Source organism: Dermacentor andersoni, chromosome 10, assembly GCF_023375885.2.
Source record: "Dermacentor andersoni chromosome 10, qqDerAnde1_hic_scaffold, whole genome shotgun sequence".
NCBI classification, from domain to species: domain Eukaryota; kingdom Metazoa; phylum Arthropoda; class Arachnida; order Ixodida; family Ixodidae; genus Dermacentor; species Dermacentor andersoni.
Window position 1 is genome coordinate 54,148,618 of NC_092823.1, and position 72,089 is coordinate 54,220,706.

The 72,089-nt window shown below is 48.2% G+C and overlaps 2 protein-coding genes and 1 pseudogene across 3 annotated transcripts in view; 1 reads left to right on the forward strand and 2 right to left on the reverse strand.

The window, feature by feature from the left end:
• Positions 1–8,027: 8,027 nt before the first annotated feature.
• LOC126546355 (U2 spliceosomal RNA) lies at positions 8,028–8,207 on the reverse strand (annotated as a pseudogene).
• A 27,841-nt stretch (positions 8,208–36,048) lies between these two features.
• Positions 36,049–52,061, forward strand: LOC126543432 (uncharacterized). Its single transcript, XM_050190551.3, has 7 exons — positions 36,049–36,443; positions 38,078–38,215; positions 39,568–39,775; positions 40,260–40,474; positions 44,406–44,547; positions 49,471–49,629; positions 50,997–52,061. The coding sequence occupies exons 1-7, from the start codon at positions 36,049–36,051 to the stop codon at positions 51,369–51,371; spliced, it is 1,632 nt and encodes a 543-aa protein (XP_050046508.3). The 3' UTR covers positions 51,372–52,061.
• Positions 52,062–64,352: 12,291 nt separating this feature from the next.
• Positions 64,353–72,089, reverse strand: part of LOC129380657 (uncharacterized) — a 20,520-nt gene continuing 12,783 nt past the window's right edge. For both annotated transcript variants that reach the window (XM_055062345.2, XM_055062346.2), the window contains 2 exons: positions 71,340–72,089; positions 64,353–65,456 (listed from right to left, as the gene is read on the reverse strand). The exon at positions 71,340–72,089 is cut by the window's right edge and continues 215 nt beyond it. In XM_055062345.2, coding sequence (XP_054918320.2) covers positions 65,025–65,456; positions 71,340–72,089 — 1,182 coding nt within the window. In that variant the 3' untranslated portion in view covers positions 64,353–65,024. The remainder of the gene's footprint in view (positions 65,457–71,339) is intronic.

Below are 72,089 nucleotides of genomic sequence, written 5' to 3' on the forward strand. Positions count from 1 at the left end.
TCACCCTATGGGCAACCAAGGGGTCATACGGCGACAGAGAAAACACATTACTCACAGCTATCGGACACATTGAGTCATACCTCACCACAGCAGGAATGAGGTGTGCTCCACACAAGTTGGAGTACCTTCAAGTCCGGCTTAAGCAAACTAAGGAACATCGAGCCCCGCCAATACATCTCGAGATTGCCGAGCAACCTATAAAGCGCGTCCCGACCGCACGCATACTAGGTATGCACGTCCAGGAGAACAACGGCATAAAGGTAGCCTCAGAGAGATTAAATCACGTTATAAGAAGCATCACATCACTCATTCCCAGAGTAGCGCGCAGGAAAGATGGCTTCACAGAGGACCAAACCTTAAGACTGGTACAAGCCCTCGTCATCAACCGTGTCACGTACACACTCCCGTATCAAGTCAAGCGCAAAAGCGAGACAGAGCGCATGGACACTCTTATAAGAACGGCGTACACAACGGCCTTACAGCTAGCGTCAAGCACAAGCACAAAGAAATTACTAGCGCTAGCCGTATACAACACCTTTGAGGAGCTAGCAAGTGCCACGCTCATAGCGCAGAGGAAGCGCCTCAACAAGACTCAACAAGGAAGACACCTTCTTCAACGGCTAGGGTACCCGCTGACACCTCAGTACTGCAAAAAAGAAACACAACTGTTTCCTAACCGCATTACAGGGAACATTGTAGTAGACCCTATCCCCAAGAACATGCACCCCACCCACAATCAAGAGAGAAGAGCAGTGCGTGCACGCATGTTGCACAAACGCTGTTTCAGAGACCCGGATACGTACTACACGGACGCTAGCCCGCATCCCTCGTCGCCACGTCGCGGGCCCGAATACACACTCGCCGTTGTCAATCAGGGGAACCTGGTAGCCTCTGCCTCCATCCGCGCCACATGCAGCACAGCAGCAGAAGCAGCAGCGATCGCTCTCGCACTTCGCGACTCCGAGAGCAAGGGAAGGTCCGCCCGCGTCCTTACGGACTCACAAGCGGCGTGTCGTTTATACATGAATGGAACACTCCCTATACAAGACATTCGAATCCTGGGTCACTCACTAGAATGGACCCACGGTATCGTCTGGTGCCCCGGGCACGAAGGCCTGCGGGCAACGAAGAGGCGGACTGCGCAGCTCGAGGTCTCACTAGCCGAGCGGCAGACCACACCGTTCTTCAGCCCCCGACAGACCGACGAGTGACTCACGAGTTATTAACGAAAAGTCAACAAATACTACAGGACCAGCGTCTCGGAAGAACACAGTACGCTCCCCCACACAAAGCTCTCAATAAACTCCACGTAAGGGACTGGCGCCGCCTGCAAACTAACACATACCCACACTTGTCTCGTCTACACGCAATCTCCCCAGGCAGTTATACGTCCCGGACATGTCCCTGGTGCAGCAACTACACAGCGACACTCGCGCACATAACACACGAATGCACCGACCGTCCGGGCGACGCAATTTCGCCACGAGTCACAACACACACACTCACTACGTGGTCTTGGGAGGCGAGACTCTCTGAACTGGACCTGGGAAGCCAACTGGCGACCCTCGACCAGGCCCGGCGAGCCACGATCGCCAGTGGAGCCCTGTCAGAGGGAACCACCCAGGAATAAACCGCGCAACGGTTTCTGCAATAATAAAGTTCCTCCTCCTCCTCCTCTCTCGATGAAGTTTTCGATAACCTTTTAAAACGTCGCGAAAAAAAACTATAGACGAGATGCATCAATAAAACAAGCAAACAAGACGATCCGCATTGTCTTTTTTGTTAGTGTTATTCATGTGTCTGCGTGTTTCGCCATTCTGGTTAAAGATTACATTGGTTAACGAATTAATGCTTCCCGCCTTCGCCCATTGCTCATCAGTGAAATACAGACGCGTACTTGTCACTTAAAATAGAAGGGGAATGAAAAACACGATATCACGGTCTGCTGTGGCTGCTCTATAAATGAGGAAAAATGTTTTCTCTCATCTTTAGATAAACATTGTTAATTTACAAGCAAACTGAGAAAACACCTTGAAAGAGCATTATGCAAAATAAGGCCAATTTGACGCGTCGTTTCTTTTTAGCGTCCCGTTACAATGCTCAGAAGTCAGCGGCACACCGCTCCAAAAGCAAATTTTGCACAACAAACGAACACCTTCACAAACATATATTTCAAGAACATACTGCAGAAATAAACTAATTGAGATTATTGACGTTACCACGATTAGCAGCAACGCAATGTGGCGACACACCGTATTGCCACCGTCGAAACGCGTCATGTACTACCCAGAGACCAAGTCGGTGTTTAAAAACTTTAGCCGAGAACAATCTCGCAAACAGACATGCTGCAAACTGGGCAATGTTCCCAAAGAATGCTAATCACATTATTAATTACGCACCGGCTCGCAACCTGTGCGTAAACATGTGATACGTGGAAGCGAACAATTTATAAGGAATGATTTTGTTTTGCTAGGCATACACAGCCCATTTTGCAAGCTAACACGCAATTCAGGCTTCTCAGAATAGATTATCTGTTCGACTACAATAAGCCACGTTCTTTTTCTCAGATTTGTTTGTGGTTGTTCATTTTACAAATTGGATGTTTCCAGTGGGTACTTAGCCTATGACTTTGGTCCGATGACCATCTATGCAGTAGAACTCTCAAATGTCGTAGCCAGAAAAATTCCTGCCTTTTGTCGCTCTTATGAATGCTCTTGCCGTTGTTAGAACTAGGTGGAAGTCACTCAGATTTCGGTAAATCGCTGGCGTCTCGTGAGATATTTCTTGCAACTGTTGTTGCCTGACTCTGAAGGCGCCGATGGAAACCACTTTCGCTTCAAGCATGCTTTCTTTTGAGCCTGTGTAGTGGCTTCGAATCTTTAAAATATGCAAAACGCCCAGGGTGTCTACCGACAGAGAAGTAAAACACTAAAAGAGGGAGAGAGGCATAAAGCGGCCCGGCTGTTATTTTTCTTTGTTTTTGTTTTGTTTTACAGCTTCGCAGTTTTCCCTCTCACCCTCTGGAACAAAGCAACACGACAACTCCTGCATATAAGCCTGTTTTCCATGTCAACTTTTTTTTCGTTATCTCATTTCGCACGATAAACGCGATTTTCCGCAGGGTGAATAAACTCATTGCGTATTCATGACAACGCACGCTTTTCGCGTAGACGTGCAATTTTTGTCGCATCATTTATGCTAGCGAAAGCACTTCGTCGATTACTTTCGTGGCACGTCGGCGCAAGAACCACGCACGAGCGCATTTGAATTCTCAAAATTCAAACTGTTTTGCTTTTTCGTGTAGGCTCGCAGGAAGTCGGTCGGCACAAGGTCATGCTCACGCGCGTACTGTTGCACCTCAGCTTGGCGACCAAGCCATGAAAAAGTGAGGTTGCCTCTCTCAAGAAAGCTCGAGGAAACAATTTCGCGAATATGCGCAATTTTCGGCAGTCGAAAGCCTACTGCCAACAATCTTGAACAAAGACCATCGGGACGCAGTTGCTGCATTGGCTGTGTTTCAATACTCACCGCTGACGCCGAGAGAGAGAGAGAAAGAGGAATGTAGGAAAGCAGGGATGTTAACTAGTCAAGAGTTTGGTTGGCTACCCTACGCTGGGGGAAGGGAGAAGGGGAAGAGAGAGAAGGGAGAGAGAAGGTGTAGAAACGTGTACGGACCGTACTTGAGTTAAAGCCGCTCGCGCAAACGAGACGTTCTGAGAAAGCACAAAAGTGCCTTCACTGCCTTCTGAGCTGATGATCGGTGGGGACGGTGCTCTAGTACTGTCTGTTCACTCGGAGGACGATCATCTGATTTCCTCAATGTCTTGGACAAAGATTGTCTTTGTGCTTGAAATTGAGGACAATGGCACAATAAGTGGTCAATGTTCTCCTCGCATCCGCAAACATCACATGCAGGACGCCAAAGTAGAAGGCTAAGCTGACGGCGGCCATCTTGAGTTTCCGATTCTGATGAAGCAATGCAGGCTACTCCGCTGTCCAAACGAGTCGGTGGCTGAGCAGGAAGCTTGGAAGCTCGACGGGAAGGTAACCTGACGCACAAAAAAACGTAGCCCCGCGTGTTGATGCGTGTGATGCAAACTACGTTGTGTTTTATTGCCGGTTCGGAAATGCAAAAATTTTAACTACATAGAGAACACGTCACGATCATAAGCCAGCGCACAATGAATACAAGGAAAGAAGTGGCGAAATTATCTGTAGTTTCAAATGAAGGGAAGAAACGATTAATAAATGAAGAAGAAAATTTTAAATGAAAGTTGTTCGTCAGTGGCGGCGCTGACTGTAACACTCCCATGGTTCGTTTAGGATATTAACATAAAGAGCCAAGAAAGATGACGAGAAAACGACGCAGCGGTGGCTCTATTGGTAAGAGCATCGCACGCGTAATGCGAGGGCTTGGGTTCGTATCCCACCGGCAGCCAGTTGTCTTTTCGTCCAATTTCATTTCCATTTATCTATCATTTGCTCACTTGAATTAAAACATACAATTCCTCTACGCTTTGACTGGCGTCACTGTTGGTTGACTTATTATTGTGACTAATAAAAATCGGGCTCTGTTCCCCTTCTTCTTAAAGATAATATGTTCTTTTTGTAGCTTTTTCCTGCAGCCGCAAGGTGGTGTCGTGTCGCATAGATGTGCAGTCGAAAGCCCACCTTGTATCGCACCACATGGGAATTCCAACTTACAACAGCAGTCCCCAAAATCATAAATCAAAGTGCGGAGCAATGGGAGGCACTGCTGGCCAGCGACCGCCGCGAGGACCAAACTGGTCTCGTGCAGTGAGCACACAGGGCAACTGAGGCCGTTGGAGCCCTGGAGAAAGCTAAGCACACGCTCAGCCCGGCAGGAGCGTCCAAGAAGACCCGGACGGGCTACAACAAGAGACCCTATAGAGACCAATAAGTGTTTATGATGGTGACGATGCTATGGACAAAACATGCCGGAGCAAATATTCGCTACAAGATGGGACATGTCTATGCTGCGGAAAAAATCCTGACGCCACTCAGCACATCCTAATGAAATGCGACGGTATTCACCTAGTGAGACTCGTATGCAACGTACACCTCCCAGAAGCGCCTGGATTAGGGGTCGACGGGCGCATCAACTGGTCAGTAGTCGAGATAACCAAAAGACATATTAATTATTGGCGGAAATACCAAAATGTTACCAAAAATCAGAAAAATACCAGATTCGTTCCGGGCACAGATAGCGGTACACGGTCTACTGAGAATTTCCGAGAAAGAGAAAAAAGGTTTGGAAGCCGTATACAAAAAAATCTAAAATGAAAAGCCTGTATAGCATACCTGATTGACTCAAGCAGGCTGGGTGGCTACTTGGCACTGCCCTGTTTCAAATTGGATGAAAATAAAGCATCATCATCATCATCGTCGTCGTCGTCGTCGTCGTCGTCGTCGTCTATGAGGCTAATGAAGTTTTGAACTGAGGGAAACGCAGAGTAAAACGGATTTCGAAGAACGAACCAGCAATACGAAAGAAAACAAATGGGTTGCGAGTGTTCAATTATTTGTACAGGAACAATATGGACTCGCAGTGGAAGAAAAGAATTAGAAAGCTTACCAGCAAGTATGCGACCAGGTTAGCAAGCAAGATGGAAGCTAGGAACGTTAAACGCAGTCACAGAGACTGAGACCATCTCCTGAATGGCGGTAATGGAAAAGAAACGGGGTCTGATTAACTACCTAAGTCGTAAAAACGAAATTAGGAAAGAAACAAGTTATGATAACTCAAAATGGTACTCTTTACTTTTCGAAGCGAGATCAGGATGCTTTAGAAAGCGTAGTTATAGAGCGAGTTACACCAGGCAAGAAGGATGTGCTAGCTATGGTAAAGCGAGGGAAATGATAGAACACGTTTTATTAGAATCTGAAGACATGTACCCCGCTGTCGGTTTTGATTCCCCTGGCCTTCTTGAAGCCCTTGGGCTCGGGGATAGTAAGGTGAAAGTGAACATGTTCGCAAGAGATTAGCAAAGGCGATTGGAGGTTTAAAGGCCGAAAACTCAGGAAACCACAAACAACGCAGACGTACAAAAATGAAAGTTCACAAACTTGGTGGCTTAGGGTCTGTGGCATTGCGCTACTAAGCCCGGTGGCACGGGATCGAATCCCAGCCACGGTGGCCGCATTCCGAAAGGGGGAGGGCGATTTGCGACAATGCCCATGTACCGTTCACTGGCTTGACTTTAAAGAAGCCCAGGTGTCACGTGGTCAGTATTAACCCGGAGTCCTCCACTACGGCGTGTCTCCCAAAATATCGTGATTTTGGCACGTAAAACCAGAGAATTTAATTAAATGTGTGTTCAGGCAGTTCGATGGTGGGAATTTTCGCCTTTAAGAAAAGTAAGATAGGTAATACATTACTCAATATAAGAAATAGAGCTTGGTGGCGAAATTACGCCCGCCCTTTTCAAAGAGGACGCTCGTAACAGCCATCCAACCATCCGTCGTCTTTTAGGTTTCAGCCGCTTTCCGCTTCTTGGGATTGAGGCTGTCGCTTTAGCTGTCTACGTAGGCGGTCTCCAATGCTGACCAGAATTGGAACAAACCCACTGTCGCGTCCTCTAGCGGAGCGTTTTCTAGAATGTTACTAAAGAGGAAAAGACGTTGAGCTGTATTAGTAAATAAGCCTTTCTACGAAATCATTACAGTAAATGTTCTTCCACCAGCAGAAGAACATTTACTGTAATGATTTCGTAGAAAGGCTTATTTCTTCCACCAGCAGAAGTGGAGCTGAGTCGTGCTCCCGCATGGGTTGCAGAAAATAGCGCTAGCCTTTTCTCCTTCCCCAGAAGAACCACTTCTCCACCAGCAGAAGAAGTGTAGTCGCGAACCAGGCGTGGGATTGGCGTGGGGTCAGCGCAGCCTGTTCGGCAGAAGCCCTGCCGAGTGCTGCGGTCAGAGCGCAAGCTTATGGACGAACAAACTCGGCGAAAGGTAACAGAACTGAGTAATCCAGGAATCATCCAGTCCTTCAGCTGCTCCATGTTATACTTGTCAGAAAGAAAGACGGTGCTTGGTGATTTTTTGTGGACGTTCACTACCTTCCATGGTTAAATTACGCATTGTACTGTCTTTTCGGTGTCCTACTTATGTTGATTTGCGATTGGGATGCAGGCAAATCCAAATGCAATCCAAATCCAAATCCAAATCCAAGGAAGCAAGCGGCATTATTAACCCTGGACGGATCTTTTTCTTCTTTTTATTTGAGGGTCACGTCGTTCAGGCTATGCGCAGCACTCGAGATTTTTGAAAGATAAGTTAACCCCATTTTCCGAGCCCTCAAATGGGACATTTGTAAGTGTTGCCTAGGTAACGTTGTGGTTTTCGGAAGCGCTTCTAAAGAGCACAACTCGAGCCTGCAACTTATCCAGGACTGCATCGAAAATGCCGGCCTAGTGCTGAATTCTAACAAAGGTCACTTCGATGAGTGACGGACATTGGTGCTCGGCCATCTTGTATACAAAAATAGTATGAGGCCTGACCCACAGAAAAAAAAAAACAGCCGCTCTTGAAGCGTTCAAGCCGCATCGATTTGTTAAAGAGCTTCGTAGCTTCATACAGGTTTGTGCGCTTATTCCCACCTATTTATACCTGCGTTTGCTAATGGGGGTACATTTACTGTAATGTCATCACAACATCCATTCTTAGGCTGAATAAACCGCACAGAAAAGACGTTAAAATTGAAAGACAAATGGCAGTGCCCTCTTGAATGTCCCACACCAGCCTACCCTGACGACGTGGATTTTGACTGTGTCGGCTTAGCCTTGGTTAACTTTTTATCGATAAATATAGACAGCTTTTTTTTTTCTTCGTGGGCGCCACCATATTGTGCAGGCAGTGGTGCCCTCTATGGGCAGATCGACATGCTGGCTCGGGCGAGGGCTCCATGTTGTATGCCATGGTATACGCTCGGCGGCAGCTTCTAGTGTTTTTACCGGTGAAGCTGTATATGGATAGTTTCCAGCGGATCGATGTCCGTACACAAAAAAAAACCGTGGCCCGACCCTGAAGATAGTGCAAAATCGAGCCGACTCTCGGCGAAGGTGAAGCAGGCTTCAAGCACTCCGCCAACCTGCCAAAATAGATTTAATATCTTGGGTCTAAATACAACCCATATTAGATATTAAGTTGATAAGAGCGGATACTACACTTTGACCCGCGTCGGCCATGTCTACGTTTGCACCGCCCTCTCGGATCTCACATTTAGTGGATGAGGCCCTATGCCAGCACCCTTAAATCCTGCGTTCAACGCCGTATTCCTTACATCGATCGTATGTGCTGAACGACGAATGGGCTTCAAATTTAAAGGATTTCTGACACCTTGAAATTTAGCAGTACTGAACGAGTTGATCCAATGCTTTGGGACCGCTTCTCTATCGTTCCTCTTGCCCGAGAAACAATCACGTGACACTGAGAACCACTTCCTGACAGTAATAATGCTTGGTTTGAATTTTATGACGCTAATTTTGCGCCTTTATCGCCACCCTTTATCGACTAGAGCGCAAAGGCGTATTGGTGCCTTTAAGTTGTTCGACTTTCGGTTCCGAAGACTAATGACTGCGGATATTTTGGGGCACACGGGATGGCAGGAGAAAACAAAACCTAACCAAAGCAGGAATAAGTAACTGGCTTGCCACGAGAACCTCAAGCCTTTCTTCCGAGAGGCAAACGAGTCAGCTTGACACGAGGCTTTGGACGATTGATTGATTGATTGATTGATTGATTGATTGATTGATTGATTGATTGATTGATTGATTGCTTGATTGCTTGATTGATTGATTGATTGATTGATTGATTGATTGATTGATTGATTGATTGATTGATTGATTGATTGATTGATTGATTGATTGATTCGGATTCATTTGGACCAGCTGGAGTGAAAAACGTGCACCTAAATTTCGGTAAACGAATACGCTTTTGCATTTAGGCCATATCAACGTTTCACCACTACAGCAAGTAATTGAACGTGAGAGCTAGTGTTAGGTGGCAGAATGCCATAGCCACAGAGCCACTGCGGCCAATGGCTGCTGAAAATTGCATCAACCATTGGGAAAGCGCTACTTCGCCATCCTTCGTTCGATTATTCACCACGTTAGCACAGACAAACGTACAAGAAACAAAGATCAAGAGAAAGCTCTCGCTCTTCTTTCTTGCTTTCCTGCATTGTTTCCTTTTTTTGTACGGTGGATTCCCGAAAGCTCCACCAAACAGACGACAAGAAAGGGCGTAGGCATCTACGACTCTACGTGACATCTCAATCAGCGCCCTCCCGAGCAACAACCCTTTCCCTTGCGAGTTGCCTAGTATGACCTCCGGCCTGGACCTTCATCAGCTGCTTCAGAGTCCTGTAATTTTGTCGCCACGTGTGTCATTCCGTGTAGGCTGCCGATTGTTCGGACAGTGGAGAAAGAGCGAGGCCTGCAAAGTTTACCGTTAGGCATTGAACCATTGGCTGCGTTCTATTCAATGTCGCTGAGACCAAAGCAGTGCTGCCGACCAAGGTCCCGCCCAGGTGAGATTGGGTCCAAACGAACCCGCCAAACGAACAGAGCTTCAACACCGCGCTACACAATTTCCGCAGCGGGCGGACCTGGCAATAATGATGCCAACTGAACTGAAGCAAATCGATAATCTTGTATGCGAATGGTACGTCATTTCTCTTCCGTGACAATAGGGATTCAACCGTGACAATAGGGTCGCAACCGTTATAGAGGTCTCGTATTTTTACATGCTCTTAGATAAGCGGCACTCATTACCGTAAGTTACGGCCGGAGCAGCACTCGTTTTGACATTCGACTGCTTCCGCCAGCCTAACGTTACTCAAGAAAGGTCAGAAAGTAAACAATAACATCGCTGCAGTCCTCGTGCAAGCTTTTGCTAACCGAACAAGTCGATACGTAGCACCTACCCTGCAAACATCCCTGTGGATGTTTTTACTTATAATTAAGCGTGAGGCTAGAAGCTTTGATGTTACTAAACCTTGCCTGGCAATAGACACTGTTGCACAAGCCGCAACATGACACTCGGCTCGGCAGCTACGCCTTCTCGACTTCTGCATATTTTACTTATACTGATGTAAACTTGAGCTTCAAGTTACAGGACACCTCGCATTAGCGTGAACTCGGGCAAATTAACATTAGCAAACTATATTGTCATTATTTAAAGCCATACCATCGCCCTGTAACGTTCCTTGTTGGTTCTGGTTCCTAGGTGTAAAGACCACATAGGGATCAATAAATGTTCCCGTCGTTTTCGCTGTTTTCTCTGGATCTGCGCTATTGCCTGTGCAAGGGTAGCTGCTTTCTTTTTTGTGACACAAGCCGTATGGTGCAGGATGCTTCGCTTTGCAATTTGCACATCATGGAAGAAAAAGAAGTGCATCTGTTTGGTGACTGTCTTTGTGCATGGCGCTCTCATTTTTCTGGGCTTTTTTTTTTTACATTTGCGGTCAGCATTGACGACGACTGACTAACGAGACGTCGAGTGAAATCGCAGGTACGACATTTCTTTTTTGAGCACCTGGCTATTACCCTGTCACTACGTTGGCTGGAAGCCGAGAACATCATCACGAGGCTTGTGCTCGTCCAAGTGCAGCAAGCCATATGAATGATACCACAGGCCGTAATGAAAAACCTGGGGCCTTGCAGGCATCGCAAAGCTTCATAAAGCCAGCACGTTGGGTTCTCCACAACTAGGAATTAGCTTCGGCGACTTCAGGGGTAACGGCAGACGGTGAAGCCGTGAGCGAAAAACTTCGTCTAGAGGACAGCAAGTGTGATGATACAACATTGAATCATGAGCTGAGTAATGAAGAATAAATGGGTGAAGATGCACCATTTACTTTGGTCACGTATAAGAAAAAACAGGCAGAAGCCATTCCGGTTGTCCTTCGCCCAACAAGTGAAGGTACTACTTTTTCGCAAGTGAATCCAAACCGAGTGCCTGCCGAAACAGTTTCCGCTGCCAAAGAAAAAGTACAGTCTTTCAGGACAACCAGAGATGGAAGTTTCAGTGTCAGCGTAGCTTCCTTAGCATGCGCAAAACGCCTTTTGATGCTCTCAAATCTAGGCGGCCTGGAAGTCAAGCCCTTCCTCCCATACTCGCACACGCGAAACGTTGGGAAAGTAAGACATGTGCCTCTGCTGTATACAGGCGAGTAACTCCTAAACTTCTTGAAAGACGCAGGAGTTGTAGGCACGCAGACAGATAAAATATTACCGCCAGAGAGATGGAACAGTAAAGTTGCACCCACTTCACACAGTAATTCTGATTTTTTAGAGACGATCACCCTATTCAAGGAAGAATTTACTTGGGTTTCACCCGTCATCCTGTCGCGGAATACCTAGGACCAGCACTTCGCTGCTATAATTGCCAGCGATTTGGGCGCATGGCGAAAAACTGCAGCAGCACACGTCGATGCAAAATATGCTCAGAAGATCATGACCAGAAGGAGTGCAAGTCACTCCTTCAGCCTAAATGTGCGAATTGCGCGGGGAACCACGCCGCCTCCTACTCAGGCTGCCCTCCGAACAAGGCAGCGGCACAAATGCATCGACATGAACTTATCCATGGAAGACAACCACGACGCAATGAACCCGCCCCAAACCTTGAGATTGTTGATTCAGTGCAAGGTCACCCACCTCAGCGGAAACCGGAACCCCCACAATCAATAGAACCAACAAGCTATGCCTCCTCAAGAGATCAACCAACATTGCAATCAAGAGACCAACCAAAAGGATCACAGCCAAGCGCCATATCTTATGCGATAATACTACGGAAACCCACACGACAACAGGCAGAAAGTATACACCAGAAAGCTCCAATATTCGCACACATTATTCTCAGCCACCTTACGCACATACTGCAGAAGCAACGCCAGTGAATAGCGACCATACCACCGCATCGATGACGCGATTGATTTTGCCAATGCTTTTCGCAACTCTTAAGGTAATCCTATCTGCTCTGCCGGAAGCAAACAATCATCCAGAAGTGAAAACCTTGTTGCCTCTGGGAGCACTACTGTGTCAACAGTCCGGGCCAAAACTGCGGCAAGCAGCACAGGAATAACTTCTACAAAGGTGTCTCCATATTTCGGTGCAATGTCAACAGTCTCCGAAGGAAGTGTTCCGACTTTCGTAAACTCCTTGTACAATATAACTTTCCATTAATTTTCATTCAGGAGGCGGGAACCAGTGACGATTTCCGCCTCTCGAATTATGTGATATACAACATCTCTCGTCAAAGTGTTCTTAGCAGAGTGCTCCTATACATCTGAAAGGACTTACCATCTTATCAAATTCAGTCCAGTGATTCTGACTTTCCAGAATTCATCGCATGTACCGTATCCTTTGGTGAGCTCTGCATAACAGTGATTAATCTATATCTACAACCTTTAAACTCTATTTCAGTAGAAGCGCTACTGTATATCTTTAACATAGCTCATTCTAATGTATATATATGTGGAGACTTCAATGCACACAACATGATCTGGGGCAGTGATCATTGTGATGCACGTGGTAACGTTAATGAGTGCGCCATAGATAAATGCAACTTGACTGTTTTAAACGATGGGTCGCTAACATTTCTTGGTGGATGTAATTATTCAAGCTGCATAGATGTTACCCTGTGTTCACATGATCTAGTGAATGGTGTGGGATGGATAACAGATGTGGGAACGCGCGGAAGTGATCATTTTACCATCTTTGTAAATCGCCCTAGCATGAACTATGATATCAGGCGTTACAGCAGACTAACCAACTGGCAAGCTTTTCGGTACCGCCTAACAGGTCAAATTAATCAACATACAACGGTGGAAATATGCAATGTCCGCCGTTGAATAATATGAACATATGCACAAAGAAGGTCTCAATTCCAAAAAATTATGCTGCAGTTGACGGGGAGTGCGAGCACCTAAGAGCCAGCAGACGCCCATCCGAAAAGGCGTACCGATGGAGCGCAAGTTTAGAAGCACACAGAAATGCTCAGAAAATACACAATGTAATGCGCAGGCGCATGGAAAATTTAGGCAAACAAAGATGGCGTGATTTCTGCAGCACGCGGTCTCCTCACACGCCTGTCCCACGATTTTTTCTAGTAATTCGTTCTTTAAGCGGACCTGTAACACAGAGCTTCCCATTTCGTGTTCTCGTTGTAGCTCGGGACACATTCGATATAATGTTTTCAGACAAATTTTGAGCTTATTTATAGACCTGCTTTTTCATCACAATGCACAGAATTTCATAATTCAGTAGTGTTAACTAAGCAGGAAATTACTGCTTGCTATTGGGCACAACATCCACAATTAGATCATGCTCTCCCATTAAGCGAGCTTCAATGTGCAATCGCATCATGCCGCCAAAAGTCTGCTGCTGGGCCGGACGGAATTACGTACAATATGCTAAGAATCCTCGGGCCGACAGGTACAAATGCTCTATTATAGACATCTATAATAATCTATGGATAGAGGAAACATTACCTGACTCTTGGAAAGTCACTCGAATCATCCCAATTTTAAAACTGCGTAAGACGCCATTGTGCCTTGAATCCTTCCGCGCCGTTAGTTTGACAAGTTGTTTATGCAAAGTAATGGAGAACAAGATCAACACGCGACTTCAATGGTGCTGTAATAAAACAGACGTGTTGTCCAGCTACTTAGCAGGTCTTAGAAAACAGAAATGCACAATGGATGCAATATTGGATATAGTAACCTGTGTGGAGCACGAGCGTGCATGTGGAAACTTGACGATTCCAGTATTCCTAGACATCAAGAGGGCATTTGACACTGTTAGTCACGTTCATGTTCTGCTAAGCATGTTGCAGCTCGGAATGTCTGGCAGGTCCTTGCGATAGATGTCTGAATTTTTATCACGTAGCAAAATATTTGTTCAGACGGGTGAAGGAAAGAGTGCTGAACATGTTGTCAAACAGGGAGTACCACAGGGAAGCGTACTCAGCCCCTTTCTCTTTAACTGCGACATGGCTGATTGAACAAAAAGACTACCACCACAGTTAAAGTTTTATTTGTATGCAGATGATGTGTGTATTTGGACATCCGGGACTAATGTTCAATTACTTCAGATGGCATTGCAACACGGCATAGATATCATTAACCAATTTTTGAAAGAGACCAAGAGATAATGAGAGAGAGAGGAATGGATCTATCACACACAAAGACAGCTGTATTGCCCTTCACTTTCAAACTGGAAGCACAACCTCTAATTATTGTGACACAGCATCGATTTCTTGGCATATTACTTGATAAGCAGCTATCCTGGGCACCCCATATGAAAAAAAAAACTTGAAAACTAGGTCAATGAGAGAGTGACTGCACTTCGCAGGCTTGCAGGCACATCATGGGGCGGATCAGTGTCGTCCGTGCTGACTGTGTACAATGCATTAATACGACAAAAATTGCGTATTCAGCGCCCATCTTACACGGACTTTCCCACATGTCTGCAGAATGACTTCAAAGACTTTAGCTAAAGGACTACGCATATGTCTAGGAGTTCCACGACCGACTTCTGGCTCTCTTGTAATAGCTGAGGCCCGCCAGTCACCGTTTCCAGTTATGAGAACTACAGAAACATGCCGACACTATTTCCGTCTTCAAACACAGCATAAAAGCCACCCATTGGCTGTACACATAATGAAACGAGATAGAATTTATGTTCGTAAAGAAATTCGAGAAAATTTCATATATTACCTAGAAATGAATTTTGTAACTCAGTCGTTGAATATCCTCCATGGCTGCTTACACTTCCAAAAATTGAATTGTCAGTAGACGGGATATTCAGAAAAAGAGACATGTTCATACAAGCTGCTCAACAACTAGCACTAGAAACTGCATCCTGCAACTAGCAACTAGAAACTGCATCCGCGATGTCGCAGCAGCGCGCTCGTGATCCCAGAGAACTTACAGTGAGCCATTTTTGACAGTCCAGTTAGCCAAGAAAACATTTGTGTTTTGTAGTATTGTATACTGCAGGCACATATTCTTGATGTTTTTAGATATAAAGAACGTGCACCGTGCGTCGAACTCATGTATGGGCTTTTTTTTTGTTGTTGTTGTTGCACTTAACAATACAATTCACTTGTCACACTCCAACTCCCCAACAAAACAGGTGCCAGCTGGAGGGTCCTATAAATTTATAGGCTATTGTAACGTGTTCTTGCGGAGTTCATAACCGGAAGTCTTCCGGGGACTCTGTTTGTAAGCATGAAAATGATCTATACAGACATATATGCGGTATTCAGGATACATACACGTCTATACAGATGGCTCCAGTACAGCAACCTCTTCAACTTCAGCATTCATCACACTGCACCTCAAAAAACAAGAATCGTTGAAGTTATCTCGCGCGACTTCGTCCACAACGGCTGAATCGTTTGCACTCCTATCTACGATAAAATTTATATTCTCAGAAAAAGATGCGCAAAAATGGGTAATTCTCAGCTATTCACAGGTGGCTCTAACATCACTCTGCAGCACAAAGGGAGACACAATCTGTGATAGTATAATATACGAAGCACTTAAAGACCTCACAAAGGCAAGCCAAGCCAAGCATTAAATAGCATTCTAGTGGATACGAGAGCATCGTAACATTCCTGCCAACACAGCAGCCGGTGAAGCATCACGACAAGCTCCAAATATCAAAGCGGGAATTACGCAGCATTATATGGACAACGTATTTTAAGATGTGTAGAAATAGGGGGTTTGACCAGAATTCTAAGAGCTCGGATTTGTATCTTATTGATCCGTTTATTGAATTAAACTTTTCATTGACGTTAGACAGAAATATGGAAACCCTTATTAATCGATTAAGGCTAGGCACTACCTACACGAAACATTTCTTACACAGAATTGGCCGTACGGAAACCCCGAATGTGATTGTGAATTTCTAGACGAAGACATACATCACCTCCTCCTAGATTGCCCACATCACGACACACCAAGGTGCAGACTTAGATCAGGCCTAACTACATTAGACCGCAGAGCTGTCAGTTTAAAGAAACATCCGGGTCCTTGGCCAACAACGTCCTTGCAGAAGAGCACTTTAAAAGCACGGACGACTTTTCTCGGTGACAGCGGCCTTGTTGGCGGTTAATAATGCCTTTATTGTTCCTTTCATTTCAATGTCGCTGTACATATGTATGTGTTTGTGGATTATGTTATGTTGACTGTTCTGTTGTAGCTATATGCGATAATGCATTTAAACGGTGTACGTAGCACCTGCTGACTATAGACTGTGTTATTAGGTGACAGTATCATTTGTATTTTTGATACATTTTTCTACAGAACTGTGGAGTCATTTCACTTGTATATTTTATGTAGCATGTGTATCTTACGTCATAGTGTTACTGTGAAAACGTTGTTTGAGAAGTCCTGGTGCTTGTATGAAAAGCTTATTTGATCTGTAATCTTGTGCCCTGTGTGTTGCAAGCTAGACTTTTTCAAGCGCTAAAGAGTAGCCAGCGCCTTAAATTGTGTGTCAAAACCTCCTGATGTCATATCAATAAATAAATGCAGGACCATGATGTATACGTGTAATGCGTGTGGGCAGTAGCGAATATTTTGCAGCTGATATGGCCGTTCCATACTTAGGTGTGTAATCATGCCTCCAAGATCCCAAACATTGACTTGCAGACGTCATATACTTCGTCACAAGATAACTCCAGAATTCAAACGACACTCGCTTTTAGTATGGGGGCGCCTGCCTCGTAATCATGTGATGCTTTCGGCATGTAAGACCCCAGAATTTATTTCAATAATTGGTGTGAGGGTGTCCTCAGAAACTTCGAGCATCACCGAGCGTCTACAGGCCTCAGTTACTATTTCATCAGTGCCAGGAACATACGAAACTTTCCTCCTAGCAGATTTGACTCCTTGGTAGCTCAGATACTGCATTGATTTTTCATCCGAGTAGTCAACAGGAACGTCCTGCATCCTCCCATATGGCGCTGAGTAGGAGTAGACGACGAGCAAAACGAGAACAAGGTAAAAGTGGGAGCCAACGCTTCACGTGGTCTCTTAGTTTAACTAGATCAAGAAAAGGCGTTCGATTGCCTTGAACATAGCTACATATATAATGTACGACGATCCCACAGCGCCTGCAGAGATACACACGGACGCCAGTGGCACTGGACTTGGTGCTGTCCTCGCAAAACAGAAAGACAGCTATCACGAGTACGTCGTCGCGTATGCGAGCAGCACTTTAAGGAAGGCAGAAGCCAGCTACTCTGTAACATAAAAGCAGTGCTTGGCTGTTATTTGGGCTCTCGTCAAATTTCATCCATACCTATACGGTCGCCCTTTTGACAGATTCACCAACCACCCCGCCCTTTGCTGGCTGTCCTCGTTGAAGAATCCGTCAGGTCGCCTAGGCCGATGGGCACTTCGCTTACAAGAATATGACATCCGCGTTGTCTACCGATCGGGCAGGAAGCACTCTGACACCGATGCGTTTTTCCAGCTACGTCACCGATACCTTCTGATGTGGCTTCAGTGTCTTCGCCCGTCGCATCCACGTCACCCATCAACGTCGCTGATATGTCGGACGAGCATCGTAAGAATCCCTGCTTTCAACACTGCTGAATTGCCTCCCCGATGCATGCATGACACCCTCTTCCCGAACATTTCGTCGCCAAGCCGCTCACTTTGCTGTACGCGACAACGTCGTTTACCGCAAAAATTATTTGCCTAACGGTCGCAAATGGCTGCTTGTGACACCACGACGCATGCGTTCTGACACATACGCTTATTTTCATGCCACTCCTCGTAATGGTCACGGCGACCTTCTGAAAACGCACACTCGGCAAAGGCAGCGTTTCTACTGGCACGGCATGTATCACTTCGTGCGCCAGCACGTAAGCGCTTGCACGGCATGCCAACGGCGTAAAATTCAACAGTGCCTTCTTGATGAGTTACAGCCGCTGCCCTGTCCCGCTCGGCCCTTCGATCGCTTCGGCATAGACCTATACGGGCCACTTCCCTGCAGCCCCTCGGGTAACCGATGGATAATTGTTAGTGTCGATCACTTGACCCGCTACGCCGAGATTACCGCACTCACTACCGCACTCACTCTGCGTGCGAAGTTGCGTTCTTCATCTTGCGGAACTTCGTGCTTCGACATGGCGCACCACGCGAGCTGCTCAGCGACAGGGGGCGTGTCTTCCTGTCCGAAGTAATCCAAGCCCTTCTCTCTGCATGCAGCATCGTTCATCGCAAGTTTACAACGTACCACCCGCAAACGAACGGCTTGACAGAGAGGTTCAACCGCATACTCGGTGATATGTTTACTATGTACGTCGCCTCGGACCCCAGTAACTGGGACACTGTTTTGCCGTTCGTAACGTATGCCTATAATACGGCCACACAAGCTGCCACTGCCTTTTCACCCTTTCTCTTGCTGTATGGACGAGAGCCTTCGTGTACTACATATGGACCCACTGCTCCTATACCGACCTGACGCTTCTGATCCACGCCTGTGTCTTAAGCCGCCAAATACGCAAAGGATTGTAGGCAGCTCGCTCGAACCCTTACGACCGCCGATCAAGGGCGTCGAACGCTGCGTCATGGCAGTGGCGCGCTTACACCACGTTTTCCGACTGGTTCCCTTGTTTTGTTAAGGGTCCCACCTCCCAGCCCTGGACTCTCAACCAAACTTCTTGCACGCCGTGATGGCCCTTACCGCGTCAGAGACCACACCTCCGCTGTCACCTACGCTTTTGAACCTGTGACGCCATCACCCGACCTTCGACATTGCGGGCGTGACATGGTTCACGTCAACAGACTTAAGCCGTACTATGCACCCCTGATCCTACCTACGCCGCAAGTCGCGAGGATGGCTCATCGGATCTCCCGGAGGCCAATGTAGTAAAGAAGAAGACGAAGAAAGCGATCTTGTGTTTCATGTGCGCGCGATCAGCGTTCGTGTAACGCCGGTGCGACCTGGATTGTGTCTAGTGTCAGAATAAGTCGTCATACTACCGCAGTGCTATTGAAAAAGTAGTGGGCTTGGAGGCATTACTTTCTGAATCGCCCTCGTGGTTAGAACACCTCGAGCTCAAGCACGACGATATACCTTGCAATTCCTGTCAATGCTTTGCCATTCGGGCGAAATTGAACGTTTTACTTTTTTTTTTCAAATAACATTGCAGCTACAGTGCACATAATATTAGCGAGTGGAGAAAGAATGCAGAAGTGAGAAGAAGGTTATAAGAACGTTTGCGATAAAATAATATGCAATGTAGAAATAAAGTTAGAGCGCCGGTAGATCAATCTGGCAACTTAATAAAATTGCCCCTCCTTGCGCCCAATGAAACTTTATATTGCAATAAAAACGTCCTTGACGCTGCATCGCAGCGAAAATGCCCCGCAGGAGAGAATGGCTGGCGAATTTAGTGACAGCCAAAGTTGGTGAAATCGACCTTGTGAAAGCTTTCCTCGTCCTAAAAATCAGCGGCATGGGGGGAAAATGCTAAAAAGAAACAGATACATTAAAGAAGCCCTATTAGTTGGATGGTTGGTTTTCCTCTAAATGTGGCCGATACCAAATAATAGCGAAAAATCACATAGGATTAGAAAGATAATGAGTCAAGAGTTAATTTAACCATTGCAAATCAATATTGCAAGAATTTACATTGGCATCGTTTTAAAGCAACTTATATCTTGTTTTTTTCAAGGGCTGCTCAGTCATCTCTATTATAATGTCTCATAGAAAAGAGTCCCGAAGACATGATGCTATAGAAACGGAAAGATTTATTCTAGCACCAGCTCAACGCTACTTTCTAAAATAGGTGTCTGTAACGATGAGAAATGGCGGCATAGCAATAATAATCTGTCGTGTTATTATCACTCCACAATCAATACCGAAAATTCGAAATTCGTGAGGTGCCTTTTCCGTAATTCCTTTGCATTACCCTTGTTATTACTCTGAGTAATTATTTCTTCTTGTTTACACAACACCGACTGTACCAAAATGTGCATTATTTTATTTCTGGCCGACTTTTTTCGTATTTTCATTGGTGCTTACCTTTTGTTATGGTAATAGCGCTCGGTTATATGCCCCCAGTATGTTTGTGTCGTTGTTCAAGGAATCATAATTCTTATTCAGCAACACCGCAAACGCAAGGCAACGATGATGATGACGTTGATGATGTGTACTTATGGCGTCAACCCACTATGTGGAATAGATAAGGAATCGAGTTGCAGTAGATAGCAATAAGAGAAGTTATTTTTCAAAAAGGAGAAACAAAGTCAAAAACAAGGTCAAAAACAAGTCAAAGGTCGGAAAAACAAAATAGCACTACAGTGAGCAGTCAGACTTAAACAAAATTAATGAAGCGGTATTTAGAAAGAAGACAATAAAGACCCGATTATTAAGAAGTTGGAAAATCAATTTCGATGCAATCACTGGTGAACAAAGAAGAGTATCGCTACAAAAGGAAACTAATACAGCACGGTAACTAAATTGTTTTTATAAAAAAATTGAACACGTTGCAAGAAACATACCTTTGATTACATTGTAGCGTCGAGTATTACCAGAATAGGTATTCCTAAACCACTTTTGCAAAGGGGGGCTTCGAGTAGCCTCTCAGATTTTATCACCGTCGGAAGGTAAAAAAAGAAGGGGGTCTATCGATTCAGTTTCACTACACGTATGCGACAGAGTGGACAGCATCAGTCCAGCTTAAATACTCGTCTTCTTCACCGTCATCATCATCTTGGAACCTCGAAGCCTCGCGCCAGCGGCCACATTCCGAATTTCGCTGCCTCAATCTCGCAAGCTGCATCGCTGTGCTGGTTCGCTTGGTCTAGCTTCCTTCTACGCAGGCCTTAGCGGCCCAGGATTCAAGCACGAATAGCCGCTGAATTTCGTCTTTGAGGAGAACAACGCGCTCGACCCCCGTTCTAGAATATCTCGAAGATGTGGTTCCTCTTCAGACGGGTGAGGACGCCGTGCCCTAATGGCCTCTTTGGATTCTACCATGAGCTGATTCTCAGCGACTATTTATGCATATGTAACCTCGTGCGAGACCTGATTGTGTTTAGTAGCGCTGTTTAAGACGAGATTCTGTTTCTGTCGCACGCCCGTTCGAGCAGGCGCACCTAATCTCGACCCCAGTCGCCATGACAGCTGACGACAAAGCCGTGAATTGCGTCGAGTTTCACAAAATTACTAGACGGAGCAGTGGCACTGGTGTCTACGGGAGCCGCGTGGGAGTGATGGGTGCTGCATGGATTTGCGTGAACTTCGTCGTTCTGGCCTTAAATGGCTTCGCGACTTCGCAACGTGATCATTCGTTACGAAAGTACTGCACTAGAGATGAATAAATGTTATCGTCCGGCGGCCGGATTCAAGCACAGGACCTTTAGCACAGAAGCCCGATATTGAAATCATTGCTCCATGGGCGCGTGGACAAACGGAACCGCTGCAATTGGCAACGATTGCGCGTGCTCGCAGAGTCTTAATTCCTGCTGCATTAACCAAGGTATAAACTGCTTTGAAATTGAGGCCAATTTAGCCTAGACAAGGTGTAATAAACGAAGCCACAAAGATTTCTGAAGCCCCAAGCACGAATATCAGACAAATCCGTATACTAGCACCATCATTCCGACGGTGGCAGAAGGAGCACAGCACCAGAGTTTCCTCTCGTAATTGCGCGAAGCTCTGCGAGGAACTGCGAGCACTGGTGACGAGCATGCGACAAGAACCGGACGAGCGTCATCGCGCCTGGTATGTCGTTCTCTCCGCCAGTTCCCGTGGCAAAAGATGGCGGTCCCCTAGAAGCTACGCGAGTTCTGCTCTGTATACTTTCTGATTCTAAGCCCTCGCTGTGCCTCTGTTGCAATGGCTTTCCGCTGTTGAGCTTGAGATCGCGGGTTCGGTTCACGACTGAGGGGGACGCAATCCAGTGCTGGATGGAATATGAATATGCAAGCGCTTGTGCTGTGCTTGCTGTGCACGTCAGAAAACTCCGGGTGATCTAAATAGATACGCGTAGTCCCCACTGCCTCTTACGGCGCGCGATTTGATTTGGGGTGCTAAGCCTTATCGTACACTTTCGTGGCTGTATTGAAAATATTTTATTCAATACATTGTCCGCAACCGGTATACAGTCGGCTTCGCTATACGATCTAGCCTCCTGAGAAGTTATGGGTCAGCTGAGCTTTCTCGCTTTCTTTGCGCGTGCCTACGATGTTTCTCAAATAAAACACGCATACCCGCCGCCATACATAACCCGCCGAATGCGATACTTTACCATAAAAACATCGATAGTCCGTGGCCTATTCATGTTGGCATGTGCAAAACACCAGCCATGACTACGTGACAGGCAGGCTTGCAAGTACCTGAAGCTGCATTTACCGCTATACCCAATGCTTCCTCCATTTCCAGCTAATCTATAAACGTTTCTATAGCTTCTTACTATCGAAATTTTGCGATACTCTTTAGACCGAATTAAAGCAGGAAAGCATACTATACCATGCGCAATGCGTAGCTGTGTGAGTAGAACCAGTTTTGTCGTGTAAATTTGGGCTCCTTATATGTCCAATTTCTTCGCAAAAAAAAAAAAAAAACTGTGTTTGGTCTCTTGAGTCGAAGGAGCCAGTTTCTGGCTAGTTTCCGTAGCTCTCTCTCTCTCTCTCTCTCTCTCTCTCTCCGCACGTGCACATGCACAGCAGAAAACGGCTCCCCCGCCAACCAAGTCGTCGTCTGGCATCCCTGCGCCAGCGTCTCGGAGGCAACGGTTTTGGGTGACGATGGCGAGGCTTGAAAGAAACAGGCCATTCGTCTTGTTCTTGAAATTCTTGATCGTGCTGTTGTTACTGACCTACCTTGGCCTGTTCGTCTGGTGGTGGGAGAAGCACCACCCGAAACCACCTTTGGGCATCCTGAGGGGAGAGCTCCTCAAGGATTTCGACCGCTACTCGCCGGACGACAACCACACCGAGAAAGTGCTGGTGAGAGATTTCACTTCTAATCCTAAGGTTTCGGAGTAGTCCGACTTGAGTAGGCCAGTCCAGTCCGTGCGGTTAATCTAGACTTGCGTGTTTTTTCTCTCACTCTTTCCCTCACTCATCCCCCTCTCCACGTTTAGGGTGCACTTCACACTGTACTAATTCTAGAAAACCTTATATATCCTTCTTTTCTTCCATCTACTTCCATTTAATTAACACTGCTACGCACAGCAACGGTGGGACTGGACTTAAGCGAGAAAACAACACACGACAGCTGAGCACAGACTATCAACTGGTTTACTTTTGAGCATACGAAGCGTGCATATAGCCTACACGCATTCGCAGGGGTGCTCTGCCCAATCTACCAACGCCTTTTATTGTCAGTGATTATGCTAATATCCTTATTGCGGCGTGAAATAGACGGCGCGCTGACACAGAGCGCAGTGGGTCCAGTTTGATGTATGCGTCCACGCCTTCTCTTTTTCTTTGGTTCCCACTTTTCAGCGCAATCACCGTCTTGTGGAAGATAGCCTTGCATTTGCATGAAGCGCATGAGTGGCTAGGTGCCCTGGTGCTTGTATCTGCTGAAAAGTACCTTCGCTTTCGTAACGTGACGTAAACGTGACGTTTTGCCTGTGAAACTGAAATGAAGGCACCGAACCTAACGTTCTTGCTAAGGCAAAACAGTTTTCCTTTTCAGTAAAAAATAGAGCAGCTAGCTCAGAGCCCACAATTACTCCGTAGAAAATGCTTCTCGCTTCCGTCGTCTGCTTCATTAGCTGGGATGCGTGTACCCGAGAAACGGAACGAATCATCGTATATTGGCGCCAGCGAGCTTGTTTTCAACCTGGAGACAACGTGCGCGACCAGCCAGTGGTGACGAGCGCATGTTCTAGGCTGCCTTATCGCTATCTCGCGAAACGCAAGTGACTCAGCCCGACTCGGCTGGCTTTGAAGCAGCTAAATTTCACCAACAGCGTTGCGTGCGCCAGATGTATCGGCTAGCGCGACGCAAGCGCAGGCGTTGCCACCTCTTCACTTCGTTGTTAAATTTAGACGCGTTTATAGTCCGACGTCCTCGGCGCGCGGGCAAGCGTCCCTCGCGGTCAGTTACGTTACGCCGGTTACGCAACGCCAAGCAAATGCGATCCCCTCTATTGGTAGCGAGGAGTTACGGAGTCGCCATCTGTCGGAAGCGCCTCACTTGCGTAGTATGAGGGATCACGCGGCGAGCTCCTCATATAGGGTTCGCATACGGCGCTCAATAAAAACACCATGCGGCAGCCCTCCTGGACATTTATGCAGGTACTCTCAAAAGGAGGGAAGTTTTTGACTGTCGATATAATAATCTTGGGCAAACTGAACGCACAGAATCGTTTACAGTCGCTATCTCTTTACCGAAAACGTACAGTACGTGAACGCCACTGCGCGCGGTCGCCGCGATGGAGTCCCCCGAACCGGCTTCTTGCAGGTAGGCAAACGCTGAGAGTAAACTATGTGAAATATGTTCTTATAATGGGCTGTCTGTATAACCAAATGGGGCATAACAGAATGGAGCCTCAATCCAGCGATCGCACGGGTTCGCATCGACCGACTGCGCGTCTGCATGCACGTCCGCGCACAATGTTTTGCTTTCGCTGTGAGCGCGTTTTCGCACCACGCTGTGAGCTTTAGGCCGCAGCATATGAGCATTTGACAGTACACTAGCAACCATTGTTGCGTGGACGCTATCAGAACTGTTCAAAAATAATTCTGTTATAGAGACTTCGACGCCTAGCTACGGCGACTGTGATGTGCCGTCGCGACGATTCAATCTTTTTTGTCTTCTAAATTCTTGGACAATTCAATAGTATTTCTCAAGCTGCGTCGCACTGTATGTTTATCGGTCTTCTCAGCGTGCGATTTTCCTCTGCTTGATTTTCGTAATCCAGTGCATTAATTCATAACACAAACATGACCATATGCCGTGCCTTTTTATAATGTGCGTCTTACCGCTCCGTTTCTTTTCCAGTGAACTTGCCAGTATCTAGCATCAACAAGTTCACAGACCAAACCGTCATGACATTAGCCGGGCAGCGGGCTAGCGTCTCAGTGCGCGATTTCTGCTACTCACCGAACATCGCGCAGTCCCAGCGCCCTAGCAGAAATGTTCCTTGCGTCTGTGCTTGCAGCATACCCAAGTTGTAGCCGATGGCTGTCTGCCGGTTCTAAGTTTCGCCAGCCAAGCTTCACCCAGCTCCTTGCCCTGTGGCTACGTGTGAATAAGGCTGACACCGGGCTCCGTTGCGTGCGTCCGGCATTGCGGCACCGAGCAGTAGCCTACCATGCTGCACGCCTCCAAAGGCAGCCACTACCTATTATAGTACTTTCAAATGTTGTCAAGCAGAGACTCAAGACGGTAAGGCCTCACCACTTAAACAGAACCGCGGCGCAGGTGGGACTTTTCGTTTCAGCTCGCTTCGGCGCTTCCGAAGGAGCCGACGCGGCCGCTGTGTCCACGTGATCCCTCATGCCACGTCACACCGACGGTGGCGCTAGCTTTTCCAGTGGTCGAGCTCGCCGCCAATACTTCGGCGCTTCGCGCTGTACGCGGTTCTCTTCGGAGCATGCGCAGAACGACCGCAGACACGCGCGCCGCTCGCCGACCCGCGGGTCGTCTGCATTCCGTTCGTGCCTTTTTCTTTGCATCCTCATCCGTTTCGCTCCATCACGGCATCGCGGCTACTACGAACCATGGCTAGGATTTCATCTGCGCGACAGAAACTTTCTCTCGCGTTATTAGTGCACCGTCTGCGGTGAAAGCGCAGGCGCTCGATGTATGTGCGAGATATTTTCGCTGAGCGGAAAAGCACAGGCGAGTACCACCAGCTTGTGCAAGAGCTACGACAAAAGGACCCAGAGTACCATCTCAAGTACTTCAGGTAAATAGACTTCACATAAAGGGTGCGTTTTATGCTTGCGTAGATTTTATCTCGCCTTGATGTGTGTGAGATGTTTTTATTTCTGTAAAAATGCACGAAGGAAAGTGAAACCTTGGATTATGCTTTGTAGGGCCGAATGCTTTCACACTCCGTGAAGCTGCTTGGGCAACAATATTTAAACTATGGCTTTACTGTAATGTGACCTGTCGTAATGGGACTAGCTGTTGCTTTGAACATGCTTAGTGCATGCTTGAAAACCGTTATGTCCAACGACTTCCCGCACAGGATGACCAAGGCCTCTTTCGATAAATTCCTGAGCCGTGTCCACGACCGCATCCTCCATCCGGTGAACCACAAGAACCAATCAGCCCAGGAGAAAGGCTGGCAGTCACGCTGTGGTAAATATTGTGACTTTTAGTTATGTTCCGTAGCTATTAACCGAGATCCACTTGTTTTTATCTGTCACAGCGCTCTACCTAAGAGGTTACCGTCTGTTTCTCGCTGTGAATAGTATTTCCTATATTTCCCCATGAAAGTGAGCACATAACCTCCGGATAAGGTTTAGAAAATTTTCATTCTTTCGATCGATCTAGTCTTTATGCAGCGCAATAGCAGGGAAAACGATTGTGTGTCGTTTAACCACTTCTCGCTATGGTCTTTACAAACGCACATTTTCTTTCCACATGCATGCCTCGCATTTCAGTCAACGTTCACGTGAAAAAACAGCACGTCACAAATGACTGAATGCTTGAAAATAGCTGAAGACAGCTGTGGTGCCCCCCCCCCCCTCCTCCCCTCCAGCTTGACTCTATATTAACAGTTCTTTTCAACTGAGTGGCACTTTACGTACGTGTTACCCGAGTCCCAAGAATTCTGTTTCTGGAAACGAACAGCAATGTTGCATTATAATTAAATATTTATGTTTCTACCTTTCACAGGTTTCTGGCAACTGGCGGTTCTACGATCGCCATTGCTATGAGCTACCGCGTGCATGTAAGCACGGCCTCCGGCATTCTGAAAGAGACCCTGCCTGCCATTTGGGACTGCCTTTCCCCACGTGTGCTGCGAGAGCCGACCTCAGAAGAATGGGAGCTCATCAGAGAGGGGTTCGACAAGAGATGTGACTTTCCCGATGCTGTCGGGTGCATAGATGGCAAGCACTTCGCAATTACGTGCCCTGACGAGAGTGGTTTGGAGTATTATAATTACAAGGGGTTTTATTCATTACAGATGCTGGCAGTTCCCGACGCAAACTACCGCTTTATACTGGTAGATATTGGTGCCAAGGGCCGACTCTCTGACGGCTTTTTTTTTTCGAAAAAGCCCGATCAGAAAGAGCTTTGAAGACAACACACTTAACTTGCCTTCGGGTTATGACGGGTGGCCATTGTGCATCGTCGGACATGCAGCATTTCCCCTGCGGCCTTACTTAATGCGCCCTTACCCCGGCAGACAACTGAATGACACGAAAAGAGTGTTTAACTATAGGCTCTCAAGGGCATGCCGTTGCGTTGAGAACGCGCTTGGAATTTTGGTTTCCCGGTGGCGCTGCTTCCTGGGAACTGTTAGTGGTGATGTGGAGTTGCTAACGGACATGGTTAGTGCGGCGGTGTGCCTACATAATTTTCTGCTGTTCGACAATGCCTATTCCCTTATGATTATGCTGATAGGGTCAGTGGCGACAGAGTGCAAGAAGGCGGCTGGAGGCAGAGTATAGCGTACATAAACCAGCAGAGTACTGGCAATAGCAGCCGCTCAGCTTCAGATGCCATGAGAATTCGAGACGCCATTGTAGAGTACTTCATGTCCCCAAGGGGTTCTTTGCCATGGCAACTGAGGGCAGTCAGGCGATGCTAATGCACAGCGTGAAGTTGTTGCCCCTCTGTCTATAAACTGCGTTACCATGCAAAGCAAGCAAAAATCACACATCAGCTCAAAATGTGAGACTTCATTTATCAGTCTCATGATTGGTCAGTTCAGGAGTTATACATGGTTTGTACCAGTGACATAAAACACGCGTGTTGCGACGGTTCTTGTAACATTTGTGTTCCTGCTTCTAGTACAGGCATACCACATAAAGTTGTGTGCTTGTTTCGTGTACCATGTTATTGAACTGTTTTCGTATATAACGTTTAGTTTGAACACATCAAGGTGTTTAGGATTATATTGCGGAAGGCATTTGATATATAAATCAACATGTGCTCTGTGAGTAAACATATGGTGGAATTTCAGCAGGGGGCCTCTTTTCCTTCTTGTTTCCCATCAATAGAATTGTCAAAGCACGAGATCCCTTGTAAGAGTAGAAAGATGTGCTATTTGGTCTCGGTGATTCGAAAGCATTTTTCCAGCGTAAAATTAGACAGTGTGTAGGAAAGAAACACAAGCAGGACAAACACAGGACTCGGCTTTCTGCTGCGTGTGTCTCTTTCCTATGTCCTGTCCAATTCTGCGCTGAAAAAAAATGCTTTCAAGTTACCAGGATATCACACACACCTTGCATTGCGAAGAAATGAAGCGGTGAAAGAGGCAGGAGACTACTAACTACATTGAAACTTGCAATACTTACAGTGAAACAGGTCAACAGTCAACAAATATATCACAGCTATGCAGCTGACAAACAATAGGAACATGAACACAATGATACCAGGAAACTGCACTGCATGGCAGGAAATGCAAAAAAAAAGAACTGCAATGTCCTTCTGGTTATCAAAAGAAACAAAGCGAAAATAATGTATTTGCTGTTACCTACGCTTCAAAAGGTATACCTTAATATTAGGCCTCATACTGGTCAAATTCTGCTAAGAGTTCCATTATTTTAACGTCAAAGCGAGAGGCAATTCTCGTTGACATCCTGTCAAGGCTCATGGCAATAGACTGCCCGAAAGCCTCGTTTTCTGTGGTGTGTTTGCCGAGCTGTGAAAGGAGCTGCTCCTCGAAGTAGTCACAACTCCTTCCTTTCTTTGACCGTTCTGATGGCGGCTCGCTCACTGTGAAGTCTTCCTGACTGGCAGGTTGACCAGGACTAGCTGCTGCAGGCTCCAAGTCATCAGCATTGGCGATGGGCGATGGTGCTGACGAATTGCCTTGTATTGCGTTAAAGATTTCTTCTGCTGTTGAGGCGCTGTCATCACCTCTTGGCACGGCACCTGAGCCCACGTTGCGGGTAGTCCTGAAAAAAGCAGGTTCGACTCTAGTTAGTTCAGTTTTCTCGTTTCCTTTTTTATTTTACTGCGAAAAGAGTGCCAATGTCTGTCGAGTTGAACAGCGTTACATACAGAGATGAAGACGAAAGTAAGACAAACACATGAGATCTAACTACAACTGATGTACGCAATTCAGTTTGAATTCAGGGCCCACGCAATTGTCTTGGCTTCGTTTGCGTGCCTGTAAGTAGCGCTGTTTCAATACGCAAAATGCTGAACGAACTGTCCCAATTGTCCACGTTAGTACCAGTTTCACAAAGCGAAAATGCTGGTGTTGTGAAACTTCGGTGAGTAAAGCCTTCCAGAAGCAGGAGCCACCTCCCCGACCCATATCCTTACCCTTTGCAACCCTCAGCACTAACAGCAAAGCCGCAAGCCGAACAGCCAAGCAACCAAAAGCCAATGCAGACGTCATGTTAGCCCAAAACGAAGTCTACGCCAGTTCCAAGAATGCAGCTGAGCCGAACTCGTGAAACCAAACATGCAAAAAGACACAACACCAAAGCACAATCGGAAGCATGAGGATTCACAGAATTTTCGTAACAGATGTCGGACCGTCCGGCAAGATTATTCGATCGCATGTTCGGCATTAATCTATCTTTCGAAAGCTGGCAAAACGTTCATCTGATTTTACTACAGATTCGGTCCTCTCATCTGAGTGCCGCATAAAAGCTGTGAAACATTCCGAAATGACGAGCGATTGCTGACAGACTTCTCCAGGGTCTTCTCCCGAAGCCATGCTGTTAAACGCGATACAGCGCAGCGGTTCATAGGCAGTTACATGAAACAAAAGAAAACGCAAAAAAACGGATTCTATATCCTCCGGCACGCACGGCGAAAGTCACGGTACAAAAGCATAAATTAACGAAGGAGGCTCAGTGCACAACATGTGCGTGAACGTAGCACCATATTCATGCCGTACAACGAACACGTTTCATGCGCGTACCTCCACGTACCTCGGGCAGCGAAAGCAAGCATTCCAAATCAAAGAGAAAACAACTCACTTTCTGGGACGACCACAATTCTTGTAAAAGCTCATTGCGTCGGCAAACTCCCACGTCTGCCTCGCGACGTAGGCGCCGCCGCTCCTCGTTGCGAGCTCGATTGCTTTGAGTTCACGGGTAAAACGATCTCGGAGCTTCTTCAACTTGTGGCATTCTTCAATTACAAGCGGAAAGGAGGGACAAAAAATATCGATCAAACAGTACGGTGCATGCAGCAAGTGGCATGCTTCGGCCGAGAAACGTGCAACTGAAGCCGAACACAGCTCACCTGTAGAGAGACCGCTGCTCTGCCGTATCTGTTCCCACGCGTTCTCTTTGCGCTGTTGGTCCCTGAAATCGAGTCGCTTAGTGTCGTACACGCAGGGGTGTTGTTTTATGGCTTCGGTAAACCTCTCCACCACGCTATCCGATGCAAGTTCAACATTTGAGCCGCTGGCGCCACTCATGTTGTTCGCATAGGCATCCGCCATGTTGCTCCGCGCGATGCATTGTGGGTCAACGCGGTCGGCGGCGCCGGCGCGCGAATGGAGCAGGAGCCAAATCTGCGCCGGGCACGTCGGGGCGCGCTGGCAGCCGCCGGTTACGTCGGCGCTGCAGTGCGTCGGACTGTAGGAGTTGTTTTCGCCAACGTAACGTAGCGTGTGCAAGCGCGCGCGTTTCGTCGGACATATTTACGCCTTATTAATTACTCCCACGTGTGAGGAAACTTCAAGGCGCCGCCTTGCGTACACTTCTTTTTATAAATTAGAGAGCCGCCGTTGTCATGGCCTCTCATGATACGGAAAGTCATTAATCTTGGTTAGAAACACCACAGTGAAAAGTGCAAAAAAATCACAGAGGATTTTTTAATGTTCAACCAATATTATTTCAAATAAACGCCTTCTTTTAATGATGGAATAAACCACAAATGTCAACGCCCTCCGAGAGCGATGCAAATGCTACAGCGCGCGTTATGAACAAAATATTTTCGTGGCACCAAACGACGGGGAAAACGCGGCGATGCGCATGCCTCTCTGCTGCCATTGCGTACGGCCGCTCATTAGCATAAATCTTGCGGCTTGTCTCACCTCAAATTATGGCGGAAGAACTCTGCAATGGCGGCCCAGCGCAGCGTCACGCAAGGTCAAATTGACGTTTATGAAACAGCCCTTGCTGTGACGCTCCTCACGGCAGATTCCTCCAGCCAACCAGCAAGCTGGCATGGCGGCTGTCTTTTATCGTCACCACATATTCGCGAAGTTGCAGATGCACTAAACTGACTTCTGCATGCTACCGCTCACTTTCTTTTTTGAAGCGCTAATGTCGCAATAGAGCCGCCAAGGACCAGAAAAAGTATTGGCCGATAAAATTTGCAACTCTACGTCACGTTTCGCCATCTTGACGAAAACGCAATATCTCACTTTGTCAGACTTCCGCTTGCCAGCAGAAATTTTAAGCCAGGTGACCTCTCGACAGCCAATCAGAGAGTCAACATTGTGGATAATGGCGGCCGTGCAGTCGCCATTCGCGTCTAGAATGGAGCCCCTAGCTTCGCCTGCTCGGCTCCGTCGAGGCTCGAGCCATAGAGAAAGTCATTCAACAGGAACGGACACTCCCATAGAGTCTAGCACCAGAATTGACTGTAGCGCCCCAAGTGGATGGGATTAAGACCTGAACCACACTTCCGGTTTTGGTTTTAGGCGCGCGCGTTGTTGACGCTAGCGGGCACATGTTAGGCCGACTGCGTTGATTCAGCGCGGCACTTTAGTTTTTACTTTTTTGCTTCTGCTGCTCACCGCGCGCGGTCTTAGTGCGGAATTGTTTTAAAAATGATCGCGAACGATCTTTACAAGCCTCCACCGAATCTGTACCACGTGCAATTTCATAAAGATCTGCTTTCGAAGCATTCCCCGACTTCCGGGTATTATTTCCCACACTTTATGAGCATAAATACACGGGCGACTGCGCGTTTCCAAAATAACTTGGCCTCAGCCGACGCGATGGTACGCTACGTACAGGTTCGACTACTGCTAGAGGGAACACCTGTGGGGCCCCTCCGCGGAGTTCCACCAACCGCGCCTCATGACGTCTTGGTGAACGAGTCGTCGTAGAAGAGAACTCGTCGGGCTGTTCACCAATCGCTTTGATTGCGCATGCACCGCAAGACCATGAGGCGCCGGTGACGGGGCTCTCGTGTTTCCGCTAACAGTGGCCGCGACTGTACACACAGGTGGCCACAACACAGGCTCTCAGCCAGATCGTGCTAGACGCTCGCAGAATGCCTGCTACTCAAGACAAATGCGTGGGTGCAACGCCTGTTTTCACGTCGTTCAAAAGACAGAATTTTCGGGTTACGAGTTCCTGGTTGTTCATCTCCTCGGCGTTATCTTTGGCGCGTTCTGCCGGCGAAAGCAACTACCGCGTTATCACTCCTGGCAATCACTCGTCGCGTTTTCGACAAGCGTGAGTAGCGAAAGAAGGTATATGTTAAATTGTGGGGTTTTAAGTGCCAAAACCACGATCTGATTATGAGACACGCCACAGTGGGGGACTCCGGAAATTTGGACCACCTGGAGTTCTTTGACGGGCACCTAAATCTAAGTACACTGGTGTTATAGCATTTCGCCCCATCAAAATGCAAGACGGTATATGTTGCGCGGCCATGAATATCGTCACGATCTTATCCCACTGATGTTCAGTACACGCCAAACTAACTTTGACACACGGCCGCGCTACTTTTAGATAACTGCGTCACAAAGCAGGCGCGGCGAGCATGCGTCAAAAGTATCCCAAAAAGTAAGACAATTAATTACAATAATGTTAGAAGCCAGAGAAAGCGTCACGAACTTGTCCCAGTAATATTTAGTACACTCGAAAATAGCTCCGTCATACGGCCGAGGTGCTTTCCGCTAACTGCGTCACAAAGCCGGGTGCGGCGAGCCTGCCCAATAACTGCCTGAATAATTACAATAATTTGGGGGGTTCATGGGAAACGTCGCAAACATGTCCCAGTACAATTCATTAACTCAAATTAAGTGCGCCAGCACGGCCGAGCTGTTTTTCGCTAACTGCATCAAAATCGGTTTTGTGCCGTACAAGCCTAACTTGCTTGAAATGCGTCGCGGACTTTCAAACAAAATTTCTTACCTTGCGGTAGTCCAATAATGGAGTGGTGCCGTGTCGTAGAGCAGAAGGAACGAAAGAAAACGCCGGGAGCCCAACAAACGGGCTACATTCAAAAAAAAAAAAGATAAAAAAAAAAAGGCGAGTCACCGTACACGCGAACTTCACATGCGCAGCAGGCCTCGCTCGGTTCGGCGGCGTGTCCGGCGCATAACGCATGCATCTTGCAAGGTCGATCCAAACAGGTCGCGAAGCTTCGAGCGAAAAGCGGTTCAGAACACATTGTCACCGACAACAGCAAGGGTGGTTTTCGAAGAAGTGACTGAAACGCGATAATGTGTGGAGGGAACAACCAGTAAAAAAAAACTGTGTTTTTAATTAAAGCGAGACGCAGATTCATTCAAGGAAAATTAAATTCCTAAGCAATTCTATATATTCATGTCGAGTAAATAAAAGACAACTCTATCTTATTTTGTCCTTATCAGTAAACGCCTTTTTTTCAGCGCCCATCGCAAGTGTTTCCTCGTCGCACAGATGGCGCTAAGTCCTATGAACCGCCATGTTTCGAACGTATGGGCTTCTATGGAAGCTTCGCTACCTGGTATATTTAGCTTGCATCTGGCGTGCCTGGCGTGCCGTTAGCTTATGGCTAGGTAACGCAAGAAAAATAAATCGCAAAGTATAAGTTCACTCATACGCAAAACTTTTTAGTTTTAGCGGGAAAGAAAAAAAAAATCGTTTTCTGTAAGTTGATTTCACATTCTTTTTTTTCTTTCGATGCTCGCGTCAGCTAACGGATGGGGCGAACGCTAAGCGTGACGTGTTCCCTCTTGCCAGTTTTCGCCGAGTTGAATTGTTGAATTTCTGTCTCTTATGTCTGAGCCAGCAAGCGCGAGTTTGCGTCACGTGGCACGCTCGTCACGCGGTGTCAAAGCCAATAGGAATCTAGGTGCCGTTTCGCTGCTGCTGACGTCACCGTCTTTCTCGCTCAATGGGGCATTTGACGCTTTCGCATCAAAATTCAAAGAGTTCGACACCCTCTCACTCCCCTTACGCTATGGGTAACGCAATAGAGTGCAGTGAGTGCACAGACGCTCAACTCCCACTCACTCCCGACTCGCTCAGAAAGACTTTGTCTTTCATCGACTTCAACTGGATGTTGTATGACCTCTTCAACACGGAGAGATCTTACTTTCATTAATTCTTTCCTCGGGCGCAGTCTAAGAGTCTTGATCATTGTCTGTCATCGCAACGACGATATAAAGGCTAAAAAGAAAAGATCACAAGCGCTGTCTATCACTTGAAGCTTTACTGCAAACACGTGGCCCATATATTCACCGCAGATTGCACTGCCCCCCTGCTGCCCACGAAGCTGGAAAAATGAATAAAGCTAACACCCGTACTGACACGCTACACACATCGCGTGCTAATAAACATGATTCAAAAAGTTTAATCCATCATGTGCTTGAAATATGGAGGAGCTGACTTACGCATTCGTGCTCATGCATATGAATGTGAATGGCGAGCATTTTATCGCGTACGCTGATCTCTGTGCGTAAACAGATAAAAAAAAAGAGAGAGAAAAGAGCTAAAAAGAGAAAAGGTCTAGGAAAGATCCGCAGAAATTCTGCAATCACTCTTGAATCGAAACTCATCATACTCATAAGTTATCGCTTTTGCAGCGCTCTTCCTTAAATCGTCAAGTGGAAGACAATGGAAAAAGGTCTATGCTAAAGGCACTGCACGGAACTGGGTTAGAATCTTGTAACGAAGATAATGCGTTCAGCGAATTATCGACTAGAAAAGCATACGAAATGGAAACAGTGTACAAATGCCTTTGCAAACCTGAAACAGCGTGCTGCCGCATGCCGCGCTCCGAACCTACAGATCTGAAAGGTATGAACGTTGTGTGGGCATTTGTAGCAAAAAAAAAAAAAAAAAAAAACTCATGCTGACCGAGTTTTGTGCTCTTGACAGCGATCGACAAGTGTTCCAGCTTTAAGTGCGACAGCGAAGCAAGGGCGCTTTTTTTTTAACGCTAGACGCCTCTCAAGTGAAATTCCTGAAGTTATTAACATGAAAGTGTTTTACGACGGGGTCCACCATCAACTTCCTGTAGCGGATGTTTTGTTTATATTAGCCACGTGCTTGCAATAAAGCCTCAGTAGATAGATGGCGCTTGTGGCCATCTCTTCCTTTTAGTCTTTGTACCGTTGCTTTGACAGATCATGAACGTGTTCCAATACGCCCAGTTCTCTCTACTTGTGAAGAACTTGAATAAGCACACATATGTATGTGCTATAAGAATGTCACATTCAGTCATTATGCACGCATTGTTTTATACCTGGTCTATCTTAAGTTCTGTTTATCGGTGACAGAGAACGAAGAACAACGCGCATAAAGCTGCTGGTAAGCTTAACGCTCTTCTGACCAAATTTGGCTCCATTTCTCTTTATTGTACATACAACTGCAACACACGAGTACATAACGGAAGGCGCTACCATGTCTGATGTAATACTCGACGTGTTCTGTCAGTTAAAGTACTGTCATACTCAAAGGTATAAATGTTCCTTCCCTGCAGCCTCTGCAGCGAGTAGCAGGTGACCTAGTTGTTCTCAAGGAGAAACGCCGCATCACTGCCTGGGCAATAAATCATTGCTTGATTACCTCAAAGGACTCGCTACAGAACGCACAAGACAGTATTAGGCCTCCGTAGCTTTCTCTCATTGTAGGCTGGAACAGCTCGGAGTAAAGTTGATTAGTACTGACGTATTTCTCGTCACTGCCTCATAATTCGTGGCTGAAAGAAACATTCCTTTTTAATGTCGCCATCGTTTTTTGGGGATGTTTGGAGTTCATTCGTGAGTAAGAGGAGTATATCCATTCTGACGGGTCTCCAGGAGGAAGTGCTCGGTGCGAGCGTCGAGCCAAGCGTGAAGTGCGTCACACCCGGCTGCAAGTGGCTCGAGAAGCAGACGTCCGAAGGCGTGCAATGGAGACCCGAAGCTTGCGCAGACTTCTACGGACACGTGTGCAACGGTCGCGGGTCTCTCTACCGCCGTGCCTCCGAGGACCTGATGGTGGCCGTGGTGAAACACGCCCTCAAGAATGCCACGAGGCACCAGGAAGGCGAGGACTCCGAGGCGTCCGAGCACGTCCGCATGCTCCGGCACTGCGTCAAGGGCGACCGCGGCGCCTCTGACTTCGCTTTCGCTTGGTGAGTACGCCTTATCAACGAAATTAGGGGCAAATGTTGGCGTTCTAGTGAGTATTTAGCTGAAGTACATGGCTGCCACGCAATAAGACGCGCAATACCCGCAATAAGACTTGTTGTTGGCCGGTTTGGTTCATAATGCTAGGAAAAAAAATGGGCTGGGCGGAATTCAAGACAAGGACGTAGTAAGGGACACGGACAAGCGCAAACCTTCAACTAAGTTTTTCTTCGTCGCTCGTCGGTATGTCTAGTCACCATGCGCGAAACATGTAATCACATTGTCACTGCCACAGACTATAGAGCAAGCCGCGCAAGAACCCTTCTCACTATCTATTAAAGAGGTAGATGTGTCAGTTCCACCAGCCTTCCCCCTAAGAGATATGTAGAAAGCTTCCATCAGCTCCCGGGCAGTGGCACCTTGGCTTTTACGCAAGATCTTTATTTTTCTGAAATATGTTATAAAGTTAGTTGAAAGTTAGCGCTTGTCCGTGTCCCTTACTCTACCGACAAGAAGCAAGTGCAGCACAATCAAGGCGCAACGACGTCCGGACGCTCATGGAGCACACACATGGACAGGGCTCTGTTCGTGTACATGCGCCTTCTGATGTCCTTGGGTCTGCGCGCTTACCTGTTGTCTTTAGGTGCCCGGAACAACCTTGCAGGGCTTGTTTTTGAGGTATTTGTGCACCACACCCGCCGTGGTTGCTCAGTGGCTACAGTGTTGGGCTGCTGAGCACGAGGTCGCGGGATCGAATCCCGGCCACGGCGGTCGCATTTCGATGAGGGCGAAATGCGAAAACACCCATGTACTTAGATTTAGGTGCACGTTGAAGAACCCCAGGTGGTCGAAATTTCCGGAGTCCTCCACTACGGCGTGCCTCATAATCAGAAAGTGGTTTTGGCACGTAAAACCTCATAATGTTTTGTGCACCACTGCACGATGCACGAGCGGTACGATTCGTGAAACGGGTGAAACATCGCGGAGTACAAGCACACGGCTACCGAGGACCACGAAACTGACGAAACTACTCACGCCGGTCAACGCACAGCAGCGCACACTTCCCGATAACAGCAGATAACGAAACATGAAACGTCATGCAGCGGGCTAAGCTGGCGCCGGGCCGGCGGAGCCGCATGGCCCACGCGTGGAGACAGTCGAAGGTGAGGGAGTTACGAGGTTGGGCGAGGGGAGAGGAGTTGCGGGGAAGGGCTCGGCCACCTGGATCGGCGCGCATGCGCACGACGATCTAGGCGGCCATACAAGGGAAACGGATTTTCGGGTTCGCCCTCTTCATAGATGGCGCCAATTACCTCTGCCACCGAAACCGGGGGGTTTCCCCCCGCTGTTGAAACTCTGAACCGGACTAGCAAGTTAGCCGAAGTGCAGGAAAGAAGGTTAAAGCGCTCCAGTGCTAAAATTTACATGTGCAGCTGTCGTGTGGTGGTTTTTTACCCGTCACATTCACGTTAGTCTAATAAGCTTTCTTTGTGCGTGTGCGTGTGTGTACGTATGCACGCGTGTGTTCGTGTGCGCGTGCGTGTTTATGCCGAATGATTCGATTGGCTGGTTTGATGAACGCGAACAGTGTTGAGCTTGAACAACTCTCGACTTTCCTTTCTTTATTTTTTTACCGCAGCGATTTCAGCAAACTTGGTGGCACCTCCTCCCGCCCTTGCCCCACGGATTATCCACACGTTCCTCGCGCACTGTCCGAGCTGGTCTTCAAGCACGACACTGACGTCACTGTCGAAGAGTTCGTGTCTCGCGTGGAAACGTGAGCACTCTTGAAGCGCATGATTCCGGAGTGGATGAATTCACAAATGTATTACGGACGCTGTAAAATTACATATACAAAGCCGAACTTTATACTACAAATTTAAGCATGCCTAATCATTTGTTTGCTTCTTTCTTCGTTTCTTACGTGCCGAAAGGGAAATAGTATTTATATGACGCCTCATGGGCTTACGTACTGCTATGTGCCCCAGGTAGCATTAGCCAGGCTGTTAAAAGCTGTCAGAGGTCTGACAACCGAGTACCGTAGGTCTTATAATCCTATTTTGCATCATGTATTTTCCCTTATAAGGTTTGCTACCTACCTACCTTCAGCAGCTTGGCTAATGTTACCTGGCACACTATATATAGTCGACGTTTAGTTAATTTAATAAATTGAAGCAAAAGCTAAATAAAGTTGGCTGCACGCGGTCTTAGGTCCAAAGGCGAGGCACTTTTTTTCTCTTTTGATTATTATGTTGAAGATATTACGTCTAAATCTAGGAAACAATTGGACAGTTGGACTGCGCATTTTGCGAAATCATGGCTTTTTTTCATGTACTCTGGCGTACTTCCACCGGTAGTCAAAAAAAAAAAAAATGGCACGGACCCATCGCCACAACGTCGCTCTTCCGTGAAAGGTTGAATAAACCTGAAAGGCGTAGTTAGCGCCATGACACACAGCACTGGTGTGAGGTTATTGAATGCAAAGATTAGGCTTCAGGAACATTTTAGTTTTATAATTGATATCAAACAGGAAAGCCGACATGCAGCATATGCTCATGTCGTTACTGTTGTTGTTGTTGTTGTTGTTGTTGATTAATATTATTATTATTATTATTATTATTATTATTATTATTGTGATGATGATGATCATGATGATGATGATGATTGGTAGAGCACCGTGATAGTTATAATGGGAGATGTATGTTCGGATGCCTCTGGTGCAGTGTCGTATTTTTTTTTTCTATCTCTTTTTGTCTCTGAACTCACTGCCACTCACCGACCGCGATTGTCAACACGAAACCAAATAATACTTACAAAAAATCATAAACACTGATCGAACAAGTGATATCGCTAGAGTCAACGAATAGACAGGGTGACTCGTTTTCGTTAGGAAAGCAACTTCTCCAAGTTGCTGCAGTTTCGTTACTTGAGGCCTCCGTCTTTATCCGAACTTCTGTCTTTTTCAATTCCTATACTGAAGATCACATGAATGTTTGTATCCTTTTATTGACTTCAGTGATCGTCAAGATATCTGGAATCAGCCCGTGCGAGACTTCTTTGGTTGCGTCCTCGATATTTTCTTTCGCTCATTCGAAGTGCATGTGACAGTGCTTCTTTTCTTTCTTTCAGAACCATTCGAGAACTCGAACTTCCCATAACACTTGAACACAAAACGCCTAAAGGCATAGAAGAAAGCCGTATAGAAGATATCTGTAGGTGGCTAGCTGATTCAGCGCGCTGCCATCTCAGCGGGAAATTCCATGTTACCGGTGACGTCGTGACCCACTATCAGACGCTGTGGAATGAACTCTACTTTGCACCTCTCTTTGAAACGAATGTAAGAATTGTACCTTCTTTGTTTATTGGCATGCTTGTGGCTAATTAGCTCCGTAATCCCAAAATACGGTTACACGTAGAGAAAAGATATAACAACTTCTCTAAGTTGATTTCTGACAGCAGCTTCTCACCTGCGTCAAGTTATCTTTTCGTCCTCTTTCATTTCTAAACCGTTGCCTTATTGTTTCTGCATTTCGATTCAACATAACTATTATTCCCTTACTGATATGTCTGGCTTGATTGTCTGTTTTCTTCATATCATTGTGACTAATAAAACGTTTAGCCTCTCGGATCGAACCATTTGTTGAGTACAAATCCACGCCGCAGTGGCGGCATGAGTGACGGCTCTTTGGATAATCTCAGAAAGTGTCGAAGGCTACAATTTTGCAGACTGCATGCACCGGAACCTATTTGGGAGCCGGAAACACGTCATACCCGCTCTGTTTCCGACACCTCTTATTCTTCTCCCTCGTTTGTACATGTAGGAAGAAAGTGTGCTGTGGGAGTTGCATGGCGGTGGAAAGAGTGCCCGCAAACGGGCCTGCACCCTCATTCACGAGGGGCTCTTCAGGGTGCAAAGTATCAACCTGGCCACGGCCGTGCTGGACAAGAGGATGGGCGACGTCCAAGATACGGCAATGCGGGTTTTGGATACCGTGCAGCACATGCTGAGTCAGCGAGTGCCATACTGGCTCTCCAGGTATTGCCGATGGCATCTCTTTTGTCTTGTTTGTTGTATAGCCATCGCTACCATGCTTCGAGCAAGCAATAAATGCCGTCATGGCAAACATTTGTGCTTAAATCTATGCGCAAAATTGCAAAACCAAAACACTGAAGAACACACAAACCCAGGACACTAAGCACATGGCATCAAATTAAGTTAGTTTTTGGATGCACTAGTCAATAAATTACGGTTTTGTTAGGATAGGGGAGAACTTGTTGCCAAGGGCTGAGAAATAACAGAGGGCGTTGTGCGAATGCTTTTCATAGTGTGTTGATCGGCACGGTTCACGCTAGTAATGAGTTCATTTCTCTTTTCTTTTTTTTTAAATTATGAGTATTTATTTATACGTTTAGGTAATGGAAGTGACTGACGGGCAATAGAATGTATTGTATTACCTGAGGCATAAGGCAAACGGGGCAATTGGGGTGATAGAAGAGACGAAGACAGTCTTTGTCTTCTCTGTCATCCTGCGTTCCCCGTTTGAGCTATAGCTCAAGTAAGTTTCTCTAGCTACCTTTTCTTTACGTACCTAAGTGATGAGACGTCAATGCCGAAGTCGTGAAGGATGTCGAGAAATGATCTATAACAACGTTTAAAGCAGCCTGTCTGCACCCTGCACTGTTCAGAGGGCGCTACGACGTATTCATTTTTCACCCCAGCGTCGCCAACACCGGCCACGAGAGAAGTGATGAAAATGATACGTCATTCCAAACGATAGCCGTCACTTTTCGTCGCTCGCCTGAGGGTTACGCCCTGCGCTTCGGCGAGATCAAGCTCACGATTGTTCACGCTTCTGATATCGATCGCAGACATGTGAGGTCACATGCACAGCATGCGGACTTCGACGTTTTCACAACTCTGACACTCTTGTCACGGCGGATGTATGTAGCGTCTCTCCGGTTTTGCTTCCACCGCTCGTTAGTCTGTGTGTTCTGGACTCATGTGTACTCTGAAAAGCTTGAGGGCAAGGTGCCTGTAGGTCTTGTACTGTACGTTTCTTTTTTCTGTCTTCTCCAAATTTTTGAAATTCCACGTGACAACCACGTCGCGCGCCCGGGAATGTAACGCTCTCAGACGTATACCTCGCCGAATACAGGCCTAGCTTATCGCACTGGGGGCGAGCGGCCGCCTCTTTCCATAAGCGTCAGCAGATTTCGGCGTTCGTTTTCGATCCTTGAGAAAAGCGACGCCCTGGTCTTGTACATTAACTATGCCAGTAAGGTGCACCGCACACTAGATCACAGGATTTATGTTTGGGACAGCTGCTATCGCTGTCGCGCAGACGTGTTGTCACGTGAGTCCCCCCTCGTGCAAAAATGGCCTCGCCTGGAAGTTCTGCACCGAGCGATTCACTTGCTGCCGAAATCAGTTATGGTCGCGCATAGTATACTCCTAAGAGAATTGGGCACCTAGAAACAGTCGGCAAAACTTTAGCCTTTATGAACGCCCTAGGGTACATGCGCACGACCATCCGCTGTACAGTGAAACCCAAATATAACGTACCCAGATAAAGTAACTATTGTCCATATCGAACGCACAAAACTTGTTGACCTAAACTCATGTAAAATAGCTCCCTCATAACGAACCAGAAATCGAATGTATCGAACTCGGGCTGTTCTTTTTCAGCCCCATAAAGCCTCCAGGATGCCGCAAACATAGCGTTCAGGGGAGTTATTAGAGCGCAGCTCTTAGGCGCCCCTTCCTGCGGCAAGCGTCGGCGTAACCGAGCGAACGAGCACAGCGAACGATGAAAGCGAACGCGGAGCGCAGAGGGGGATGAAAGACGCGAGGAGGAAGGCGGACAGGAGAGTGCAACGGAACTACGAGGCGGAAAGCGGAGGAGGGTATGGCGAAAGCGTGAGAAGAAAAGAGTAGGGCGACGACGATGCCTGCGAGATGGCGCCAGAGTAGCGCGCGTCGTCTGTGAAGTATGCCGGTGGCGGCTTCTTTGAATCGAGTCCACGCGTCACCCATGCGCTGGCTCTCGCGATCTCCAGATTAGCGAGGCAGTCGTGCCGCACTTGGTTCCATTTCCAACGTTCCGCACGAGACAGATTGTATGCGGCACTCAATATATCGCGAAATGAAAACACGCATAGGAACTACGCTCAAATTTCACATTAGGGAGTATCGTAATCGTCGGTCAGTTGTTTTTTCCTCTTATCTGTGTAGTTACAACAGCATCGAGAGCACCACTGCAGAATTACACCAAGGCAAGACGATAAGCAAAACTTGGTGGCTACTACGCGTACTTTCGTTTTTAGTGAAGATGGGTTCGTTCCATGATTATTCTCTACACTAGAGAAAGCAATCCGTACATAACGGAACACATCATAAAAATTTGTTTAAGTTCGTTACAGGTGAGTTAGCTGACATATCGAACTATTTCGAGCTCACGAACTTGGTCGCTGAAAAGGTGTTCGACCGTATTCGCTTTCCACTGTTAGCGTGGGACTCACGAATGCCTATTAGGCGCCATTCTTACGACCACCTCGCGGCCTGCCGTGAGTTCCTTTCTTCAGCAAATTTGCCTTTTATTTTGCGCTCCTTCGCGGCCTCTCGAGCAAACGTATTCCGGTTCACCAAGCTCACTTTGCTCCCGCCTGCAACTAGGTTCTTCCAAAGCACAAAAGGCAGAATCTCCATACGAAATGCAACCATGGCCTAGCCGTGACATAGTTACAGCGATATCACGCACGCGCGACTGCTCCATTCGCTACTGGCTTCTGCGTTTTCTGCAAAGATTTAAGACTCACACATTTCTTTCATGACGTACAGAAGGACACAACGAACGCCCCGAAAGAACTGTAAGGTATAACGCTAGGAAAGAACCGATGTAGACATGGGTTTTCCATGTAACGTTGCAACTGTATCACTACGTCTCTTTTGGTATGCAAAAGTGTATTCGCAAGTGCAAAATTCTTCTTGCTCAGCTTATTTTCATCGACTGTTAAGGCGCTTAATAATGAAAGCTTGAAATTTATGCGGCCATTAGGGATACCTCGAACCTACATCTACAGTCGGTTCTTATAAGTATAGACATTTCGTATATGACATTATTAAGGCGTAAGCCTTTGGTGGCTCATGGGTGTCCGGTAGCAGTCCGTGGTGGACGCAGGAAAGCGCTGATCACCGGCGAGGAAAGCAAGGAGACGAGGTGCCAAGCCAGTAGCGCTGTGCCACTGGGCGCGTGGGAGAGCGCGCACATGCGCGTGGGGTCCGCGCACATCGGCGACAAACCTCGCAGCCCTATTAAAACCCCTTAAACTTCGTAAAGTAGCGACATTGTCCTCCTCCTCCGCCTTCACTCCTCCTCGTTTCTCCTCTCTTTCACGCTCTCTCCTCGACCGTGGTGCCCCCTACACTGCTCGAGCGTAGCAACGGCGCCAACATGCGCTCCTCGCCACTCCGTAGACGCTTCTTGAGCAAAAATGGCGCTGAGAGCAAGGCGTTAGGGCCACGTGATGCGATTAGGCCAATAGCGACGCGGCTTTGGCCTCGACCAGAGCGCGCGAGGAGGAGGCGGCATTCTTCGAAGCGTATCGCTACTTTACTAAGGATCCCATGCTCGCGGCCACGACGGCGTCCGTTCGCAGAACAGTTCAGACAACAGCAACAGAGGCAGTCTGCGACAGGCGAAAGCCTATCGCAGTTTAGCTCAGCAAAGCGTCCATTGATTTTTACTATGGAATACTACAATCCATATGATTATATCATGACACTGAATTTCGCAAGCCACAACTAAAGACGTGGCTCTCCCCCTCCCCCTCCCCCCCCCTCCCTTAATGTTTCGAGCCATTTAAGCGTCATTCGCATTTAAGAAGTACGAAAATCCTCATGCTGTTGCAGATGCTACAAACTGTCGCTTGCAAACGCGAACCAACAATGCTGCGTTCTGTACACCCAGACACGAAGAAGACGAGCTTCTCCGCTACCAGGAGAAGCGGAGACCGGCATACCTGGCCGAGCTGAAGGCAGTGGACGTGGAGCTGGCAGGACTATCCGAGCCTTCAGCTCCTGACCTTGGAACGTCAGTCTTCTCCTGGAAGGTGCGACGTCTTCGTATACACGCAATGCTTAGAGAACATTTGACTTCTCATTCTCAGACACTTTGAATGTTCTAACAACACGTAGTCCTCCGCAAACTACATTTTTGAACTACTCTGTGACTGTGTGGACCTGCAGAACTACTGTCCCGTACCACTCATAAGCCTGCACTGTGCATGCACCATGGAGTTGAAAGATGTGGTCGTCAATTCAAAGCATTTCTATTTCTTACAGAAAAAAATTATTTTCGCTATACAAAGTGTGAATTTGGGCCTCATGTGTCGAAACGTAGCCAACGCAGTTTTTTCTTTCGTCAAAATAAAATGTGCAGTAGCGTCCAGTAACCTCCAGCACGTTTCACGTACTCGAAAACTTTCCAAGATTACAAGGCGACATCGCCGACATACGAAAAACTTATTTAATAATTACCAGTAATTGGACGGGTCTTTTGTTCTGACAATATTCCGCATGTCGGAATTGTCGCGCCGCCTTGCGTCCTCTTTGACAAGGACACAGTATTTCAGCTGATATTTAACGCGACTGATATCGTCCGCAGTGTGGGCCGGCCTTCAAGGGCTCCTCGTCAGGAACCACCGGCAATCCCTATACATGCTGGAATCTGTTAAATGTAGTCTAGGGAGTGTTGTACCCCAACAAGTTTTCAAACTAGTTCGTGATTAGACGAGATAGGAGCGACAGAAAGGGGCCCTGGACCACATTCATTTGAATCCTCAATGTCGTCTTGGCATCTCCGAATATGGCACCTCCAAAGAATGTATTACTGGAATAGTTTTTGAAGAATACTTAGTACGAGCGTAAATACTTTAAGCACGATATTTACTTTTCTCATTTACCTTCAACGTCCTCCGTTCCGAAGCATGGGAGGAGCGCCGGCTGCGGTAGAGTGGCGGTACCTCGCCTACGGCGTTAGTGCTAGATAATAAGGTCCCTGAGGGACCTTTACTAGATAATGTATCGTCGCGACACCCTGCGGCGACTTCGGTATCTACCGTTCTCAGTAGGTGCATATAGGTGTGGCTAGGCTCATGTGTAAGTTCACAGCAGGGCTGGAGCGCGCGCTCGCGTGCGCCAGCCTAGGCATTCTACGTGGCACCGAGCGGCTTTAGCCTGCACAGACAGTACAGGCAAATACAGACGTACTTTCTAGCGCGAAGCAGGTCTGGCCAGGAGTGGCCGGGTGTAAGCGCCCACTGGTGCGCGTCCCTTCTGGATGGTAACACCATGCAACGCGAGGCGCGGCAGGCAAAGCGTACGTGCGGTCTGGGCTTAAGTTGCGCGTACTTCGAGGCTAGTTGAGTGTGTCAGACTAATCGAAATTAGCGAGCGCCGACGGCTGCGACACCCCGATAAGCTGTGTGGCCGAAGTTTCATTCCTGCGTGTGCTGGCGAGGCCAAACGTGAGCAGACGATAGTCGTCTCACGCTACTTTATTGGTTTCGGCTATTGGCCGATAACAGCCGCGCTTGGGAATCTGCTATATGACCAAATATGACAGCCGCCATCAGCACCAAAAAGGGCATGGCAAGGCTTCTGTTGAACAGGGCGTTTGAGAGAAAGATGACTTCGCACTGCTCTTGTGAGGCCCACAAACCGCGCACGAGCGCAAAATTTGGCGAGGTGTTCACAGCAGCGTATGCTATCCGGGCGATGTGTTTTTTTCACCAAGCTCGAGGAGTGGTTTAGGACCACTGTAAATGCTGCGTTGCCAAGCTGCTTTAAGAGGCGAGCTTCGATCACTACCAATAGCCACCAGCACATTCTCCTATTGCCTCGACTACACACGCTGACAACGTTCTTTGGCATTGAAAGGAAAGCTACGGGGGTGCACTTTCTACACGTGTGTTATCGCGGCCACTATTTCGGCAGCGTTCGACAGCTTGTTTGGGTTTCTCGAAACAGGCACTGAATCAGCTCATAGCTTCCACTACTGCTGCCACTTCTAGAAAAAATTTCCTAGGTCTGGCAATCTGAAGTCTTGTTTAGGGATATAGGAAAATTTGTCCAAGTCTAGAGACGTTTCGCGTCTAGACGACGAAACAGTGGAGCGGCTGACATGCCGGCATGCTTTGCTATCAGCCACTGCAGATCACGTTGGCATTAGCATGCGAACCATGAATTTCGAACGTACAGCAGCACATTGAACGTAAATGACATGGTGGCCCCTTTAACGGCGCGCGGCTATGCTTTATTAGGCCGCTCGTACCTCTAACTGTGCTTTCGATATCTGTGCACTCAGAAGGAAATGTTTACCTGTAAACAAAGTAACAAACGTATGCTTCAACACCAAACCGAGCAGCGCGGCCGAATCTGGGCCTAAGCGCACACATACACCGAGTAGCAAGCACTGCAAGGCGGTTGCAGCTCTAATACAGCCGACTATATGAGCCCGTATACCGGGAACCATCTATAGGTAGATTAACCTTGGACAGCGCCACATTTGCAGTGAAGCAAATGATGTGTAAGCGTGCAAGTGTGGTGCTGCTGCATGGGCATACGAAAGGCAAAAGAAAATATTATTCACCTCTTTTACATTGGTGTAGTCAAATGGCACACTGTTTTGACATTGTTACATTATGTAAGGGAGGTCCGGGGCTCGACTGCTTTGCTGTTCAAGTAAAGTCGCAGGCAATCGTCGCACTTTCTTCCATGTGAAAAACGACTTTAGACAACAACAATACACATACGTGCTGACGTCTTGTTCTGTTGGTATTACTTAAGCAGACAGCCTTCTCGTTAGCATCAAAACTTGCACTGCGACATCGGTTAAGCTTGAGTGCAGCGAGTTTCTTAAGCGAACATTTTAAAACGAGTTTAGAAATACATTTGAACCACAAAATATGTAGTCTTTTTTTTCATAATAAAAACAAAAGATTATATTTGCAGAAGTCATATTGACAAAATGATTAACAACCACTTTTGCTAAGAAATCTATGGAAATCTAGAGAAATTTTTCGTGAAAGTTAGGGAAAAACTGGCTTCGGAGGTCAGAAGCAACGGCTTCCACGTGGGAAAGCTTCGCAGTTATCCAAGCGCTGAACAGAAAAGAAGGAAAATAAGTTACACTCAACGCTCAGTCATCTATTTTGTCTTGTTTTGCTGTCGTAAATTAAGGCGCTCGTTTCTTCTCCTCCCCGGTATATACCAACGTGGTCAGAGAATGTAATCTCATTTCGGAACGCTTCGTCCCCGTAGTCTTCTCTTTGTCGCCCCAGAAAGTGGCTGTCGAATATGGCACCCTCAAGAGACCATTGCTTCCCTACCTTTCTCTAATACCAGAACCGCCGGACCACGCCAGGATGCACATGACGAGCCTTTCTTCTCTTTCACATGACGAGTCTCCTTTCCTCTTTTTCTTTCCTCCTCTTTTCTCTTACCTTTCATTTTATCTTCCTTCGCTGCTGCGTGGCGCACTTCCCGTAGCGCTTCTGCACGTTCTACATCCGACAATTCACCGAAGTTATCGGGGTATAATTGGCGGCATCCCCGGCACGTCGCGAGTCGCAGAGGCGTTTATGCGTGTCACCTCGAGTCTGCAGCAGGAAGTTAAAGCTGTCTGGAGAGTGGAAATGCGCAGGACTTTCGTCTTTCGTTTGCAGTTTCAGCTGTTTTCTCGCCATGCTGCAGTGCTTTGAAATTTTGCAGACACGACCATTAGTGCGCGATCTATGCACCACGCCTTTCTGTCTGCAATGTCCAAGCCTGGTTAGCAACCCCCTTAAAAAAATTATGGCAGAAACCATCTCAGGACGACTGTCGATCTTAATACGACCAGCATTGAGGCGACGTAGCGACACGCCGTGACGCCGCGGCCGAAACACGACGAAACGCGCCAAAGTGTGCTCTTTTGACTTTCGCGCCGAGCCCCCACGATAACAGCCTTCAATGTGGACGAATTATTACCTACGGTGCAGCAACAAAATTTTTGAATGGCAGTTTCGCCAGAAGGCCGAAGCACTCACAACGCAAGCAAGATTTAACATTGAGTTCCGGCTCCTCAGAAGGCACGTGGCTTCGTCGTTTTTTGCAGGCAAACGAACTGCACCTGGCTGGCGCCTCGGAGGACCTTCTAATAAGCTTTTCAAACAGAGCACCCGCAGCACTCGCTTGAACTTCTCGCCCTCATTCTCACCCTCTCGCGCACAGCAAATCACGTGATTTCCAACTTGCCGCGCACGGACCGCACATGCTCCGTCGATAAAGAGACAAGCAGAGCTGCGGTGATGGCATGAACACGCCTGCCGTGTCCGTATAATTGACATTACAGTAAAAAACAATTCACTCGCAAGAGATTTCCCAAACTCGTCTACCCGAATATTTCTCGTTTCCCAAAGAGCGCACATTTACTCCGATTCATCTTTAGCAACCAACGCTGCGGGAGCTACACAAGTAGTGCGGCCACATATGTGTTACTCCGCGTCGTCCGAAGCACAGTCCTCATTGGTCTGCAACGTTGTTTTCTTTTGAATATAACCACTTCATTTATTACAATTGCTAACTGTAGACACAAGTTTGCGTCGAAATACACATTCCTTGTGCTTATTTGTGCATCTGGCAGGCCACGAACTATGCTTTGGTCGCGAGCGTACGCGAAGTTCTGGGGCCGTTGGACGCAGAAACATGTTACCCCGCTCGTTTAGTGGTAAATAGATTTAGACCTCCAAGGCCTTTTATGCAATAAATACGTCACATTTTGCGACGTATGGCTACGAGACGTAACTTTTCATTGATTTTCATGGCGCTTACCTGATTAAGTTCTTTCATGTGTCGGCACACTGCTTTTTGATCGCGGATGCGAACAATGAAACAAGTCTATTTAGCTTTCGTAGTCGCCAGCTATGTATGAAACGGAGTGTAGTCATTTCTTTCTGCGTGTCTAACCAGTCACTTTTCTGATGGTGCAATAGGTCAGGTATGACCATGATCGAAACGTGCTGACCGTGCCTCACGGTCTCATGGCGACCATGGTGGAGAGTGACGTGGAAGAGCCTGTGCTGGTGGTCCCTGTTTCGGCGCCCATTATGCGTCTCCTGCTGCCACAGCCGGAGGGACCGTACTCCTGGAAGGTGAGCTCCGTTGCCTGCTGCTTGCACACAGATTCATCTGTCATTTAACATCTGAAGAATCAATCTGAAGAAAACAAAGTCTTCTTCAGATTGATTTAGGGTTCGTGGAAATCGGCTATCTGGCCACTTTCGTTTCGCCAAGTTAGATGACTGGATCCATTCTAGTGCCCTTAGGACACCGAAAAAGGCGTCCAAATAAGGCTTGGAATAAAACAGATACACTACTTCAGCGTAGAGCTATGTCCGGATCATTAATACTGCGGCGTATTTAGCGCAAAAAGACCGAAAGTAAACCCAGGTTGCTCTTTCAAACTGCGCTTGCCTAAAACCGGAACCGGAGTGTAGCTTTACTGAGCAAAAAATGTGGGCCGATGCCGTATATAGCGAAGTCTAACGATGTGGGCGGATCTCCAATGTAGCTCACTTTAAACCGCATGGTACGCTAATGCGTCCAATACGATTTCGTCTTCTTTCGATGTCGACTGCTGTTGACTCGCTTTTCTTGCATGTATGACATATTTTTTTCTGGTCATCATCACCAGAAGCAGCCGTAGAAGCTACAACAGCCTATGTTAAGTTGATTCCAGGACGATGGACACTCCTCCCAGCCATATCCGATTACCCCTCCCTTGCGCGTTCTTACACCATCTTCTGCCTTAAAGTTTAATTTCATCGCACCACGCAACGGTGCTTCCCTTCTCTGTTCACCCGCTGCGTAACTTTATTACAGCATCGGTTATCTTCCTTATGTATTACATGACCTGTCCAGCTTTATTTATACCTCCTAATATTAACTAGAATCAGATTTATATACAGCTCTCTTCCTGTATGTTAACATTGCGCCCGTCATTTCACATTCTGTCGCTCATTTCTCGGCCTTGAGCTCCCTCTCAAGTTTCTGTGTTGTCCTCCAAGTTTCCACCACGTAGGTCAGCACTGGAAGAATGCAATGGTCTGCTGGGTTTTCTTTTTTTTCTTTCTTTGGTAATGGCAAGCTTCCGGTAATCACTTGAGACTACCTGCCGCACGCGCCAAAACCATTTTTATTTGCATAGAAGTTTGTTTCCATCATCCGGATTCCTTCTTTGACTATGCTTAGCTTAGCTAAACGCGCTCTCTCACACGTTCTAATGACTGACTACCGATAACGAATTATTGTTTTCTTGGCAAGCTATCAAATATTGCCTTTGCTTTCAGTATGATAATAACTTTTATGCATCTACGTTAATCAGCCTCATTCGCACTAAAGCTCTCTCTTGCGCCTTGGGTCATTTTAACCAAGCGAGCCATACAAGTAGTGTATTTTTGTGAGTTACAGCGACAGATATTGATTTCCGGGCATTTTTTCCTGCAACCGCGACTCGCAGGACGCTCACGACCAGCACCTTGCCTACGTTACGGAGTGTTTCCGGTCGGTGCACAACGCCACCTTGGACGTCGACGGCAACGCGACTCTCCTCAAGGAGCTCATCTACGAGTCCGCGCTTCTCGGCCCGCTGTTCGACGTCTACCGCAAGACCATCTTCGAGAACTTCGACGGGGAGGTCTACATGCACGATCGCTACGACAACTGGCAGCTCTTCTACGTCATCTGGACCATGACGCACTGCGGTGACCCGCGGAGCGCCGACTTGGTGAACGCGGTGCTGAGGAACTCCGTGCGTTTCACGCGGAGTTTCGACTGCGGACTCAAGGACGCCATGTATCAGAGAAGGAAGTGCAACTTCTGGGTTTACTGGTGACCAATAAGACACGGTGCCGCTTGTTATGTGTACTGTGTCCCTTTAATGTGAGCCCTTTCTTAGACGTTTTATCCAGTCTCGCTTCCCGTTTACTTTGTGTAGTCTTAAAGTTTTGTTTCATAATATAAAAACAATGTCCCGGTGCATGACCCTGCAAACTTGAATTGGCTGTGCAATATTATCAGCTAACTTTACTGTTTAAAGTAAATGTGCTGTTATTATTGATCTTATAATATATGCTATTGATTGCCTTAGTATAACTCAGGCTCTTAACTATGCCTACCGGATTTAATCGGACCTAGGCCGGCATTGATTCTACGCCGTCCTCCACGATTCGGAAGGTCAGAAAATAAAAACACAAGCTGCTATCGAATGGAATCTGACCATAATGAATTGCTAACGACAGCGGCCACAGAAAGCAAAAACACGTTTCACCAATGTCCAATACCAGCACCCACGCACTTGCCCCAGCTCGCTGCAGGCAACACTGTACCGACACCACTCGTCGATGCCATTACGTGAGCCTCTCCGTCCACTGCGCAGGGGCGCTGGGTGGCTGAACGACGCGTGGAGGTAAGGTAACGTGAAACGGCAGCACGAGGTAAATAAAGCAAGTCGCCAGCACCCGAAGTGGTGGCAACGTAGGTATTAAAGTCGAAGCGAGATTGCGTCTCGGCGCGAAACACGAGGTCAAATGCTTCGCCTGGTTTTCTCCCAAAAAAAGTCGCACTTTCGCCGAGGCAGCGATTGCGATAGCAAATTAGTGGACAGCTAGCTATACGAAGTAAGTGTAGTATCTTGATGGGCCGTATAGACCAGTAATTATAGACACACTAAATTAACAAGCATGGTGTCACGCGCGCACAAGCAAACATGGACATATCTCACTCGACCGCGGAAACTCGTTGTGAAAATGCTGGAGAGGAAGCGCGGGAGCAGCAGCGATGTTGTTAAAAACTTAATTCAAACATAGGTGTTCGGGGCACGCAGGCCCCTGGGCCCCCGCACGACCATACTGCACTCAAGTGTTTATGTTCCGTAGGTCCATAACACTGGCAGCCCGGCTGGTCGCGATGGTCTGCGTTGCCGGGTCCTCAGAGCGGAGCACGGTCTCCCAGTCCTCCCACGATGTCAGGTGCTCCACTCCAAGCCCCGCGGGGGAGGGTCCGTCGGGCAAAGCGAGAGTATGTGGATGGCGGATGCGAACGGTTCGGGACAGAGGGCGAAGGCGGAGGTGGGGAAAGAGGGATGGTAATGGGATAGGGTGACAGGGGAGGAGAGTCTGTGTGTCTGGAGTCGCCTCCAAAGTGTCGCATGTCTGTTGTCTAGGGATGGGTGCGGTGGGGGGTAGATCTGACGTGCGGCTCTACAAGCCTGCGTCAGATTGCTGAAAGAGTGCATGCGCTCCTTCGTGAATCCCGGATGGGAGGCCACCTGACCTCGGTTAATAGAAGCTCGGGCTAAAAGGTTGGCAGCCTTGTTTCCAGGATTCCCGGAGTGCGCAGGCACCCATATCAGCTCCACATGGCGGGGTGGAGGTGCAACGGGCGAGTCCAGTATGCAAAAAGCAAAAACATGGACTCGGCCTCGTGCAAAATTTAGTATAGCTGTTTTTGAATCTGTTATTATGTACCGGGCTTTCGTATGGGTGATGGCAATGGCAATTGCAGCTTCCTCTGCAGCTTCTGTGGAAGTGTGGGGTGGGGAGGGGTAATGTGATGAATGGGGAGAGGGAGGAGTCCATCACGGCGGCAACCGATTGCTCTCCCATGCATGCGGCGTCCACCCATACGGCGTCCGGTTCGGGGCCGTAATAGCGATGGAGCGCCTTAGCTCGAGCTCGGCGGCGCTCCTCGTGGTGTTGTTTGTGCATGTTCCTTGGGAGCGGCTTAATAAGCAGCTCCCGGTGGATGTGGCGTGGGGTGGCGAGTAGTGTAGGGTCGTTGGCCGGTATCCGGATCCCGAGGGAGTGCAGGATGTGCCGCCCAGTGGATGTATGTGTCAGGCGAATGCATTGCGCCTGTCCGTGGGCTTCTACAAGTTCCCCGATAGTGTTGTGGAGGCCCAGACCGAGTAGTCGGTCTGTGGGTGTGTTAATGGGTAGTTTTAGTGCTACTTTGTATGCCTTGCGTATTAAGGCATCTAGGGCATTAGTATCGTGTCGGGATGAGTGTAAATATGGGGTTGTGTAAAGCACACGGCTGACGACGAAGGCATGGCAGACGATATAGGTCGCGCTCCTTCATGCCTCTGTGGTGCCTCTGGCGAATGAGGTGTGAAATCGCACCTGCAATCTGCTTGAGTTTCTTCAGGGTGGTGGTGTTTTTACCATCACTCTGGATATGGAGTCGCAGTATGCGGAGGGTTTCAACCTCCGGCACTGGGCGTCCGTCCCACTAGATCGTGATGGGGGAGCATGGGGAGCAGCGATTACGAGCTCTGAAGCGTAGTAGTTCGGATTTTTCTGGGGAGCAAGAAAGACCGATACCGGCAGCATAATTTTGGGTAAAGGTGGCTGCAGACAGGAGAGTGTCCTCTATGCCGCCGTCACTGCCGTGGGTAGTCCACAGCGTGATGTCGTCGGCATAGAGGGTGTGTTTGAGATGGGGTATAATTGCCAATTGTCGGGCCAGGGGGATTACGGTGACATTAAATAGAAAGGGGGACAGAACGGACCCTTGCGAGGTGCCAGCACTACGTAAAGTCAAAGAGAGGGAGGTGAGTGGACCAAAGTATCTCTACCGTGCGGTCGGTCAGGAATGCTTGAATGTAGGTGTACGTACAGTCGCGGACAGAATAAAATGGACCACGGGATCTCCGAAAACGTTCAATTCCCGAGCAGCCTGTAGTAGTAAGCAGTAAAACTGCCCACGACAACGTTGTTAGCATATTCTAGTCGAGGTCCAAAATGCAAATACCAGATTGCGTTGTGAGGTTGCGGAGAGATTCAGCTTTTTCTTAGATTTCATGGTCCATAAGAGGGCACGGCACACGCCTGAGGGACAGCATGGCTGAAAAGCTACTGCTCGTTTTGCAGGTCATGTCGTGGTTTTCGGGTACAGCGATCACTTGGAATGGATTGCCATCCTGCCTGCCGTATCGTCTCGACAACGACATGCTATCGGATGCGACAACATGCAAGCCGCGTGGCCCGTCATTCCTACTTGGCCGCATGGGGGACATGACGGATTTCCGATTCGTCGACAAGCTTCTTTCGAGAATTACGTCATCGGCGGAACTTCTACAAAGGCAGCACCTCGACACCCACGGCCTCAGAGGGCACGGCACACGCCTGAGGGACAGCATGGCTGAAAAGCTACTACTCGTTTTGCAGGTCATGTCGTGGTTTTCGGGTACAGCGATCACTTGGAATGGATTGCCATCCTGCCTGCCGTATCGTCTCGACAACGACATGCTATCGGATGCGACAACATGCAAGCCGCGTGGCCCGTCATTCCTACTTGGCCGCATGGGGGACATGACGGATTTCCGATTCGTCGACAAGCTTCTTTCGAGAATTACGTCATCGGCGGAACTTCTACAAAGGCAGCACCTCGACACCCACGGCCTCAGAGGGCACGGCACACGCCTGAGGGACAGCATGGCTGAAAAGCTACTGCTCGTTTTGCAGGTTGGTTCATGGCCTGATTCTATTTCCTATCGCAGTGACGATAGATTTCTCGTAGTTCTGCCGTGCCCTCGCAGATGTCGCGCCATTTTGGTTGACTGCTGGTCAGTGATGCTGTTGTTGTTGACATCGGGAGATATTGAGGAAAATCCAGGGCCCCCGACGGAAGAGTATTTGAAGGCCATTCTAGACAACCAGGCAGAAACCGACCGGAAGCTTAATTCAATTCAAGAACAAATTGGTGTTCTCTCAGCAAGGACAGAAAAGCTGTCAGATTACCTTGTGGTAATCCAGGAGATGACCGCAACAATAGATAAGCTCGAGGATACTGTCAGGCAACAGGCCAAAAAATTAGTTGAGTTTGAAAATCGTGGGCGGCGTAACAACCTTTTAGTGTTTGGTGTCCCGGAAAAGGCGAACGAAACAGAGTCAGATCTCAGGGCAGCTGTTGCAGATAACATTTTTAAAAAAGAACTAGGTGTCCAAGTCACCACAATAGAAAGAATTCACCGTATTGGAAGGAAGAAGCCAGAAAAGCATAGACCTATCATAATGAAATTCTATGACAGCAGGGAAAAGGACAGCATTCTAAAGAATTGCAAGAAACTTAAGGGAAAATCTGTTCACGTCAGCAATGATTATGCAAAAGAAACTGCAGACGTTAGAAAGAAACTATGGGAATCTGCCATTTTAGAAAGGGACAATAAGCAAAAGGTGTCTCTGGCTCATGATAAGCTTAAGATTGATGACCGTCTATATGCCTGGGATCACAGTCGCAACGAGCGTATTCTTTTCCAAGAACGCCGTGATAAGGGCCGCCATAGCAATCGCAAAGTGTCGGGGGAAGCTTGCGATGACAAGGAGAGCATGCCTTCCTGCAGTTCAAATACAGCATAGCTCAGAATCGTTTCGTTCAATGCCCGCAGTATTCTTAACAAGGTTACCGAATTAGAATGTCTGTTGCTATCTGAGCGACCGCACGTCGTTTGCATTACGGAAACATGGCTCAACAGTGCTATTTCTTGTGACTGCATTATCCCACCTGGCTACACAATGTTCAGGTGGGATCGGGACTCTCGTGGTGGTGGTGTGGCCATTATTGTTAAATCATCGCTGACAGCCTGTACGGTTATGTGTGACATGTCGGAATCGGTGTGGTGTAAAATCATGTTTTCTGGAATGTCGTACCTCATAGGAGTCGTTTATAGGCCGCCAACTACTTCACCTGATTTTCTAGATATGTTAAATACGTTTCTTTGCTCACATGTAAACAGGAACACCAGGCTAATAATGACTGGTGATTTTAACTTGCCACATATCGATTGGGAACTTATTTCGCCTGGAAATACAGAAATTTCTAGTACCGAAAAATTATTGGATATCACATTTTTTCATAACTTACGGCAAATAGTGAAGGAAAACACACGTATAACGTCCCAATCGCAGTCATTGCTTGACTTGGTGTTCCTTTCCCATAAAGTAGGCGATTATGAAATGGCAGTCACCGATGGTATATCCGATCACAAAATCATTTTGCTGAATGTGCTTTCTTGTACACCACCACCTACAAAACCTACTGTACGTGTTGAAATCAAAGACTATGCTAAGGCCGATGATACGTCTATTCTAGATTATTTAGAAAAGTGTTTTAACGAATTTGAAAATGTCTCCGAGGTCGAAACAGTTGAAGATTTGTGGCAGCGCTTTCAGGCTATTATTAAAGTCTGCATAGATCAGTTTGTTCCGACCCGACTCAAGAAAACGAAGCGGAGTAACCCATGGATAACTAGGGATATTCTTCACGCGAAACGGAAATTAAAAAGGCTGCGCAAAGGCAAAGCAGATCCTAGGGAAATACACGCAGTACGTCAGAGAATAAAGACTTTGTTACTCAGTTCGAAGCAAACATTTTTTAATCGCAATCTAAGTGATTTTCTTAAGACTTCCCCAGAAAAATTTTGGCGTTATTTAGACCGCAGAAAGGAAGAAATAAAGCAAATGACGGTAGGAAATGTTCTAGTAGAAGAAAAAGGTGTTATCGCTGATGGATTAAATAAATATTTCCAATCAGTATTCACGCGCAGTGATCGACCATTTCCAGTAGATGATGGGGCATCTTTCAGCGAAAATTCCATGGACGCTATCAACTTTACTCAGAGGGGCGTATTCCAGCAGTTGCTACAGTTAGATGACAAGAAGGCTTCTGGGCCAGACGGAATACCTACTGGCTTTTTAAAAAGGTATGCTGAGTGGATATCATTTTATTTGGCAATTATTTTTCAGAAATCACTAAGCACCCATTCCGTGCCACAGGACTGGCGTTGTGCTGTAGTTATCCCCATATTTAAAAGTGGCAATCGTACTCTAATGAATAACTACCGTCCTGTATCCCTTACGTCAGTTTGCTGCAAGGTTATGGAACACGTCATAGCAAAACATATAATTATCTTCCTAGAATCAAATGGCCTCCTTTGCGCATGCCAGCATGGGTTCCGACGGGGACTTTCCACAGTGACACAGCTCATTGAGACATTACACGATTTTTCCAAAGCTATGGACAACCGTGAACAAATGGATGTTATATGCGTTGATTTTGCCAAAGCCTTTGATAAGGTTCCCCACCGTAAATTACTTTTTAAACTGTACAAAGCAGGTATAAATGGCGACGTTCTAAAATGGATTGAAGATTATTTAACTAACCGCAAGCAGGCAGTTCGCGTTGATAGTTCCGAGTCTGGTTTTGTAGATGTATACTCGGGAGTACCACAGGGGTCCGTGTTAGGACCAACACTTTTTCTGCTTTACATCAATGACGTAGCAACCGCTTTAGATAGTTCTGCTAAGATAAAACTCTTTGCAGATGACTGCTTGATTTTTGCGCCGGTATCTTGTTTAGAGGATCAGATTAAGCTCAACCGAAACCTTCAGGCGTTTGGGAGTTGGTGTGACAAGTGGGAAATGCGAATTAATTTTGATAAGACCACATACACGCATATCACTACAAAAAAGAATATTGTTACTTTTCAGTACGATATTCAAGGCTACAATCTAGTTAATGTTCCTTGTTTCAAATATCTTGGTGTCTCTATTTCGCATGATTTAAAATGGCACAATCAAGTAGAAAGAGTGTGCTCTGCGGCACAGAAGAAATTGGGTTTCTTAAGGGCAAAACTGGGGAGGGCAACAAAAGATGTTAAACTGCTGGCTTACAAGTCTCTTATTCGACCATCCCTAGAATATGCGTTAGTAGCATGGGCGCCCCATCAAAAGGTATTGTGGGCCAAAATAGAGAAGGTGCAACGCCGGGCGGCGCGCTTTATTTGTTCGAAATATAGAAGGACAGACTCAGTTGCGGCGATGTTAAAGTCTTGCGGTCTTGAATTATTGGAAGATAGGTGCAAGAAGCAGAGAGTAAAAACGTTATTTCAAATAATTCCCTTAAAAATTAATAAAGATTTGTATTTAAAACCTCCAGGCAGACTGAGCTCCCGCTTAAATCATAGTGAAGCTATTCAACCGTACTTGTCCCGAACCAATGCCTTTCGTTGTTCGTTCTTCCCAGAGTCAATAGAGCTGTGGAACAAGCTGCCTGCAGAAATTGTTCGCAGTTCTGATACTGCATTGTTTACAAATGCAATCAAGGTTCTTTACTAAAACTGTACTATATCCACGTGGTAAAGTGTTTTTCTTTCCTTTTTTCTCTTTTTCCTTTTTTTCTGTTTGTGTGCGTGCGGCAGCTGGTTGAACATTTGAATACATGTCTTATAGTCTGTATATCGTATCTTGTATTGTATACGTAGGACACTGTAGTGCATGTGCATATTTCTTTTGTATCTGGCTGTCTTGTACGAACGTATATGTAACATCCCTCCCTGTTATGACCCTCAACTGAGGGTTGACAGTATTTCTAAATAAATAAATAAATAAATAAATAATATTCTCTCCGCGACTGTACGTGCACCTACATTCAGTGGCGAGTGGGCAGTCATGATCGCTTGGTGTTCTACGCGATCAAAGGCTTTGGAGAGGTCCAAAGCCAAGACTGCCTTTGTGTGACCCGGGATAAGGGGGTGGAAAATGTCGTGCGTAAGTTGTAGCATGGCATCCTGCGCGGATAAATGGGGGCGGAAGCCCACCATGCTATGAGGGTAAAGGTCCTTTTCCGCCATGTGTTGTGTGAGTCTCGATAATACTACATGCTCGGAAATCTTTCCGAGGCATGAGGTTAGCGAGATCGGGCGAAGATTTTGGATTGTAAGTGGTTTGTTGGGTTCGGGTATGAAAATGACCTTCGCATGACGCCAGGACTGGGGGAGGGTGCCCTCCCTCCAGCACTGGTTGAAGTAGTCCGTAATCTGTGTGATGGATTGATCAGCCAGGTTACGAAGCATGGATTTGGTTACGTGGTCGGCGCCAGGTGCGGAGCTGGTACGGAGAGTCAGGAGGGCCGCTTTGACTTCCGTCTCCATTATGTCCGTGTCGAGTGTGGGGTTGGGCTGCCCTGTATAGGGAGGCAAGCGAGTCGGTGTGCCTGGGAAGGTGTAGGTTCTCTGAAGTGTGTCAGTGTTCTTTGAGGCTGTCAGGGTTGTCTATGTGTGCGTGGATGAGTCTTGTTACATGGTGCTGTGTTGCTGTTTTTGTCTGCGTCGGATCTGTAAGGTGGCGGAGGAGCTGCCAGGCCCGCTTGGTGGACAGGTTCCCAGCAATGCCGTCGCATATCTGGCCCCAGTTGGACCGGCAGAGCTCCTCAGAATGTTGTTGGATTTTGGTTTGCAGCGCGGCCAGCCGCTTTTTATGTGTCCTGTTTAGCTTATTCCTCTTCCACCGTTCTAGGAGGCTGTGATAGGCCTCCCAGAGGTGGGCGAGTCGGGTGTCTAATGTAGTGGTTTCTGTAGGGGTTTCAAGTATTTTTGTGTTGCGTTGGACGTAATCCTGGAGTGATTTCACCCAGGTGTCGATATCGGAAATAGGGGTATCAGAGCGGGCCGCCCGAGTGGTGCGGAGAGAGTCCCAGTTCATGACTTTGCGTGTCATGTAAGTGTGACGGGGTTGTTTGTATGGGACAGTGACCTGTATAATGTAATGATCACTGCCTAGTGTGTATTGTGTTCTGGTCCAGGTGACGCCTCGGAGAGAGTGGGTCAGCACCACGTCCGGGCTGGTGTCCATACTGACGCTATTGCCGATCCGAGTGGGCACCAGGAAGTTGTTGTGTACGGTGAGGTGGAGGTTCTGGATGAGCAGCCAGAGCCTGCGACCTCGGTGTGTTGTTGTTTTGTATCCCCAGTCTGTATGTTGACTGTTGAAGTCTCCGCCGACTAATAGGGGGCGCTTTCCTGCCAGCCGGTGGAACGATCGAAGTAGGGACTCTAGAGACGCCATCGGGTGTGATGGGAGGTGATAAATTTTGACAATAAATATGGATGGTAACGTGTGTTTATCGTGTATGATTTCAGTGATCACGCAGGGCGTCTCTGAAGCGATATGGTGTACCCTGTGAGAGAGAGAGAGAGAGAGAGAAGGGAAGACAGAAAGGCAGGGAGGTTAACTAGACTGTGTGTACCCTGTGAGTGATGCTGCGGTGTATGAGTGTGGACGCCCTGGGTTTGTCTGTGGCGTCCGAATGTACCGAGGTGTAGCTGGGAAGTGTTGCGCAATGTGCAGCGTCCTGGAGTAAAGGTATTTGGGGCTGAGGAGTGAGTGTGGGAAGTAAAAGCTGCAGAGGTGCACGCTTGCCCCGGAGGCCACGGCAATTCCAAGTTAGAATTTGTAGGTTATTATTTCCCCGCGCCGCCATACTGGAGCGTGGGGTTGCGGAGAGGGGGGGGGGGGGGGGGGGTTAGTTGCGTATGAATATTTGAGGTTTAATACCGCAAGGGCCAGGTGTGGCCAAAGAGCGCCAAGCTAATGTTAATGAGTTCGCAGTGTACTGATGGGTTCTGTGATCTGAATGTGCCGTAGCTATAAAGGGGCTTAAAAGAGTTGATGCAAATTCCATAAAATGTACGAATAATAAAATTATGGGAATGACAATTGGCGTGTGCTGTGAAGATTAAAATGCATTGAGAAATAATGATGTCATATATAAAATATGTGATTGTCTAGATGTATAAAATTGTCTAGAGCACTACTGCCTCACCGGGGCCCTTGAAACCCAAGGGCCTAGAGGCATGTGCTATACAGAGAATCTATCCTAGCGATAACCTCTGGAAAGAGGATGTGCTATGAAATGAATGGGCTTAGTTGCGTTTCCATTGGAATGTGTTGGTCAGGAGGGGTGAATTGTGTAGGCTGAAGGGTGGGTTGCGAGGGTATGGAAGGGTGCATTTGTATGAAGCGGTGTTCTATGTTTTCGAGCATCTTGTTAAGCACAACATCCATGCGTTGCTCTAATTTCTCCGTGAGGGTTTCTACAAGGTGAGTGAGTTTAGCCTCGAGGCGTGTTTCGAGTTCTTGTAGTTTACGATCGAATTTAGCCTCAAGCGCTGCAAGTTTGGCATCTATGTCTGTCAACTGAGAGGGTGGTATTTCCTGTGTGGTTCGCTGTTTTTTCGTGGGAGGTGTGCTAGGAGATTCCGTCTCGGGGGGTGGACTGGAGTTAGGAAGGCCTGATTGTGTCGGGGGTTGGGTGTGGACGAGGGAAGCAAGGCGACTTACCTCTTCCCTGAGGGCCCGGAGCTCCCGTTTCTGTTGTAGCGCTTCGGGAGGCTGGGTGAGCGAGGAGGGGGGGGGGGTATGTCTTCCGGCGGCTTGGTCGGCCAATGTGAGATGTCGAGCCTCCGAAGGGCGAGAAACTGTGCTACCGGAGCGTCGACGCGGGCTGGGACTGGATCGATGATGTTGACGATGTTCGGTCTGCTTCTGAGTGGACCGCGGCTGGCGTGTAGTAGGACTTCTTCGATTTGCTGCGCATCCGCTTGTTCCGTTCAGGTGTCCTCCACCGCAGAGAATGCATTGTGGAGCGCAGGTTGGGGGGCCCACTCTTTCATGAGTTTCGCCACATCTTGGGCGTCGGTGGGAGCGGGGCAGGGTACATACATCTGCTCGCTGTCCTGGTTTTCTGCAGTTCGCACAGGCGTCGATGTGTCCCCGGTAGATCGCGCATAGGTGGACACCGCCGCCATAGATAGATAGATAGATAGATAGATAGATAGATAGATAGATAGATAGATAGATAGATAGATAGATAGTACGAGGGAAGCAAGGCGACTTACCTCTTCCCTGAGGGCCCGATTTCCTCGCAACTGTTTCGTAGGCGAAGGTGGTAAGGATTCAGCGCGTTTTCCCCATACGTCGGGCATCAATGATGGGGACTTCGGAACTTCGGACCTGAAGGTCTGCGATGACCTCACTGGGGGTTTCATCCCAAAATGCGTTCGTGATCACTCCGCGCACCGCCCCAGCTAGTGGGGCGATGTGATAGCAGATTTTCGGTCGCGAAGTGCAATTTCCTTGAGATTGGCGAGTTTGAGGGCGGTCTCTTGGCACGTGGTGGCGATGGTGCACGTGTTCTTTGTGGGATGTACTCGGATCTGGATGTCTTGTTGGCCTTGTAGCTGCGCTGCTTGCATGATTGTGGCGAGTAGCGAGCGCGGTGAGATGTCGAGAAGCGCGAGCCCTCCCTGGGATCTGTAGACAATTTTGTAAGCGTCGGCAGGCAACGGCGCGAGTTGGCGACCTTTGAACGCTGCTGCTCTCGCAGCGCGCAGCTGTTCTTGGCGAGGCTGAAACGCGGGCGGCGATGGCGTCGTGGCGTTTGCGTTCTGTGGCGTCCCCATGCGGGATCCTGGGCATGAGGGAGACGATTTGGAGGCTCCGGTCGTGTGCCGACGGGACGCGTGCATGGGCAGGACATGCTTCCAGTCCCGGAGGCTGTATTCGGACGGGTTCAAGTCCTCTGCGGACACTGTGACCTGCATGCTGGAGTCTGGGAAGTGGCCGCGCGAGGCCTAGTACGGCGGCTGCACCGCTGCCAGAAAGGAAGGCTGACGGTTCAGCCGGAGAGCGTCGGATCTCCAAAAATGTGGGGTCCTCGGGAAGCTCTCACCTTGCTGCGTTGATTGAGGTAGGCAGTGGAGTTCCACGGCGGGTTCCCTCACCGCTGAACAGGTCTGTGTGCGGAGCCGATGCGGAGCGCGTCCGCCTTCGTAGTTGACATAGCGCCCTACGCAGCAGCGAGTGAATTGACCTTTTTGCTGAGTCTCCCGTCAACGCGAACTAAGCGTCGAAAGCACAGCGCATACGTAGGTACCCCCGCTAGCAGCACTCGGGGCACTTTGTCCACATCGCAGATCGCTTTTAAGACAAGGCGCACGCGCATGCGCGCCATGCGCTGTAGCCGCAAGAGTAACACCCCCCCCCCCCCCCCCCCGCCTCGGTGACTCGAGCGACGGAAGACTGGGCGCTTACTCCTCGCTTTCCTTCCCTTGGGCGCATTAGGTTGGGCTGCGATCGACGGGTGGCCCTTTCGTTTCACTCGCACCAAACAGCAACTGCGCGCGGCGAAGATATAATTGGCAATAAAAGTTACAGAACCGCTAGTTGCGGATTTTGCTCTCACCCCGGAAGAAGCGCTATAAACGCGACAAAACCGCCGTGGTTGCTCAGTCGGTATGGTGTTGGGCTTCTGAGCACGAGGTTGCGGGATCGAATCCCGGCCATGGCGGCCCCATCATGATGGGGGCGAAAACACCCATATACTTAGATTTAAGTGCACGTTAAAGAACCCCAGGTGGTAGAAATTTCCGGAGTCCTCCACTACGGCGTGCCTCATAATCAGAAAGGGGTTATTGCACGTTAAACTCCATAATTTAATTTTTAATGAGCGCGAGAAGGTACACGTGAACCTATAGCAACATGCATGCTCACGTGCCCAATTTCGAGCCTTCTCGCATTATTTCGCGTGTATAAGCTCTGGACACGTCGGCGCCTACGTGCAACAGAATTTGCTTGCCCCAGTGCAACGATCACTGTTGCTCGCAGACACCCGACGTGTCGGGTGCAAAGTCGCACATCATCTCGGAAAAATCAATTTCCTAAAGTACCACTTCTGACATACGGAGCGTTTGCGAAAAATTTACCGGCCACAGGCGTTATTTGGAAAGGCTCTTTGTGGACTATGCGTGGCGAGGCGATTATATTTTCGTAAGTTCGCTTATCTCGATTTATCTGGAAATTTTCTCCGGTTTTCATTACTTCGAGTTAACTGGATTTTACTACAGCCTGCACCCTGACACCCTCACACGTCGTCTGCTTCCCGTCACAGACCTGCGCAGACACGTAGTACCACATGCCTGCAAGGAGTGTGGAAGCAGGATATAGGAGGATGTTGACTGCAACGGTTACTCGTGTGCTTAGTAATCAAAGGACTACCGTTTATTGCAGCTACCGCCATCATCCCGCACTCCAAACGAAACTGGTGACTCCTGAAATCCGCTCTTTGACTAAGGCATAATTCAGCATGAGAGCGACGAATATGCGTGCACCAAATATCGCACGCACTGGAGAACACAACCCGGCGCGCAGCAACAATACGTGTAAGGACCTGCTAAATCTGCTCGCATTTAAACATGCAGTACCTTCAAGCCTTCAACAATCACAGCCCGCAAGGGGTGCTGTGCATGAGAGACCAACAAAATGAAGAAATTCTCCCTACAAATGGAGACGGCTTTCGAAAGCATGTGAAACTGCGCAACAGCGAGAAGGCGCTCCAGGAATACCAGCCATTCGTCCAGAATGTAAAAAGGCTGTCCCTAAAAAAGAAGCGATGCTGAAGCGTGACTTGCGGGCCAACTACGCAGTAAAATCTGGTCGCTGAATGGACGCTAATGCTTGAAAGTGGTATAACTATCGTGGCACGAAAAACTTCATCGAAACGTCCTTGAGGCACAGTTACTAATCGCTAAAGAAGGCGTAAGTGTGGTGCTATGTATGCACAGTTCACGTGGTTAAGTTTGAAATCACCATGTGCCCAAAGTTCAGATTGGGGCGCGGTTCAGTTTCTGTAATCCGCGGCTGCTCATTTCCTAAGGCAGGCACTGCTGTGTGACGAATTCCTCCTGAGAAGTGCAGCCGAAGGCGCCGCCGAACTCCGGCATGTTGTGCAGCGGGAGCAGGCAGTTGGCGCGCGGAGACAGCGGACTCGGGCTCTGGTCCGCGTCGCAGGAGAGCAGGCAGAAGCGGGCGAAGAACGCCGCCTGAGCCTCGGGCCACTGCTTCCGAAAGTTGTGGCCGGCCGCCGATCTGCCGTAGCTCGCCACCAGGGCGTCATACGCGAGCCGCAGGCCCTGGGCGCGGAGCACCATCTCGTGACGCTGCCGCTCGCCGCTGCCGCCGCTGACTTGGCGCTGCAGACCCAGGTGGCTGTGCAGCCGTTCCAGGCACGCGGCGCTGATTCGGTACTGACGCAGCGCTCCTCGAGTCCACCAGGCGTCGCTGTGTCGATGGGAGTCTCGTCTCTGCGAATAGGAACGTTGGCCCTTTCTTCAGAGCGGGCACCTGTCTGCAGCCGCGCTCACGTGAGTGCGACGCTAGCGTATCGAATTTCCCCCATGCGTGATGTCCTCATGCGATGCGCCGCCCACCACTACACAGGAAACGCGTCAACCCACGAGGAACGGCAGTACAGAACCAACTTGCGCCTGCGTTTAGCGAACGCATCTCTTGTGTGAGCGGGGAAGAGCAAACGCCGGGCAGAGAGAGCAAACGCCGGAATCTCCGCTTTTGCTCTCCCTCCCCTTGATGCGATTTGCTAGCCATTTTCATCAATTCTAATCAACCGACTACTACCCACATAACTTTTTCTTGTAATAAGCCGGCGTGGGGAAAACAAAACTAAGCCAAAGAAAACTGCCGCAGTTGCGCCCGAAAGGCGAAGCATCGAATGTGATAGTAAATTATTACACAGTTATACGAAGAAAGGGTAGCAGTGTCATCGGCCGTATAACCTTGAAAGCATCGCTCACTAACTAAATAACAGACATGGTGTCACGCGCGACACAGGCATGCATGAACAAATCTCACTTTATGACTGCGGAAAAACGCAGGCGTGAAGATGAGCGGCAGCAGCAGGGACCAAATTGCCCTTGGTGCTGCCTCTCCTTTCAACGCGAACTAAGCGGCAAGAACACAGCGCACACGAAGCCATCAGCCCTCGGCACGCCTTGACTCTGTACCCGCCGGAGACAGCTTTCAAGAAAGGGCACGCGCTGCCGCATGCAGACGCGCCGTGCGCAGCCGTAGCCGGAGTAGTACCGCTCCCCCCTGCTGCCTTGCCCGCGATGGAAGACGGCGCGCTTCCTTATCGCCTTCCTTCGCATGGATGTCCCATTTGATGATCGCTGTGTCTGAAGGGGTAACGTTCTGACAGGTGTTGTACAAGTCGCGGGTCGCTTTTTTTCGCCGCTAAGCTAGAGTAGTACCCCTCCTCCCGGCTGCCTTGCGCGCGATGGAGGGCGGCGCGCCTCCTTTTCGCCTTCCTTCAGTGCTCGCGCGAGGTGAAGCCACCACATTTTTCGGCTCACCCTCGAACGCAACCGCAGTATATTGCCAGCATGCGGCCGCGATATTAGGGCACTCGAACTTCATACGGAACAACACAGCGATGGCGACGGTGGACATGCGCCTGGAGTGTGCATATAATTGATATCTCAATAAAAAGAACACTACACATCAATTGTAAACAAAGTAGAATCTCTTTTGAAGAAACCAGATCAAAGGATGCTCACAGCTTACGAAGCTGCAAGCGGACACAGGCGCTGTGTTTACAGGAAGAAACCAATAAAGCGAAAACTTCCATTCACACACCCCCTCCCTGCACATTCAACAACCGCGACATAGTGTCTGATATAACAAACCCAAAAAATACTCACTTATAGCTGCGGCTAATTACGTTTGAATGAACTGCAGTAGAGAGTTCTAGCCTGTCCGCAATCGCAATTCCAGTTTACGGAATTCCAGTTTACAGTTTAGAATATTTGCTGAGTGATCGCGTTTTGGCGCCTATCTTTAACCACAGAGGACACAGATCCAATGTGGCAGTTATCAACCATGTTCTGTTTATCTGCAGCTTTAAAGAGTTCGGACGCGACATATTCATTGGCATGCAGTTCGTTTTCGTCGAGAACACCCACGCGAGAAAAAACTTGCGCACATAGGACGCACGTTTTGGGAATCCATGTGATGCAAAGCTTTCGTGAAGTGGTTAATTAAGTGCTATAAAACTGTTCGCACTGGGTAAAGGGTGTAGCAGCACAGCGAGTACCTACCCGTGCAGCAAATCGGCAAGACGTGGAAGCACCCACCATGTGGATCAGGTGAACCACGCGACCAGGGAATACAGTGTCTCGGGGATGGGCCCACTTTTCTTCACGCTATCTATTACTAAGGCGCTACCTCCAGGGGCGGCATACTTTACTAGGCGAGAAGCCAACTGAGCAGAGGCGCCAAATCTAAATAAATAATGCATAAAAAGGTTAGCTTTATTATAGAAATCATGCGCTTGAACATGTATATTTGTTGCTGTAAGAGCATTTATGTACTATTGGTTGTTTTATGGCACAATTTCGCAAAAATCATAGCCCGAAACCGGCACATTTGTAAAGGTAGTGTATAGATTAGGCTACATGTTAGCTGATTTAGGATAAGAGTGGTGTGCTGCGTATGAGCAATTCGACGTGGAAACAGCAACAGCAGAAGGAGCAGTAGCAACGTTCGTCAAAGTACAGAAACTTTGGTTTAGGTTGATTCGCTTTCAAAAAAGCATTCTTAACCCATTGCGGCGTCCGACGAAGCGCCACACGATGTGGATACTACCGTCCGCGGCTCCTGTAAGGCGGTAATCCGCGAACAGTAATACGTTCACAGATAAGCTCAACATCTCAAACAGGCAGTTTGAGCTTTTCCTTAAACGTACTACCACTTCAGAAATAGCTGGTTACCGGGGCCGTATACGCCGGCAACAGAGCCGGTAGCGATATCTCGTGACGCAGAGTTTAACGAGAATACACGCAAAGCCAATAGCAGTGACCTATTATAACTTGCCTAACTGCTGGTGTAAAGCTTCGGTGGCGTCGTAATCCTTAACTTTCCGTTATAGGCAGGTTGCGAACGTAGTTCCCGCGCCTACTAGGGCGCCCCTCGCGGCGGCGAGCGCAGAACCGGCAGGATACGACCGGCCCGCTTGCGTTCGGAAAGCCTGTATGTGCACTGTTTCGCGCGTAGCTGTTGCCTTTTCTGAGCAATGCCGAAGTGCAACCCGAGCTGTTGAGTAGTGGGCTGCAACAGCACGTACACCAACTCACGAGGAACAAAGTTTTACAGGTTTCCAAGCCGACCATATGAAGCAGAACGGCGTCAACACTGGATAGCGCTCGTCCGACGGCATAAAATTAAGCTGTTTTATGTTCCGGCGTTATGCCAAGTGCGTTATAACGCTGAATTCTTTGCTTTTACAGCAATGATGGCAGCAACGGGACACCTACAGTAAGTGGCGTAGCTAGGTCGTCTGGCACCCGGGGCCCATAGATCTTCTGTCCCCCCCCCTCCCCCGGGTTTATTGGAGGAAGGCGAGGATATCAACAATTTCTTTGTCTCCAGACGTATATGACCCCCCCCCCCTGCTACGCCACTGCCTGCAGTGCGTACCACGATATGCATCAAACAAAGTAGTTTGTTCCTACAATGTACGGCAGTAAAGCCGTGGAACTCTTTCCCAATCCTCTCCCATTCAAACAGCGCTAGGGCTTGCTGAGAGATTTGAGGAGGGGTTGCAGCCGGCTGAGCTGGCATACACTCTACTGCGCCCATGGCAGCATATCAACGAAGGTGCAGATGAGATCACCAAAATTTTTGACAACGTGGTTTATTGGAACCTCCTTTGCACGCACTGAAAAATCGCAACATAAAAGTATCGCACTTCCAGTAACTTGGGCGAAAATATTTTCCCAGCGTAGTCTAACACAACTGGTAAGTTCATCCCCTTTTTTTGTGTTTGGGGAGAGCAACGTTAGAATACCTCTGGTAGGTCTTACGAGTCGTTCATACACCCCACGTTCTTGGATGAGATGTTTTGGATTCGTATTTGCCGTCATGTATGTACAGGGAAACTACCGCGGCGTCCTTGCACTTCCTTGCGATGCCAGCACGGCCATCACAGCTCCCCGCTAGGATTTGTCTGCTGTCGCCGATCTTCAAGAATCAATTTCGCCTACAATTTCATGCGTCCACACCGTAGATAACGAAGTAAATTACGCTGAGCTTCATGCATCTCGCTGGTGCATTATTTTTCGTTTGCGGAATAAACCTAGCAGTCACTTCCGATCAGCGCGAGTTCAACACTTCCCTCACGTCGTAGACGTGCCCCACTTCAAATAGACGACTTCCTTTCCCTAAATTCCTTTCACGAAAAAAAGCTATGAAGATCTTGTAATTCCCCGAAACCCGGTTAAAATTAATATCGGCACGCTGTTTCGCGCCATCGCTATCGTTTGACACGACGCCAAACACGCAGTGCAGGCTGCTGACGCCGTGAGTAATCCTACCACATTCGCGCAACTATTCGTCAGATGGCGCTAGGGGTCGGAAAGACGGGGCGCCGCCTAGCACTTGCAACCTGCTCATACTTTCCTTTCGGAGAGAACCCTCGCGCCACACAAAAGCGTTTAAAAAGAGTCGTAGTCGGACAGAGAGTCACAAGGTGTCGCCACCAGCGCCGCCACGGATAGCTTCGGTAAGATGGAAATCAGCGAGCGGTCGCATTCGTTCACGGATAACTTAAACCCTTTACGACGACGTTCGTACCGACTCCTTCGCTGACAAAAGAACCGGTCCGACGACCTCCGCTATTGCTGTGGCCAACAGCGCCCCGACCGTGGCGTAGTTGAAGTGCGCCGGCACGCCGACCGGGTACAAGAACGGGGCCTGCTGGTACAGCGTGGGAACCACGACGGCCTTAGTGGACCACGAGTACGTCAGCTCGCCGCGCCGCTCCCAGAGCGGGACCACGAGCTCCTCTCGGGTCGGGGGACTGCGGAGGCGAACTCCGTGAACGAACGTCGTGACCTTGACGAAGAGCTCGACGAAGCTGGCGTTCCACTCGGCGAGGTCGTCGAACACTCGAGCGTAGCGGTTCGCGCCGTCGTTGATCGCCGCAGCCATCGACTGCGTTGTCGTAGACAATGACCATAAAAGCTTAGTTGTCAGGTCGACGGGTAGCGAGGACGTAACTTTTCGAATGAAAGTCGGAGCCGCATGCCGGATAACGTTTCGTTTTCATGAGTTGTGATCATCCTTCATGCCATGTTTAGAGTTTCTGGCTCGCCAAGGGAAATTGCATTTCAGCCCTCAAAATACATGCTGTAAGCTAAAAAAAAAGTTTTTAGACAGTCGGCAGCGCCTAGTGCAATGCACATGCCTGTCTTGCTTTCTCCGAACGAGAACTTATAAGCGTTATGCGCTCTTCTTAATGAAACTAGCTTACAGTGACTACGTGAGCACGAACCAATGAGCGCTTTGTGCTTCTTGTGCCCTTTCTTGTGTCAGTGTCTCTAAGCGCTAAATCCAAGTACACTACGAACAACCAATGAAGCTGTTCCTGTCCATTTGTTTTTCTTTCCTTTTGCCTTTTGCAGTTGTGTGCCAACTAATCCAACATCACACTTTCGTGGAAATGAGTCCAAATCATGCAATGACCTCCGTGATAAGGCACTCGCAATATAATTTAGGGGGCCATGGTCAAGCTCTGCAAGTCCAGTACGAAACGGTATCAGTGCTTTGCCAAAGTTTTCCGGAGCAGCAGGTACAGGCAAACGAGAATGGACCCTCATAACACTAAACTAACAACTGAACCATTGTTATCCTTAACGCAGGTATAAATTTGGTTTACATCAGTTGAACAAAAAGAAATAGGGACAGCAGAACAAATGCACAAAAATGTAATCTGCGCAAGCGTAATCTGCAAGTGTAATCTGCGTCTGAGTGAGTGAGTGAGTGAGTGAGTGAGTGAGTGAGTGAGTGAGTGAGTGAGTGAGTGAGTGAGTGAGTGAGTGAGTGAGTGAGTGAGTGAGTGAGTGAGTGAGTGAGTGAGTGAGTGAGTGAGTGAGTGAGTGAGTGAGTGAGTGAGTGTTGGGTTGACCATCCGGAAACAACGGTGAGGTTACGAGAGATGCAGTAGCAGAGAACCTACGGATAATTTTTATCCCATAGGGTTCTTTACAGCGCACCTAAATCTAACAACACAAACGTTTTCGCATTTCGCTCCCATCGAAATGCGGCCACCGCTGCCGGGGAATGGGACAGGCGACTTCCTGGTGTTTGTTAGAGTGACGAACGTTTGTACTTACCGACACATCTCGGGAGGTAACGACGAGTCCCACCGTCCTGATCTTCTCTTGGGCGGCCCGGCGCAACGACGTGGGGAGCCACTTGAACATGGCGGTGTCGGGCGATGTCTTTTTCAGTTGGTCGAACATGGCCTCGACGACGTCCTCAGTTCGGCGAAACTGTAGGGCGCTTGCCACGAACCGCGGCCACAAGGACGCCAAGGTCCTCTGCACAAGGGCAACGCAGTATCGCTCCTGGTCTTCGGGATCTAGGGACAGGCGGCTTCTGGACAGCTCCAGCGAGAGTATTTCGGCATCCAGATGCGAGGCCAGGTACAACGCGGTTTGCTGGATGCCGCCATTGGAGGTCATTTCGCGGAACGCCCACCGGAAGCCAGTTGCTTCATTGGCTATAGCGATGTCCGACAAGAACAAACCTTTCTTTCCAAAACGCACAAGCACATCTTGAACCTTTCCGGCCCATGCTGTCGCGTTCACGTCGGGGACGAGCTCGTCTAGAAACTCCTCCAAAGGCCCATTCACGTCGCCTTCTTCCGCACTTCGAGTGGAGTAGCGGTTGGCGTCAAGTGGGCCCTTGACGAGGTCGTCCATCTCCAGGATCGTGTTGAGGCCCTGGTCATCGTATTTCCCGACGCTTCGCAGACTGGACACCAGATCGCGGCGGTCACCGGTGGTCGTGAGTTTATGGAGCAGCGAAGTTCCGCTCGAAAGCCGCAGCACGGCGTCGCTGTCCTCGGTGAGCAGTTCGAT

What these genes read in the sequence shown, in the direction of transcription:
- LOC126543432 (XM_050190551.3), top strand. Translation starts at nt 36,049, where the DNA reads ATGTCGCCATCGTTTTTTGGGGATGTTTGGAGTTCATTCGTGAGTAAG. An exon ending in TTCGTGTCTCGCGTGGAAAC is followed by an intron (nt 38,216 to 39,567) that starts GTGAGCACTCTT and finishes TCTTTCTTTCAG; the next exon opens with AACCATTCGAGAACTCGAAC. An exon ending in CACCTCTCTTTGAAACGAAT is followed by an intron (nt 39,776 to 40,259) that starts GTAAGAATTGTA and finishes TTGTACATGTAG; the next exon opens with GAAGAAAGTGTGCTGTGGGA.